The sequence below is a fragment of the Oryza sativa genome, chromosome 5 (genome assembly GCF_034140825.1).
Source record: "Oryza sativa Japonica Group chromosome 5, ASM3414082v1".
NCBI lineage: Eukaryota > Viridiplantae > Streptophyta > Magnoliopsida > Poales > Poaceae > Oryza > Oryza sativa.
The window spans coordinates 30,049,679-30,121,767 of NC_089039.1; the positions used below are offsets into that span (position 1 = coordinate 30,049,679).

At 46.1% G+C, this 72,089-nt stretch overlaps 1 protein-coding gene and 2 long non-coding RNA genes across 3 annotated transcripts; all 3 read right to left on the reverse strand.

Annotated features, from left to right (window-relative positions):
- Nucleotides 1-19,214: 19,214 nt before the first annotated feature.
- On the reverse strand, nucleotides 19,215-21,688 carry LOC136356728 (uncharacterized). The gene is made up of 2 exons (XR_010741664.1): nucleotides 21,323-21,688; nucleotides 19,215-20,326 (listed from the first exon to the last, which is right to left on the reverse strand). It is a non-coding gene; the product is annotated as an uncharacterized lncRNA (long non-coding RNA).
- A 6,083-nt stretch (nucleotides 21,689-27,771) lies between these two features.
- On the reverse strand, nucleotides 27,772-30,274 carry LOC136356730 (uncharacterized). Its single transcript, XR_010741666.1, has 2 exons — nucleotides 29,880-30,274; nucleotides 27,772-28,883 (listed from the first exon to the last, which is right to left on the reverse strand). It is a non-coding gene; the product is annotated as an uncharacterized lncRNA (long non-coding RNA).
- Nucleotides 30,275-57,760: 27,486 nt separating this feature from the next.
- LOC136356703 (uncharacterized) lies at nucleotides 57,761-61,671 on the reverse strand. The gene is made up of 5 exons (XM_066310950.1): nucleotides 61,546-61,671; nucleotides 61,222-61,407; nucleotides 59,878-61,035; nucleotides 58,555-58,653; nucleotides 57,761-57,793 (listed from the first exon to the last, which is right to left on the reverse strand). Exons 1-5 carry the CDS (start codon nucleotides 61,669-61,671, stop codon nucleotides 57,761-57,763), a joined length of 1,602 nt encoding a protein of 533 aa, XP_066167047.1.
- Between the last annotated feature and the right edge of the window lie 10,418 nt (nucleotides 61,672-72,089).

The window sequence follows — 72,089 nt, forward strand, 5'->3', positions numbered from 1 at the left end:
TGATAACTTTGCCTTCCGGTCATGGAATCGAGCTAGGTTTTTTTTTACGGCTGCAGAATCACTGGCCTCACCCTAGAGAGACTGGATTTGGAGAGTTGGACCCCCAGAGATTTTTCTAGAAATTACTTACCGTAGGCCACGAAGTAGCGGTTGTTTTGGCGAAACGTTGATAGGCCACGAAGTAGCGGTTGTTTTGGCGAAACGTTGAATATCTCAGGGTCCACAACTGGTTTTCAACGAGGTGGTTAGTATAGGGATGGCACATAGGACGTTAGGGTGGATAGCTTAGACGATGTCGGTGTCAAGCGCGTCGACTAACCGCGCCGTTAAGTTAGTCTGGCGGGCGCGACACTGTTGAATGCAGATGGAGAATTCTGTGCAAATTAAAACCTTGATAATTTTGCCTTCCGGTCATGGAATCGAGCTAGGTTTTTTTTGACGGCAGCCGAATCACGGGCCTCACCCTAGAGAGACTGGATTTGGAGAGGTGGACCCCCAGAGATTTTTCTAGAAATGACTTACCATAGGCCACGAAGCAGCGGTTGGTTCGGCGAAACGTCGAATATCTCAGGGTCCACAACTGGTTTTCAACGAGGTCGTTAGTATAGGGATGGCACATAGGACGTTAGGGTGGATAGCTTAGACGATGTCGGTTTCAAGCGCGTCGACTAACCGCGCCGTTAAGGTAGGCTGGCGGGCGCGACACTGTGGAATGCAGATGGAGAATTCTGTGCAAATTAAAACCTTGATAACTTTGCCTTCCGGTCATGGAATCGAGCTAGGTTTTTTTTGACGGCTGCAGAATCACAGGCCTCACCCTAGAGAGACTGGATTTGGAGAGGTGGACCCCCAGAGATTTTTCTAGAAATGACTTACCATAGGCCACGAAGCAGCGGTTGGTTCGGCGAAACGTCGAATATCTCAGGGTCCACAACTGGTTTTCAACGAGGTCGTTAGTATAGGGATGGCACATAGGACGTTAGGGTGGATAGCTTAGACGATGTCGGTTTCAAGCGCGTCGACTAACCGCGCCGTTAAGGTAGGCTGGCGGGCGCGACACTGTGGAATGCAGATGGAGAATTCTGTGCAAATTAAAACCTTGATAACTTTGCCTTCCGGTCATGGAATCGAGCTAGGTTTTTTTTTACGGTTTCAGAATCACGGGCCTCACCCTTGAGAGACTGGATTTGGAGAGTAGGACCCTCAGAGATTTTTCTAGAAATTACTTACCATAGGCCACGAAGCAGCGGTTGTTTTGGCGTAACGTCGAATATCTCAGGGTCCACAACTGGTTTTCAACGAGGTTGTTAGTATAGGGATGGCACATAGGACGTTAGGGTGGATAGCTTAGACGATGTCGGTGTCAAGCGCGTCGACTAACCGTGCCGTTAAGTTAGGCTGGCGGGCGCGACACTGTGGAATGCAGACGGAGAATTCTTTGCAAATTAAAACCTTGATAACTTTGCCTTCCGGTCATGGAATCGAGCTAGGTTTTTTTTACGGCTGCAGAATCACTGGCCTCACCCTAGAGAGACTGGATTTGGAGAGTTGGACCCCCAGAGATTTTTCTGGAAATTACTTACCATAGGCCACGAAGTAGCGGTTGTTTTGGCGAAACGTTGATAGGCCACGAAGTAGCGGTTGTTTTGGCGAAACGTTGAATATCTCAGGGTCCACAACTGGTTTTCAACGAGGTGGTTAGTATAGGCATGGCGCATAGGACGTTAGGGTGGATAGCTTAGACGATGTCGGTGTCAAGCGCGTCGACTAACCGCGCCGTTAAGTTAGTCTGGCGGGCGCGACACTGTGGAATGCAGATGGAGAATTCTGTGCAAATTAAAACCTTGATAATTTTGCCTTCCGGTCATGGAATCGAGCTAGGTTTTTTTTGACGGCTGCAGAATCACGGGCCTCACCCTAGAGAGACTGGATTTGGAGAGGTGGACCCCAAGAGATTTTTCTAGAAATGACTTACCATAGGCCACGAAGCAGCGGTTGGTTCGGCGAAACGTCGAATATCTCAGGGTCCACAACTGGTTTTCAATGAGGTCGTTAGTATAGGGATGGCACATAGGACGTTAGGGTGGATAGCTTAGACGATGTCGGTTTCAAGCGCGTCGACTAACCGCGCCGTTAAGGTAGGCTGGCGGGCGCGACACTGTGGAATGCAGATGGAGAATTCTGTGCAAATTAAAACCTTGATAACTTTGCCTTCCGGTCATGGAATCGAGCTAGGTTTTTTTTGATGGCTGCAGAATCACGGGCCTCACCCTAGAGAGACTGGATTTGGAGAGTTGGACCCCAGAGATTTTCCTAGAAATTACTTACCATAGGCCACGAAGCAGCGGTTGTTTTGGCGAAACGTTGAATATCTCAGGGTCCACAACTGGTTTTCAACGAGGTGGTTAGTATAGGGATGGCACATAGGACGTTAGGGTGGATTGCTTAGAGGATGTCGGTGTCAAGTGCATCGACTAACCGTGCCGTTAAGTTAGGCTGGCGGGCGCGACACTGTGGAATACAGATGGAGAATTCTGTGCAAATTAAAACCTTGATAACTTTGCCTTCCGGTCATGGAATCGAGCTAGGTTTTTTTTGACGGCTGCAGAATCACTGGCCTCACCCTAGAGAGACTGGATTTGGAGAGTTGGACCCCCAGAGATTTTTCTGGAAATTACTTACCATAGGCCACGAAGTAGCGGTTGTTTTGGCGAAACGTTGATAGGCCACGAAGTAGCGGTTGTTTTGGCGAAACGTTGAATATCTCAGGGTCCACAACTGGTTTTCAACGAGGTGGTTAGTATAGGGATGGCACATAGGACGTTAGGGTGGATAGCTTAGACGATGTCGGTGTCAAGCGCGTCGACTAACCGCGCCGTTAAGTTAGTCTGGCGGGCGCGACACTGTGGAATGCAGATGGAGAATTCTGTGCAAATTAAAACCTTGATAATTTTGCCTTCCGGTCATGGAATCGAGCTAGGTTTTTTTTGATGGCTGCAGAATCACGGGCCTCACCCTAGAGAGACTGGATTTGGAGAGGTGGACCCCCAGAGATTTTTCTAGAAATGACTTACCATAGGCCACGAAGCAGCGGTTGGTTCGGCGAAACGTCGAATATCTCAGGGTCCACAACTGGTTTTCAATGAGGTCGTTAGTATAGGGATGGCACATAGGACGTTAGGGTGGATAGCTTAGACGATGTCGGTTTCAAGCGCGTCGACTAACCGCGCCGTTAAGGTAGGCTGGCGGGCGCGACACTGTGGAATGCAGATGGAGAATTCTGTGCAAATTAAAACCTTGATAACTTTGCCTTCCGGTCATGGAATCGAGCTAGGTTTTTTTTTATGGCTGTAGAATCACGGGCCTCACCCTAGAGAGACTGGATTTGGAGAGTTGGACCCCAGAGATTTTCCTAGAAATTACTTACCATAGGCCACGAAGCAGCGGTTGTTTTGGCGAAACGTTGAATATCTCAGGGTCCACTACTGGTTTTCAATGAGGTGGTTAGTATAGGGATGGCACATAGGACGTTAGGGTGGATTGCTTAGAGGATGTCGGTGTCAAGTGCATCGACTAACCGTGCCGTTAAGTTAGGCTGGCGGGCGCGACACTGTGGAATACAGATGGAGAATTCTGTGCAAATTAAAACCTTGATAACTTTGCCTTCCGGTCATGGAATCGAACTAGGTTTTTTTTGACGGCTGCAGAATCACTGGCCTCATCCTAGAGAGACTGGATTTGGAGAGTTGGACCCCCAGAGATTTTTCTAGAAATTACTTACCATTGGCCACGAAGCAGCGGTTGTTTTGGCGAAACGTCGAATATCTCAGGGTCCACAACTGGTTTTCAACGAGGTGGTTAGTATAGGGATGGCACATAGGACGTTAGGGTGGATTGCTTAGACGATGTCGGTGTCAAGCGCGTCGCCTAACCTTGCCGTTAAGTTAAGCTGGCGGGCGCGACACTGTGGAATGCAGATGGAGAATTCTGTGCAAATTAAAACCTTGATAACTTTGCCTTCCGGTCATGGAATCGAGCTCGGTTTTTTTTGACGGCTGCAGAATCACTGGCCTCACCCTAGAGAGACTGGATTTGGAGAGTTGGACCCCCAGAGATTTTTCTAGAAATTACTTACCATAGGCCACGAAGTAGCGGTTGTTTTGGCGAAACGTCGAATATCTGAGGGTCCACAACTGGTTTTCAACGAGGTGGTTAGTATAGGGATGGCACATAGGACGTTAGGGTGGATAGCTTAGACGATGTCGGTGTCAAGCGCGTCGACTAACCGCGCCGTTAAGTTAGGCTGGCGGGCGCGACACTGTGGAATGCAGATGAAGAATTCTGTGCAAATTAAAACCTTGATAACTTTGCCTTCCGGTCATGGAATCGAGCTAGGTTTTTTTTTGTGGCTGTAGAATCACAGGCCTCACCGAAGAGAGACTGGATTTGGAGAGTTGGACCCCCAGAGATTTTTCTAGAAATTACTTACCACAGGCCACGAAGCAGCGGTTGTTTCGGCGAAACGTCGAATATCTGAGGGTCCACCACTGGTTTTCAACGAGGTTGTTTGTATAGGGATGGCACATAGGACGTTAGGGTGGATATCATAGACGATGTCGGTGTCAAGTGCGTCGACTAACCGCGCCGTTAAGGTAGGCCGGCGGGCGTGACACTGTGGAATGCAGATGGAGAATTCTGTGCAAATTAAAACCTTGATAAATTTGCCTTCCGGTCATGGAATCGAGCTAGGTTTTTTTTGACGGCTTCAGAATCACGGGCCTCACCCTAGAGAGACTGGATTTGGAGAGTTGGACCCCCAGAGATTTTTCTAGAAATGACTTACCATAGGCCACGAAGCAGCGGTTGTTTCGGCGAAACGTCGAATATCTGAGGATCCACAACTGATTTTCAACGAGGCGGTTAGTATAGGGATGGCACATAGGACGTTAGGGTGGATAGCTTAGACGATGTCGGTGTCAAGCGCGTCGACTAACCGCGCCGTTAAGTTAGGCTGGCGGGCGCGACACTGTGGAATGTAGATAAAGAATTCTGTGCAAATTAAAACCTTGATAACTTTGCCTTCCGGTCATGGAATCGAGCTAGGTTTTTTTTTATGGCTGTAGAATCACAGGCCTCACCGAAGAGAGACTGGATTTGGAGAGTTGGACCCCCAGAGATTTTTCTAGAAATTACTTACCACAGGCCACGAAGCAGCGGTTGTTTCGGCGAAACGTCGAATATCTGAGGGTCCACCACTGGTTTTCAACGAGGTTGTTAGTATAGGGATGGCTGTCACGCCTAGAAATTCCCGAATAGAATTTCAAGCAGAATGTGCATTAAAATCCCCGTCTAGGACCGGCCGGGGCACACAAACGACAATGTTGACATTCAGATCCACGTCTTACAAACATCATAAAAGTCTTACATAAATGCAGCGGAAGAAAAGAAAGACAACAGGAGCTAAGCCTTGACTAAACTGCAGCGGGAACACCACTCCACAGGCATCCTCGACGGCACGGACGAAGCCTACTCCTCGGAGAAACCTTCATCTGACCCGAACTCGAACTCTGGGGTTGGGAAAAGTAGAGCAAGACTGAGTACTACCCACTGTACTCAGCAAGTCATACCGGAATAGGGGTATGATGCACAGAATTATCAAGAAGAGCTAGAGTGGTTCATTTGCATAAAGCGAGCATTTATAAACAGAAGTTGAAAGATTTAAACAGTTGTAATAATTAATTAATATTAATCATCCGCTGTCCAACGCTATCCCACGTTGCGACAGGCCCAGCCATCCACCTAAACTATCCAAATTCAAAAGATTACACTAAGGTGAGACTAATCACGGTGAATCTGGTTGACCGCCCATAACCGCGGGCACGGCTATTCGAATAGTTTTACTCTGATCAGAGGTGTACAACTGTACCCACAAGACACAGCCCCACGACACGTTTCCGTGCGCCGACATGTCACCACGACATACTGGAAAGAGGCCGTGACAGGACCCTTCGCATAACCCCCTCTAACCAAGCACACCACACCTCAGGTTTCACCCCCACTCCTCGCAAGGCAGCGGGCAGTCCCCTCTCGTGCCTAGGTGAATCCGGAAGCCGCATAGGCCGTCGCAGGGCCCATCCAAACTCCATCACGCCCACCCTTGCCTGGATGCGTCGGCTAGAGGAAAGCTACGCTACAAGCCCAGCCGTTGCCCACGCTGGCTTGTGGTAAGTACGATAAGTTCTTCCAGGGCATCCCGCGAACCGGTCCTTAACTGCCATGGGTGCGACCAGCAAAACCATGCACCCACAGCCCACCATGTGATTTATTTTAATTAACCAGCGAAGCATCTACCTAAGTTCATACTAGTGGAACCATAAATAGAGTACCCACTAGTTGGGGTTTTATTTTCCTAGGGTGAACAAGGTAATAATAACAATAGCAATAATAATGTCTTAACAAAGGTAAATAGGCATGGCTAAATAAAACAGTGATAACGCGAGAATTTAAATAAAGCGATAATGCATTAATTTAAATCAAAATAATTTTATAAACTGGGATTCAATATGCTCAAGGATGATGTGACTTGCCTTGCTCGCTTTCCCAAACGCCGGCTTCAACTTCCACGAAGAGCGGATCTTCCGAAGCTGCAGCGTCTACACGACCAACGGAAAAGAAAAGGCTTTTACTCTACTAAACTCCATATAACAAGCAGAAACAAAGCACAAAAATGGGTTCTTGGCTTCTTAAGGAAAAATTAGAGACTTGAACGGTCCAATTCCGAGTTCAAATGGCCAAGTTATGGCCATTTGAAGTTTATATGCTCTTTAAATGGATATTTACGAATTTCTTCATTTAAATTTTAATTTAAAAACGGATTTATTGCGTCAGCCGAGGGGAGGGGCGTGCGGACCGGGCCTCACGGTCCACGGTGGACCGGGTGCACGCGGCTTGCGCCGGCCGGCGCCGTGGGTCCCACGCGTCAGCCGCACCCGAGGGCGTGGGCGGCTGACGGCCGGGTCCCACATGGCAGCCGCGGGGCGCGCCCGAAGGCGGCCTCGCCGGCACAGCCGACGGGAGGCGACGCGCCCGCGCCCCGATGGTCGCCGGCGGCGACCTCCGGCGCGACGGAGCGGCGCCCGAGAGAGGGGAGGGAAGGGGGAAACGAAAGGGCGGTCCATGGCTCACCCCGGGTCGACGGCGACGACGGGAACGGCGACCGAAGCGGAGAGAGGCGGCGGCGCGGCTCGGGTCAACGAGGACGGCGGCGTTCCGGCGGTCGGCGGGCGAAACGAAGGAGTGGACGAGATCGGCGAGGACGCGGCAAAGCCGAAGGTGGCGATGCCGAAGCGGGAGGAGGTCCGAGGCGACGACTGCGGCGGACCGGAGCTCGGCGGCGACGGCGGAGAGAGGGGACGACGGCGCGAGCTCGATTCCGACGGGGAGAGGGAGCGGCGAGAGGCGGAAACGGAGGAGGGAGGCACGGGGAACGTTTATATAGCGTTGGGAGGGAGAGAGGGCGGCCGGAGCGGAAGGAAACCGGCGCGGCGATCTCGGGCTCCATCAAAGACGCCGGCGAGGTTTGCGGGAGGATTCCAAACGAATCCGAGGGAGAGAGAGAGGGAAAAGTGGGGGGAAAGAGGGAGGGAATCACGGGGAGTGATTTCCCCCTCTTTATTGCGCGCGGGAGCGGCGGGATGCGGCGGAATCCGCGGCGGCGGCGGCGCTAGGGCACGGGCGAGACGGCGGGCGCGGCGCGAGGTAGGGGATGACGGGTAGGCCCCACCCGTCAGCGAGGGTGGCGGGCGGGCCCGCCCGTCAGCGGCGCGCGCGCAGGGAGGAGGCCGATGGGCCGCGGGGGAGAGGAGAGAGAGAGAGAGAGAGCTGGGCCGACCCGGCCCAAGAGGGGAAGGGGGGAAAAAGGACTTTTAGGGATTTTTCTTTTTATAAAACCTTTTTAACTTTGTTTATTTCTTAATAATTATTATTTGTGCTCTGAAAATTCCACTAAAATTTGAGGGCTCTTTTTAGACCAAGGAGAATTTAACAAAAATTCTCCGGGCCACATTTGAATTTTTCTTGTACGTATTTTAGTGTTTGCCAATTTCTTTCCGAATTTTAATTAATTCTATTATTCCTTTTAGCGAATGATTTTTAATTTTGGGATGAATTTATCAGGACGTGACAAATCCACCCCCCTTACAAGAATCTCGTCCCCGAGATTCGAGGAGGCTAGCAAGAAGATAGGTTGGGCGGTCTTCTCTTCTTGGTTGACTTCTTCCGTCGCGTCTTCTATAACAAACTTGCCTAGCAAAACTTCTCCACTCTGGACTGCTTGGCTCGATCTCCTGTTATAGATGGAATCTTCTCTTCACATGACTTTTCCCTGGTTGCACCTCTAGCTGATTTCGACTGGCTGCGGCAGTGGAAGATGGGGCTTCAGTTCCAGAACTTCTTATAACTCATATCTTTGGAGTCACCCTCATACAAGTTACCACTTCATGTCATGCGTCAACACTAGCTTGTCATTACTAAGATACGATGCTTGTCATCATGAGAATACCATGCTTGTCATTTACTTCTAACTTGCCACCAACTGCCTCATATTAGCTTTCCTGCTCTCCGGGTGCTAGCTACTTCTGCTATTCGATGCAAGGGTCGGTAACTTTGCCTTTGAATTATGCTTCCCAAGAGAACCAACTTATCCCACTTGACATACTTTGACGTCTTCCCAAATGGCTTTATTGCTGGATTTGTTATTGTCTAATCATTATCCTGCCAAATTTGAAGCTTCGTTGTTAGATGTGATTTTAATCTGACCTCTGTAGACTACCTTCGAACATATCACTTGGTTCATAACTGGGAATAGCTCCCACGAACAAGCAACTCGGATTCACTTTCTTTACATTCAGTTTACTTCCCATTATTATCTTCAGGTTGTCCTCCGTTAGCATTCAACGTATTCCTTTACACCTTTAACCTTGATGTGTTCTTTCCCATTGGATCATCTCCCAAGACATGGCATTGCCTTGTAACCGGTGCTTGCACTTTTCACTCCGTGTAGCATCTGATACCGAGTTGAAGATTCCACTCTTTGCCTTCATAGAAACACTTTTACCTAGGTCATCTTGCTTACTTAATGACAAGGTGACTGTTGCGGGGCAATTACAATCAGGGGTCTTCCTTGAGCGATGCAGAGCATGTTTCTGTTTATCAATCACCTTTCGGCCTACTTCTTTCATGCTAGAGAACATCTTTGCCAATCTCTTTTATCAATCTTCTTTCGGCTTATCTCTAACAGGTGGTATTCTTTAATGTGGATTGCGGACGCTTCTGGGGATGATGAGGTCCTTTGGCTTGCTGCCTTTCAGTGAAACCTTGATGTGGTTTGTCAAAAAGCTGCACTGACTACCTTCAGGGAAATACATTGCTTGCTATCTGTATCTATGCCACTAGGGTTTAATTGCCGATGATCATCTTTAGTGCTTCCTCGAGATGGGGAGCATCCAAATTGTTCTTCTGCCATATCACCTTTGACCCTTTTCTGATACCTGATAGACTAATTACCAACCATCGACTACTATGTTCTCAAATATTGATGTCTCCTGGATCTTCTTAACTGTTTGTAGGTATATCCGAACTTATCAATGTAGAGGCATGGCGGGTACCCTTATGGGTTTCATCCAACAATCCTTATCTTGATCTGTAAAAGGCGTATCCAAACTCCTATCCCCAACTACTGTCTCATTGGCTTTTTAACCCAACACAGTTTAATTGGTTTTCTTTTCCATCAACAGGTTGGTTATTAACTCGAGGTTAGAACATAGTTCCTCTGAAATGAGACCCTAGGTCTCCTTTATCAGCAAGCAATTATACACATAATCACATATCCGCATCTTCCAAAAGAATCCTCATAGAACTTGTCTGTATTACACATTTCTCCCTCATTACATGAATGCTAAGCACTGCCTAAAAGGAAAGGTGCTTAGCATCGGTACATTGTTTCTGCTATGGGTTCTGATTAACACGAGGCCTCACGGGTACGGCGTTTGCTCCAGTGACCACAATACGATTGGGATGTCTGCTTCGTGTAAATTGGCGGTAATGTGGAGGTCGACTTTGCCTTGGTTGCAGGCAGTCCCTCGAGTAATGCCCTGGTTCTTTGCAATTGTAGCAAATCAACGTCTTCTTTGCTGAGCTATCCGTCTGGGGACGGTCATTCTGACTTGGAGTTGGAATTGGTGGCTGGAAATCCTTGCTAACATTGGCATCAGTGGTACCATAGTTGCTATCACCATCGGAGTCTTTCTCAGAGTCCCAATTGCTAGGGTTGTCATTTTGGGTGCCATCATTGATACTATCGTCGACATCTTGGTGAATGATGTTGACATTGCACGCTTGATTCGAGTGGTCACTATTGGGGCAAGAAGCATGGTTGTTGGTGGTAACATCATCATCATTAGTATTGCTAATGTTGTTGTCTGCATTGTGTCCATCTTCTTGGGGCGGAAACTCTTGATGCGCAACAGAAGATCCGGTGATCTGAAGTGGCTCAGTGCGCTGTCCTTGGTTACCACATGGAAATACTGGGATGTTGACCATCCTTCTCTTGCAGTTCGTCATCCGATTATGCTCACTTTCAAGTTGCATGGCTTTGTCCACAAGTTTCTCAAAATCTTCATAATCCTCTAGGAGTAGTTGCACTGCAAGCTCATTTTTTAACCCCTAGAGAAACTTCTCTTGTTTGTCTTCATCCGTTTCCACATCTTCTGGTGCATAGTGAGCCAAACGATAGAACTCGTGCAGGTACTCTGTGACGGTCAAATCTCCTTGCTTCAAGTAGCGAAACTCTCGTTTTCTTAGTGTGATCATTCCTGCGGGAACATGTGATCTCTTGAATACAGATGAAAACTCGTTCCAGGTGATGGTATGTCCTTCTGGCCGTGATGCTTCGTAGCTATCCCACCACTCTGAAGCCGGTCCAACCAACTGATGAGTTGCGAAGCCAACCCGCTCCTGGTCGGTGCACTGAATCAACCCTAGCTTCTTCTCGACTGTGCGCAACCAATCACTGGCTTCCATAGGATCGACGGCAATGGCAAAGGTTGGAGGCTCAGTTTTGAGAAATTCTGATAACTTGCACTGTTGCTGGACTGTGGGTACTTGAACGTTGGTTGCCCCTGCTGGGTTGTTCCAATTCTGTAATAGTTGAAAGGCTGTTGCCAACATGTTGGTTTGGTTAACCACAATTTGGATTAGCTCTGGTGAGGTTTCGTTGATGCTTTTCTCATTCCCATTGGCTTGGGTTCTTGAGTCATCGGATCCATCATTCCCATAGCCTTTGTTACCAGTGTTATCCATCTGTCACAAGGTAGAGGTTGAGAGGGGAAGCATACAAGGAAAGAATCGACCAGAACTAGGGACAAGACCTTAAAGGAACTAACTCTTTTTGTTGATGTGTTGTTTGTTTTGCTTATTCTGCAGGTTGATTAAGCAAACAACCTAGCATGGTTACATCACAACCCACCGATGCAAACCACGCGCTACACACACAAGCAAGGAACACACGACTAACAACACTACCCTATAGGGTGGCTTAGGTTCTGCGACGGGTTCCCAAGATCTTCACTCCTTCACAGCTGGCTTCACTGCTCCCTTCACTTCACTAGCGGATCTTGCAGCCTTCTGGAGCTTCGGCAGACAATTGACGACATCTTCTTCTTCACAAAGCTGACCAACTAGTACTAGTTGAAATTTGAAGAAGGAAGAAAAGGGTAAACCTTGTGCAAATAGCATTAGGGAAAGGAGAAAAAGAGGAACTTTCGCAAATAGTTTTATTTATAAAATATGTCCTTAGGTTTTATCCACTTGGCTTATCCTACAGTCGAGATGGCTCTGATACCAGCTTGTCGCGACCGGGAAAATTGCATTTTCCCGAATGCTAGTGTATTAATCCCCGTCCCAGGAAAAGCCGGGGTACACCATACAAACATGATATAAAAGACACATCTTTATTATATCGATAATATTTACATTATTACAAAGGCACTTAGGGCCTGACAATCAAAAATAAACAGCAGCGGACTAGCGGGCCTACGGCTCCATCTTCACAGGCGCTCAACTGGGGTATAAGCCAAGACTCCACCTAAGACTTCTTCTCCAAAGCTTCTCTTACTGAAGGGGGGAGAAAGATTGAGCAAGAATGAGTACAACCACAGTACTCAGCAAGCCACACCAGAGATGCATAATTAATGCAAGGGAGAACAAGGGGATAATAATATAGGGGTTAAGTTTTGCAGTAAACAGCATTTAAAAGTCACTTAGTTGCCCAAAGCCATTTTATAAAGACGATCCTAGAGCTACACAGTATTATTAATCAAGGCCGTGAACCCACACGAACCTGCCTTAACCCAAGGCCTACGATGATTCAGACCGAACTGGCAACCCGACCCTGGGTCCCAGCTCGTCCCAAGCCAACCCAGGCCAACCATTCCACATTTTAGTTGTTGAGCAAATTTTAAGAATTAAAACACTGACTTGGGTACATTGCTCGGCTTGCCCATAACCGAGGGCGCGGCTATTCGAATAGATTATGCTCTGATCAGAGGTGTACATCTTTACCCACAAGACACATCTTCCTCACGTGTAACCACGTGCCACATACCACCACGGTATACGGACGGAAGACGTGACATAGTTCCCAACCCATCCTAGCCATAAACAAGAGTACCGACCCAACCCCACCTACGGCCGGAACCCCCGGGACAGGCAGGCAGGATTGAGCCCCCTAGCAGCAGGACACCAGTCCTGTGCCATGACATCTCGACTACCGGGCCGCAGCTCGTGTAGCCTTCATTTGTCCTAGAGATGTCCATCGACCCCCGACTTCGTCCATCTCCATCCGTGTACTTTTGTTTATAACCAGACTGAGCCACAAACTAAGCCTTACCCACTAGACATGTGGAAGTACGGTAGTGCTTTGCAACAGAGGCCCGAGCTTAATCCTTATAGTGGCCGGGGTGCTACTTCCCACAACTGGCATGCACCCAAACCCCACCGAAAACAGGTTTTAGGGGTTTTGAAAGAGGAAGAGAGGTGTATGTCCAATTCCACCATAAGCCAACCATTCCATGGTGTCCAAATGATATGAGAATTCCCAAAGTCTAAAGTTATAAAACCACCTAATGTTGCCTAATTAACCAGCGAAGCATCTACCTAAGTTCATACTAGTGGAACCATAAATAGAGTACCCACTAGTTGGGGTTTTATTTTCCTAGGGTGAACAAGGTAATAATAACAATAGCAATAATAATGTCTTAACAAAGGTAAATAGGCATGGCTAAATAAAACAGTGATAACGCGAGAATTTAAATAAAGCGATAATGCATTAATTTAAATCAAAATAATTTTATAAACTGGGATTCAATATGCTCAAGGATGATGTGACTTGCCTTGCTCGCTTTCCCAAACGCCGGCTTCAACTTCCACGAAGAGCGGATCTTCCGAAGCTGCAGCGTCTACACGACCAACGGAAAAGAAAAGGCTTTTACTCTACTAAACTCCATATAACAAGCAGAAACAAAGCACAAAAATGGGTTCTTGGCTTCTTAAGGAAAAATTAGAGACTTGAACGGTCCAATTCCGAGTTCAAATGGCCAAGTTATGGCCATTTGAAGTTTATATGCTCTTTAAATGGATATTTACGAATTTCTTCATTTAAATTTTAATTTAAAAATTGATTTATTGCGTCAGCCGAGGGGAGGGGCGCGCGGACCGGGTCCACGGGAGTGGGGCCCACGCGGCAGCCTCACGGTCCACGGTGGACCGGGTGCACGCGGCTTGCGCCGGCCGGCGCCGTGGGTCCCACGCGTCAGCCGCACCCGAGGGCGCGGGCGGCTGACGGCCGGGTCCCACATGGCAGCCGCGGGGCGCGCCCGAAGGCGGCCTCGCCGGCACAGCCGACGGGAGGCGACGCGCCCGCGCCCCGATGGTCGTCGGCGGCGACCTCCGGCGCGACGGAGCGGCGCCCGAGAGAGGGGAGGGAAGGGGGAAACGAAAGGGCGGTCCATGGCTCACCCCGGGTCGACGGCGACGACGGGAACGGCGACCGAAGTGGAGAGAGGCGGCGGCGCGGCTCGGGTCGACGAGGACGGCGGCGTTCCGGCGGTCGGCGGGCGAAACGAAGGAGTGGATGAGATCGGCGAGGACGCGGCGAAGCCGAAGGTGGCGATGCCGAAGCGGGAGGAGGTCCGAGGCGACGACTGCGGCGGACCGGAGCTCGGCGGCGACGGCGGAGAGAGGGGACGACGGCGTGAGCTCGATTCCGACGGGGAGAGGGAGCGGCGAGAGGCGGAAACGGAGGAGGGAGGCACGGGGAACGTTTATATAGCGTTGGGAGGGAGAGAGGGCGGCCGGAGCGGAAGGAAACCGGCGCGGCGATCTCGAGCTCCATCAAAGACGCCGGCGAGGTTTGCGGGAGGATTCCAAACGAATCCGAGGGAGAGAGAGAGGGAAAAGTGGGGGGAAAGAGGGAGGGAATCACGGGGAGTGATTTCCCCCTCTTTATTGCGCGCGGGAGCGGCGGGATGCGGCGGAATCCGCGGCGGCGGCGGCGCTAGGGCACGGGCGAGATGGCGGGCGCGGCGCGAGGTAGGGGATGACGGGTGGGCCCCACCCGTCAGCGAGGGTGGCGGGCAGGCCCGCCCATCAGCGGCGCGCGCGCGGGGAGGAGGCCGATGGGCCGCGGGGGAGAGGAGAGAGAGAGAGAGAGCTGGGCCGAGCCGGCCCAAGAGGGGAAGGGGGGAAAAAGGACTTTTAGGGATTTTTCTTTTTATAAAACCTTTTTAACTTTGTTTATTTCTTAATAATTATTATTTGTGCTCTGAAAATTCCACTAAAATTTGAGGGCTCTTTTTAGACCAAGGAGAATTTAACAAAAATTCTCCGGGCCACATTTGAATTTTTCTTGTACGTATTTTAGTGTTTGCCAATTTCTTTCCGAATTTTAATTAATTCTATTATTCCTTTTAGCGAATGATTTTTAATTTTGGGATGAATTTATCAGGACGTGACAATGGCTGCCATCATCTGTGTCTGATGTGCCATCACTTGGGCTAGCATCGGATTCTCAGGAAGTGGTGGCGGACCATTGCCAGAATCGCTGTGGGGATGCGCCCCATCAGTGCGCTCTTCGCCGTTGCTGCCCTCGCCTGTTGCGCGGCTACCATTCCTGGTGTAGACCATCTGGAGGGAAAAGCAGACGGGGAAAAGATGAAAAACAGATGCTCAGAAACTAAGCTTTATTACCTAGGAATTTAAACTGCAATTGTTCTGATCTGAATTAAAACACTTAAAGAACAAGCAAAAAAAATCCTTATTAAGACAGCCATATCATAGGCACATGATATCGACCGTCGACTGACCCCAAACAAGCAACCTAAACACACAAACTAACAAGCAGAAGCTAGACAGTCGATAAACTAATGGAAAACGAGCCTAATGCTCGGAACGGCTCCTGCGGTCGGTGGAGTCGAAGGCGTCCTCCTGCTCGTCACCCGGTCCCTCTGAGCGACTCCCGGAGCCTGGCAGATAAGTCTCGCCGCTGCCTGACTGTGAGCCACTGGAGCTGCTGCTGAGATCGCGGCTGCCACTGGGAGTAGCAGACAACCAACCTCCGGTGCCACTGGCTGGACCCCTGGCGGCTGATGCTGGAGCGAAGGAGAGAGCGGACGCGGGAGCTGGAGCTGGAGCTGCAGGAACTGTGGGCGGAACTGGAGGTGCTGCGGGAGCTGCTGATGGAGGTGGGTTCCTGGGCGCAAGCTGGATGCGCACGGGTGCAGTCGTCGTCCTGCGGGGCGTAGTGCGGATCCGGACTCCTCCTGGCGCAGGAAGACCCTTTAACTGAGCATTCTCCCTCTTCAAACGCGCTATCTCGTCCTTCAGAGCGACGATCCTCATGAGCTTCCCATCATTCAAGGCCTTGGTCGCCTTGTGCAGGTCCGAGTGCATCCTATCCAATCCCCTCATCACAGCACACATGTGACCAAAGGTGGTGTCGTTCTCGCCGGCTGTCGGATGGAAGGTACTGACATCATCACTGCTGGCTCGACGAGGGTGAAACCGGTACGCCGTGTCGTGGAAGATGTAGTTGTGGCGCTCTCGTAGTCTGGCCATCATCAGGTATGCTGCCTCCTGACAGGCGTGATCTGCTGTGCCTCTAGATGCCTCGACCACCATGTTAGCTAGGCAAGTACCCACGTAGCCGTGGACCTCCAAGCGAACACGGTGAGGAAGCTCGCCACTGAGCGGTGGAATCGTCGTGTACTCTGGCGCGTTGGGGTAGCCCACTACCAGTGTCATGCGTGCCAACTCTGCCACAAAATCGATCATGCCTTCTCCGCGGTGGTTGGGTGGGTGGCCGGCCATCTAGAGAAGACAAAGGGGTAGGATCAATGCATGCTCAAATCCAAATGCGAGGTTATCGAAAAGCTTTGCCGTGACGCGTCTCATGTGTTGGGACGAGGCTCATGTGTTGGGCAGTTGCGGAGTGCGGGTAAAGTGTACATCCACTGCAGTGTGAGTAAACCAAATCTATTCGAATAGCCGTGCTCGCGGTTATTGAGCACCGGGACATGTATTACACTTGGCTAGACTCTAAATTCTTAACTTGTGGGGGTTGGGATATTGCATGATGAATTTTATGCTGATGGAGCCACATCCCGAGAGGAGGGAAGGTGGACATCCTCAGAAAACCATGACGATTCAATGGCGGGAAGCTATCCTTGGGATCAGAATGGATGGTGGACAGAACCGTCGTTGTTTAAAGTGAACACTGGTACTAAAATTTGATCAGTCTATGCTAGGTTTTAGGCTTGTGAAAAGAATTGTAAAATTAGCTTTATGCAAAAGAACCTGAAGCCATTCCTTGAAATACCCTCTGTCATATGCATTGTTGTTGTGGTGACTTGCTGAGTACGGTTGGTACTCACCCTTGCTATTTATATATCTTTTAGGAGAGTGTTGAAGAGAAGCCCTTGTTGGTACGCTTGCGTATCCCACAAGATGATCGGAGTGCGGTCTTGTTCTAGGTCTCGTTCCCCAGTCGACTGCCTGTGGCATGTTAACCGGGCCCTTATATTATTTTGTCTTCCGCTGTTGTTCTCTGATAGTTGTTGGCCTACCTGGCCCTAATGTAAGTATTTAACTCCTTTAGCCTAAATTCATTCGTGATATGTTGTGATCCAACTATATATGTGTGTACCAACTACTGATCCAGGGATTGGTACGGATAAACACAGAAGATTTCCGATTTCCAAAATCGGGGGTCTACAGAGCTGGTATCTGAGCATATCGACTGTAGGTCGAGACCCTAGATAGAATGGCCGTTAGTTGCAGGACCTTATATTTTACAAATAAATTTTTAAAATGCTAAAAAAAAAGAGGTTATGAAAACATTCAAATATTGTTTCTCATCTTACCTCTCTTCAAAAATATCTGATTCCGATACGCCAAAAAAAATATTTTTGATACCTTACATCTCAACCCTTCCTTTGACAAGGCGATTTTATCACTTGATTTGTGATTGAAAAATATTGGTTCTATATTCTCATCCACATTTCAAAATTTTAGAATAAGAACCGAAAGCAATTAAGACGCTATAGGGATATTATTGATTGTGCCGAAACCTCATCCTCGAAAGTAGACGATTGCATCTTGATTATATGAAAAACAAAGTAAAGAAAAACAAAAGAAAAGAACAGAAATTAACTCATCAATCATGATAACTCATGATTGTTAGTACTAGTTTCCTCTAGTCACACACTCGTATAGTAGAAGTGAAGTCTCGACTAAGCCGTTAGTGACCACAGAAGCTCGACCTGCGACATGGAAGTTCATGAAGAACAATAAAGAGAAAAGAAACAGACTGCGTATCTATGAGAAAGCCCAGCAAGAATGCTAAGTTGTTTCCATAAACATACAAGGATCTGAAGATTATGGATCAAAAAGGAACATAAGATGGTATGCATATATGGAAATTTAATAAAAGGAACCATGTTTTCGATAAGAGTACATGGACGAAGGATGAAATAGATTTGAATTTATTGGATTTTAGCTTTAGGGTTGCTTCAAAATTCCAAGGACAAGTCAAACTTATATGGATTTAATCCCCTTAAAACTTTGTTTTATGAGTTGTCTTCAGAAAATATTGAAAAACAAATGAATTTTTGCACTTTGAAATATAGTCTTACAAAGAAAGATTGCTTCAAAAAGAAAGGAAATGTTTGTTTCAAACTATTTAATTGCAAAATTGTCCCCAAAGCCGCTCTGAACTTATATTAAATTTTGGGAATGGTCAAAATTAGCTTGAAAAGAAAATTTTCTTTGAAAATTATTTGTGGAATTTTGATTCCAAATAAATGTGTTGCAAAATTTTCCAAAATAAAACTTCATTCAAAACCAAGTTTTCAGTGCATGTCTTCGAAAGCCTCCTTTCAAGAGGTTTTCCATGTTGAATTTCAATAATTATTTGCCTAAAGCTTTGCTTAAAAAAAATAATAATAATAATAAATGATTGCGAAACCTTTCTAGAACCTTTGTGAAAACCCGATTTCAAGTGATTAATTCCATATAAAAAAAAAGAGTTCAAAGAAAAAAAAATTATGAGTTTTCTTTTCAGGTATTCAAAAGTATTGTTGTTTCAACTTTGAACCATTCATATATGGTATTTTGGCCCTATGGGCAAGAGTTTTCTTTTGTGCAATAAAATCAAATGTTGTTTTCCAAGAAAAATTGATTACAAAAGTTTTTAGTTGCCATGTTGCTTTTTGTTAAACATATGTATGATTATACAGAATCTTGCTTGAAAAATCTATTTTCAAATTATATATGGTGAGAAACTGCATCTCTTGAATATTTCAAATGTTTTGCAAACATCACTTCCAAAGGATATTTGTGCAAAATCATTTTGATAAAAGAAAAAAAAAATCTACTTTGTGAACGCAAAAGTATATCCCCTTCTAAATTGCTTTCAAAATTTCTTATTTTAAGGGGGGTAGCCTATGTGGAGAAACCTCAAGAGAATCAAATAACTTGTGAGAAAAATATGGACAAGGAATACTGTATATCAAGGTATATTTGCCCTTGGACAAAGGATTTGAAGTATCATTGGATAGTAAAACTGCAAGAGATGTGACCATAACCCTCGTTGACAAGATTCATAATATAAAGAAATGAAGGATTTAATAGATGAAGAAGGAAGACAACAATTCAGCATTGTCATGCTACTATTGATGCCTAGTATAGTAGTTTACTAACCTACAACCTACTAACTTCTAACAAGAGAAACCTACCACAGGACGTGAAGACATGGACCAATCGACATCGAAAAACAAGAATTCCTCCAATCTACAAGACCCCCAAAATATGGGAATAAACCAGCCCATGCTACTCTTTGAAGATCCTCCCCAAGCTTCCGGGAACAAAGGACGAGTCCAAGCCTCACTAAAGCCTGAAGACTACACCATCAATCTGAATCACCTCAAGCAATATTCTTCGAATGAAAGGTGCCACCTGACTCCAGCAAAACGAAGGATAAATGTCACGTGTTATAGATGTGGCGAGAAAGGACATTGTGCCTTGGATTGCCCTAAGAAAAAGCTAGGAAATGGACAAGTAAGGAATATACCTCGATACCCAAAAAGGAAAATGAGGGCAGGAATACCACCAAAACCGATGCCACATTCACTCTATCCAAAACCTATGTATCAGCAATTTCGTAGACAAGGAACTATACCACATTGGTGGAAGGGAAAACGGAAAAGAAAAGCGTCATCACTAATAACATATGCTGAACTTGACCTCAGTAGAATGGGAATAGAAATCGGTGATTTGCCTGAAGAAGTTGAAGAACTACAACTATGGCAACGAAAGAGAGATGGCTGTTGTTTTTCTTGTGGACAATTTGGACATTATGCGATAGGCTGTACTCAAGACACCAATGAAGAACAAGAAACACTGCCTTCACAGATCAGCCCGGAAAAGGATAGAGTTCCAGACCCATCCAAAGAAGTTTCGAAGATTAAGGCATGTAGTCGTTGCGGAGAGATAGGACACTACGGTAGTAATTGCGTTACTCAATGCCCCTACTGTGACGAAGACCATCAGAACGGAAAATGTCCTACAACGAAGATCACCTGCTTCCTCTGTGAAAAGATGAAACATGTGCCACAAGACTGCCAACTAAGTCCGTGGCTGACCAAGACAGCGGAAGTACAAAGAGTGTCGCTTCGCTTCGCTCATCAACTCATGACGTCCGGAAGCCACGAAGACCCTGGAATTTCAACCTTCGATTAGCATGTTTTGTTGTCAAACAATATTTTAGTCGAACTAGTTTAATGACACCGTAGTCCCACTAAATCTCGGGGACGATATTCCTTTAAGGGGGGTAGGTTTGTAACATCCTGAAAATTCCCAACAATAAAAATCACTAAAATTTCAAACTTTTTAAAACTTTTGCATCATGCTGGTTGTTATGATTCTTATTGCTTGCCAAACCGTAAATGATCACCAAGAAGGTAAAGAAAAGAACTACATTTAAGCAATAGATATGATTTATGAGAATATATTTAATCCTACGAATAATTATGTGCAAGATATTAAAATCAAATAAAATAAAAGTTATTATTAACCTATTTTATCAAATATTAAAATATTTGAATAATATAGGTGGGTGCCATAATACGAGTACACATGAAATGATGATCATTCAAATGAACTGAGCTCTCTGTATATATAATAGAATTACGGAGTATTTAATTCGATATGTAGATCGATTTTGCACCAAGTTCCTAATTGCATTTAGGGATTGAAATTTGATATATTAAACCCCTCCATATAAAATAAACTAACATATAGATAAATTGAGCTAATGTGCTATTATGTTAATAACGGTCTCATTAGAAAATTATAGAATCTTTAATAAACCTTAAAAACAAATTGGTAAAATAAATATAAATTAAAAATAAAAGATTAGGTATGGATAGTAATAAATAAAATATTATCGCGACCATATTTGGATCAATTAAATTTAATTGCGATAGAATAAGAATTTACCGTAATTAAAACTCAAATAAATTATATAAACAAAATATGAGTGATATCAAATTAAGGAGAATTTTAGTTAGGATAACACAAATATGGGATAAACTTCATTTATACAAGATTTAGAAATTATGAAATCAAATTTATATTGAAAATAACCTAAAATCGGGAATAATAGGAAAGTGCACTATTCATTGCCCGCAAGGTGTTCGATTTGGTCCCTAACCTTTCCCCTCCTCTCCCACCTCTTCCCGTAGCCGCCCCGAGCCCGTCCATCGCGTCGCCGCTGCCGCGCCGCGTCGCTGTCGCGTCGCCGTCATCACGCGCCGCGCGCCATCGCCGTCGCCATCGTCGCCGTCGGCCTCGCGCCCCGTGCCGCCGCCTCGCGCCCCGAGCCGCCGTGCGCCGTCGCCATCGTCGCCTGCCGCCGCGCCACTGTCGCCATCGCCATCTCATTGCCGCGGCCGCGCCATCGCCGTCGCGTCCTGCCCCGCGCCGCGCGTGCATCCCATCGCCGCCTCGCGCCGTGCGACACCACTGCCGCGCCGTCGCCATCGAAGTCCCGTCGCCGCGCGCGTCCAATCCCGCTGCCGCGCCGCGCGCCGTCTCGTCGCCTCGCGCCGCGAGCCCGCTGCCTCGCGCCCCGTGCCGCGCTGCTCCCCCGAGCCCCGTGCCGCGCTGCTCCCCCGAGCCTCGTGCCGCCGCTGCTACCGCGCCGCGCCGCCCGTTCCATCGCCTCGCGCCGTCGCCGTTCGGCCGTCGCGTCGCCGCTGCCGCTCCTCGCGCCCCGCGCCCTGCCGCGCCGCGTCGCCGTCACATCGCCGCGTCGAGCCCCGCGCCACGCCACCCCGCCGACGCCATGAGGCCGCCGCCCCTCTTCCCTCTTCCCCATTATCTCTTTCCCCTTCCCTTATATAATCCCCCCCTAATCCCACTCTTTCCTTCCATCCTCACCTCCTCTCCTCTACCCACTCCACCACGCCGCCGCGTCATCGCATAGAGCCACCGCGCCGCCACCTTCGAAGCCGCCGCGCCGTCGCCCCGGAGCCGCCGCGCCGTGCGTCGCCGCCTTGCGCCGCCGTCGCCGTCGTCGCCGCCACCGCCGCCGCCGGTGAGCCGTCTTTCTCTCCCCTTCACCTCGCGCCCACCGCCGTCACCGCCCGGGGAGGCAAAGAGCCGAGAGAGAAAGAGAGAAACCGAGGGAGGGAGAAGCCGAGGAAGAGAGGAAGGAGCCGGGAGGGAGAGAAGAAAGAGAAAAAGAAAAGAGAGGAGAGAAAGAAAAGAAAAGGAAAAGAGAGAAAAAGAGAAAAAGAAAAGGGAAAAGAGAAAAGAAAAGAAAAAGGAAAGGGAGAAAAAGGAAAAGGAAATAAATAGGAAATTAGAGGGAGATTAGGGAAGTTTAGAAAATTTAAAATAATTAGAATTTAATTATAGATTAATTATAGTCGTAGAATTGCAAAATTTAATATAAATTATGGATTATTCTTGGTAATTTCTATAAGAAATCAATTCGCGGTAGTAATTTAGACGTAATTAATAACTAAACAAATAGATGAATTCTTATAGATTATTATAGATTATTTTTTGGGTAAACCCTATAAGTAATTGATTCACGGTAGAAATTCGGATTTAATTACTAGGGATTTTAGCCGTGTATTATATTTAATCATTTAGTCATAGACTAAATTAAATCATATAATATTTCTAGGATTTCGTTCGATATTTAGCTCCGATTTGAGTGAAACTTGAACCTAAATTCATCAAAATTCATAAGCTTTCCAATGATATATAATTCACTATTTGATAAAATATATTTATAAATATTAAATAATTAATATCAAAATGATGCATAATAGTCAACTTAAAAATATGTTAATAAATAAAATTAGTATTGTACAGTAGACTAGATGTAATAATATTTGTCTCTAACATGTCTTGCCACTGTAACAACCACACAAACTAATTTTATGTGATGTATCAAATGAATGGATGTATAGGAAAATACTAGTACTTATTTAATATTCGATGGCCATATAATTAAATCCATGGCTTATAGGTTATTTAAATCAAGTGTAGCCTTATGATTATGCAACTAAAATATAAACACACATAGATGAATCTTTAACCTGTTTAGGAGAATAATAATAGAGCTAGATGTGGAGGAATCACTAAGTAAATTAATCGACGCAATACCATATAGAATAGCTTATATATGCCTAAATTGATTACCACTTATTAGTAACCCAATAGAACCAGTGCTTAAACTTGTCGCATCACATATACAATATCATTCATAGAAACTAGCTAATGTATAATTAAACTACAATATATTCAGGAATCACCTGGAGCATTGGGTAGTACACTTTCTAAATAAGCTCATGTACAGTAGGCGACCAAAACCTTATACGTTGTTGCACACATATATTGTACATCCCATTATAGTTACACAATTAATTTATCTTTTTCATATATTAAACCGGGGAGAATATAACAAACATGAATAGCAGATAAGTACTAATTATAAATCTTGACCTCATATGTTCATAGTTCAATTGTAACTCCGGATTGTTCATTAAGGGATAATCTGTAACTATAATATTATAAACTTCCCGAATTTAACATATAGAGCATGGATAATTATTAGCCCTTTTATAATTTATAATGGCAAGTAAAATATGTTCATAATTAAAGTAAAGCTTCCATCAATAGAATAAATAATACAAATAATTCACTGTAATTATTTGATTGATCCTAAATCCATCTAACAACAGAACCTCTAGTATATAACCGTCCTATTTAGATAGATGCATGCTTAGCCATAATCCTTCTATAAGCCATTTGATAGACTAAACCACCGATTAGCCAAATATATATGTATCCCATAAATGCTATGTTGGTTAACTCCTAAATAGGCCACGTTGACAATAGAAAGATTAAGAAACCTTAGCCCCTAGCGTGATTGGAATCTATTAGCAGACACGAATAGTACATTTTGTTGCGCATATTTGATTGTTGTTTGAATATTGGTTTTTCTCGCGTATTATAGACCTTGTGTATCGGTTAGTCGTGAGGCAACGTCTGCAACTTCCAGGAGGTGAAGGTTGATCAAGATTATATCAATAATAAGGATTATCCTGAGCAAGGCAAGTCATCACTATTCCTTGAACATGTTGATCCCAATTGCGAAATTGTTTTGTTTATAAATAAAATTGCATGCAATGATGAACATCCTACTTGTGATTATGCCATGCCTTGATTATTGTTTACCCTTAAATCTTTGTAACCATGTTTACGTATGAGTCCCTAGTCAACTATGACAATTGCTTAGAAATGCTATTCTAGAATCATGCATACTCATATTTATCAAATGCTATATGCTTGGGCAATTACCTTTGGGAAGGTAATTGAGATGCGGCATGTAGAGACATGAGCGCCACATTGCCATGATGTTGATGACATGATTTGTGAAAGTGGAAATAAAATTAAACAACTGTTTTCGACTGGGGCGGACGGAGGATTTGGGTGGTATCTGGAAAAGGCTAGTACCGTCCCCGGTCAATTAAGGACCGAGCCATGAAGTTAAGCATGAAACGACCCCCGTACAACCGTACTTCTCGAATGGGTATAGACCTAGCGGATTAGATAGCCGAGCGGAGGCAGTATCCCTGCATAGATGGTTCACCCCTGAGTGAGGCAGGTGCGCTACGGTGGGACAGCCGTTGAGGTAGGGCCGAGAGGCGTGCCCTACATCGGTGTCGTCATTGGTAGGACTGCCATGAGTGTGTGAGAGAGAGAACTTAACTTGAACCATAATTTAATATGTGTGTGAGACTTCTCTTTCCCGGGAGCGCCAGAACTCCTCTCACTGCTAGAAACATGGACGCCTAGAGTGCATCAGGATTTAAGTTCATGGAGCGGGTACTGCCAATGCGAGGTTATCGAAAAGCTTTGCCGTGACGCGTCTCATGTGTTGGGACGAGGCTCATGTGTTGGGCAGTTGCGGAGTGCGGGTAAAGTGTACATCCACTGCAGAGTGAGTAAACCAAATCTATTCGAATAGCCGTGCTCGCGGTTATTGAGCACCGGGACATGTATTACACTTGGCTAGACTCTAAATTCTTAACTTGTGGGGGTTGGGATATTGCATGATGAATTTTATGCTGATGGAGCCACATCCCGAGAGGAGGGAAGGTGGACATCCTCAGAAAACCATGACGATTCAATGGCGGGAAGCTATCCTTGGGATCAGAATGGATGGTGGACAGAACCGTCGTTGTTTAAAGTGAACACTGGTACTAAAATTTGATCAGTCTATGCTAGGTTTTAGGCTTGTGAAAAGAATTGTAAAATTAGCTTTATGCAAAAGAACCTGAAGCCATTCCTTGAAATACCCTCTGTCATATGCATTGTTGTTGTGGTGACTTGCTGAGTACGGTTGGTACTCACCCTTGCTATTTATATATCTTTTAGGAGAGTGTTGAAGAGAAGCCCTTGTTGGTACGCTTGCGTATCCCACAAGATGATCGGAGTGCGGTCTTGTTCTAGGTCTCGTTCCCCAGTCGACTGCCTGTGGCATGTTAACCGGGCCCTTATATTATTTTGTCTTCCGCTGTTGTTCTCTGATAGTTGTTGGCCTACCTGGCCCTAATGTAAGTATTTAACTCCTTTAGCCTAAATTCATTCGTGATATGTTGTGATCCAACTATATATGTGTGTACCAACTACTGATCCAGGGATTGGTACGGATAAACACAGAAGATTTCCGATTTCCAAAATCGGGGGTCTACAGAGCTGGTATCTGAGCATATCGACTGTAGGTCGAGACCCTAGATAGAATGGCCGTTAGTTGCAGGACCTTATATTTTACAAATAAATTTTTAAAATGCTAAAAAAAAAGAGGTTATGAAAACATTCAAATATTGTTTCTCATCTTACCTCTCTTCAAAAATATCTGATTCCGATACGCCAAAAAAAATATTTTTGATACCTTACATCTCAACCCTTCCTTTGACAAGGCGATTTTATCACTTGATTTGTGATTGAAAAATATTGGTTCTATATTCTCATCCACATTTCAAAATTTTAGAATAAGAACCGAAAGCAATTAAGACGCTATAGGGATATTATTGATTGTGCCGAAACCTCATCCTCGAAAGTAGACGATTGCATCTTGATTATATGAAAAACAAAGTAAAGAAAAACAAAAGAAAAGAACAGAAATTAACTCATCAATCATGATAACTCATGATTGTTAGTACTAGTTTCCTCTAGTCACACACTCGTATAGTAGAAGTGAAGTCTCGACTAAGCCGTTAGTGACCACAGAAGCTCGACCTGCGACATGGAAGTTCATGAAGAACAATAAAGAGAAAAGAAACAGACTGCGTATCTATGAGAAAGCCCAGCAAGAATGCTAAGTTGTTTCCATAAACATACAAGGATCTGAAGATTATGGATCAAAAAGGAACATAAGATGGTATGCATATATGGAAATTTAATAAAAGGAACCATGTTTTCGATAAGAGTACATGGACGAAGGATGAAATAGATTTGAATTTATTGGATTTTAGCTTTAGGGTTGCTTCAAAATTCCAAGGACAAGTCAAACTTATATGGATTTAATCCCCTTAAAACTTTGTTTTATGAGTTGTCTTCAGAAAATATTGAAAAACAAATGAATTTTTGCACTTTGAAATATAGTCTTACAAAGAAAGATTGCTTCAAAAAGAAAGGAAATGTTTGTTTCAAACTATTTAATTGCAAAATTGTCCCCAAAGCCGCTCTGAACTTATATTAAATTTTGGGAATGGTCAAAATTAGCTTGAAAAGAAAATTTTCTTTGAAAATTATTTGTGGAATTTTGATTCCAAATAAATGTGTTGCAAAATTTTCCAAAATAAAACTTCATTCAAAACCAAGTTTTCAGTGCATGTCTTCGAAAGCCTCCTTTCAAGAGGTTTTCCATGTTGAATTTCAATAATTATTTGCCTAAAGCTTTGCTTAAAAAAAATAATAATAATAATAAATGATTGCGAAACCTTTCTAGAACCTTTGTGAAAACCCGATTTCAAGTGATTAATTCCATATAAAAAAAAAGAGTTCAAAGAAAAAAAAATTATGAGTTTTCTTTTCAGGTATTCAAAAGTATTGTTGTTTCAACTTTGAACCATTCATATATGGTATTTTGGCCCTATGGGCAAGAGTTTTCTTTTGTGCAATAAAATCAAATGTTGTTTTCCAAGAAAAATTGATTACAAAAGTTTTTAGTTGCCATGTTGCTTTTTGTTAAACATATGTATGATTATACAGAATCTTGCTTGAAAAATCTATTTTCAAATTATATATGGTGAGAAACTGCATCTCTTGAATATTTCAAATGTTTTGCAAACATCACTTCCAAAGGATATTTGTGCAAAATCATTTTGATAAAAGAAAAAAAAAATCTACTTTGTGAACGCAAAAGTATATCCCCTTCTAAATTGCTTTCAAAATTTCTTATTTTAAGGGGGGTAGCCTATGTGGAGAAACCTCAAGAGAATCAAATAACTTGTGAGAAAAATATGGACAAGGAATACTGTATATCAAGGTATATTTGCCCTTGGACAAAGGATTTGAAGTATCATTGGATAGTAAAACTGCAAGAGATGTGACCATAACCCTCGTTGACAAGATTCATAATATAAAGAAATGAAGGATTTAATAGATGAAGAAGGAAGACAACAATTCAGCATTGTCATGCTACTATTGATGCCTAGTATAGTAGTTTACTAACCTACAACCTACTAACTTCTAACAAGAGAAACCTACCACAGGACGTGAAGACATGGACCAATCGACATCGAAAAACAAGAATTCCTCCAATCTACAAGACCCCCAAAATATGGGAATAAACCAGCCCATGCTACTCTTTGAAGATCCTCCCCAAGCTTCCGGGAACAAAGGACGAGTCCAAGCCTCACTAAAGCCTGAAGACTACACCATCAATCTGAATCACCTCAAGCAATATTCTTCGAATGAAAGGTGCCACCTGACTCCAGCAAAACGAAGGATAAATGTCACGTGTTATAGATGTGGCGAGAAAGGACATTGTGCCTTGGATTGCCCTAAGAAAAAGCTAGGAAATGGACAAGTAAGGAATATACCTCGATACCCAAAAAGGAAAATGAGGGCAGGAATACCACCAAAACCGATGCCACATTCACTCTATCCAAAACCTATGTATCAGCAATTTCGTAGACAAGGAACTATACCACATTGGTGGAAGGGAAAACGGAAAAGAAAAGCGTCATCACTAATAACATATGCTGAACTTGACCTCAGTAGAATGGGAATAGAAATCGGTGATTTGCCTGAAGAAGTTGAAGAACTACAACTATGGCAACGAAAGAGAGATGGCTGTTGTTTTTCTTGTGGACAATTTGGACATTATGCGATAGGCTGTACTCAAGACACCAATGAAGAACAAGAAACACTGCCTTCACAGATCAGCCCGGAAAAGGATAGAGTTCCAGACCCATCCAAAGAAGTTTCGAAGATTAAGGCATGTAGTCGTTGCGGAGAGATAGGACACTACGGTAGTAATTGCGTTACTCAATGCCCCTACTGTGACGAAGACCATCAGAACGGAAAATGTCCTACAACGAAGATCACCTGCTTCCTCTGTGAAAAGATGAAACATGTGCCACAAGACTGCCAACTAAGTCCGTGGCTGACCAAGACAGCGGAAGTACAAAGAGTGTCGCTTCGCTTCGCTCATCAACTCATGACGTCCGGAAGCCACGAAGACCCTGGAATTTCAACCTTCGATTAGCATGTTTTGTTGTCAAACAATATTTTAGTCGAACTAGTTTAATGACACCGTAGTCCCACTAAATCTCGGGGACGATATTCCTTTAAGGGGGGTAGGTTTGTAACATCCTGAAAATTCCCAACAATAAAAATCACTAAAATTTCAAACTTTTTAAAACTTTTGCATCATGCTGGTTGTTATGATTCTTATTGCTTGCCAAACCGTAAATGATCACCAAGAAGGTAAAGAAAAGAACTACATTTAAGCAATAGATATGATTTATGAGAATATATTTAATCCTACGAATAATTATGTGCAAGATATTAAAATCAAATAAAATAAAAGTTATTATTAACCTATTTTATCAAATATTAAAATATTTGAATAATATAGGTGGGTGCCATAATACGAGTACACATGAAATGATGATCATTCAAATGAACTGAGCTCTCTGTATATATAATAGAATTACGGAGTATTTAATTCGATATGTAGATCGATTTTGCACCAAGTTCCTAATTGCATTTAGGGATTGAAATTTGATATATTAAACCCCTCCATATAAAATAAACTAACATATAGATAAATTGAGCTAATGTGCTATTATGTTAATAACGGTCTCATTAGAAAATTATAGAATCTTTAATAAACCTTAAAAACAAATTGGTAAAATAAATATAAATTAAAAATAAAAGATTAGGTATGGATAGTAATAAATAAAATATTATCGCGACCATATTTGGATCAATTAAATTTAATTGCGATAGAATAAGAATTTACCGTAATTAAAACTCAAATAAATTATATAAACAAAATATGAGTGATATCAAATTAAGGAGAATTTTAGTTAGGATAACACAAATATGGGATAAACTTCATTTATACAAGATTTAGAAATTATGAAATCAAATTTATATTGAAAATAACCTAAAATCGGGAATAATAGGAAAGTGCACTATTCATTGCCCGCAAGGTGTTCGATTTGGTCCCTAACCTTTCCCCTCCTCTCCCACCTCTTCCCGTAGCCGCCCCGAGCCCGTCCATCGCGTCGCCGCTGCCGCGCCGCGTCGCTGTCGCGTCGCCGTCATCACGCGCCGCGCGCCATCGCCGTCGCCATCGTCGCCGTCGGCCTCGCGCCCCGTGCCGCCGCCTCGCGCCCCGAGCCGCCGTGCGCCGTCGCCATCGTCGCCTGCCGCCGCGCCACTGTCGCCATCGCCATCTCATTGCCGCGGCCGCGCCATCGCCGTCGCGTCCTGCCCCGCGCCGCGCGTGCATCCCATCGCCGCCTCGCGCCGTGCGACACCACTGCCGCGCCGTCGCCATCGAAGTCCCGTCGCCGCGCGCGTCCAATCCCGCTGCCGCGCCGCGCGCCGTCTCGTCGCCTCGCGCCGCGAGCCCGCTGCCTCGCGCCCCGTGCCGCGCTGCTCCCCCGAGCCCCGTGCCGCGCTGCTCCCCCGAGCCTCGTGCCGCCGCTGCTACCGCGCCGCGCCGCCCGTTCCATCGCCTCGCGCCGTCGCCGTTCGGCCGTCGCGTCGCCGCTGCCGCTCCTCGCGCCCCGCGCCCTGCCGCGCCGCGTCGCCGTCACATCGCCGCGTCGAGCCCCGCGCCACGCCACCCCGCCGACGCCATGAGGCCGCCGCCCCTCTTCCCTCTTCCCCATTATCTCTTTCCCCTTCCCTTATATAATCCCCCCCTAATCCCACTCTTTCCTTCCATCCTCACCTCCTCTCCTCTACCCACTCCACCACGCCGCCGCGTCATCGCATAGAGCCACCGCGCCGCCACCTTCGAAGCCGCCGCGCCGTCGCCCCGGAGCCGCCGCGCCGTGCGTCGCCGCCTTGCGCCGCCGTCGCCGTCGTCGCCGCCACCGCCGCCGCCGGTGAGCCGTCTTTCTCTCCCCTTCACCTCGCGCCCACCGCCGTCACCGCCCGGGGAGGCAAAGAGCCGAGAGAGAAAGAGAGAAACCGAGGGAGGGAGAAGCCGAGGAAGAGAGGAAGGAGCCGGGAGGGAGAGAAGAAAGAGAAAAAGAAAAGAGAGGAGAGAAAGAAAAGAAAAGGAAAAGAGAGAAAAAGAGAAAAAGAAAAGGGAAAAGAGAAAAGAAAAGAAAAAGGAAAGGGAGAAAAAGGAAAAGGAAATAAATAGGAAATTAGAGGGAGATTAGGGAAGTTTAGAAAATTTAAAATAATTAGAATTTAATTATAGATTAATTATAGTCGTAGAATTGCAAAATTTAATATAAATTATGGATTATTCTTGGTAATTTCTATAAGAAATCAATTCGCGGTAGTAATTTAGACGTAATTAATAACTAAACAAATAGATGAATTCTTATAGATTATTATAGATTATTTTTTGGGTAAACCCTATAAGTAATTGATTCACGGTAGAAATTCGGATTTAATTACTAGGGATTTTAGCCGTGTATTATATTTAATCATTTAGTCATAGACTAAATTAAATCATATAATATTTCTAGGATTTCGTTCGATATTTAGCTCCGATTTGAGTGAAACTTGAACCTAAATTCATCAAAATTCATAAGCTTTCCAATGATATATAATTCACTATTTGATAAAATATATTTATAAATATTAAATAATTAATATCAAAATGATGCATAATAGTCAACTTAAAAATATGTTAATAAATAAAATTAGTATTGTACAGTAGACTAGATGTAATAATATTTGTCTCTAACATGTCTTGCCACTGTAACAACCACACAAACTAATTTTATGTGATGTATCAAATGAATGGATGTATAGGAAAATACTAGTACTTATTTAATATTCGATGGCCATATAATTAAATCCATGGCTTATAGGTTATTTAAATCAAGTGTAGCCTTATGATTATGCAACTAAAATATAAACACACATAGATGAATCTTTAACCTGTTTAGGAGAATAATAATAGAGCTAGATGTGGAGGAATCACTAAGTAAATTAATCGACGCAATACCATATAGAATAGCTTATATATGCCTAAATTGATTACCACTTATTAGTAACCCAATAGAACCAGTGCTTAAACTTGTCGCATCACATATACAATATCATTCATAGAAACTAGCTAATGTATAATTAAACTACAATATATTCAGGAATCACCTGGAGCATTGGGTAGTACACTTTCTAAATAAGCTCATGTACAGTAGGCGACCAAAACCTTATACGTTGTTGCACACATATATTGTACATCCCATTATAGTTACACAATTAATTTATCTTTTTCATATATTAAACCGGGGAGAATATAACAAACATGAATAGCAGATAAGTACTAATTATAAATCTTGACCTCATATGTTCATAGTTCAATTGTAACTCCGGATTGTTCATTAAGGGATAATCTGTAACTATAATATTATAAACTTCCCGAATTTAACATATAGAGCATGGATAATTATTAGCCCTTTTATAATTTATAATGGCAAGTAAAATATGTTCATAATTAAAGTAAAGCTTCCATCAATAGAATAAATAATACAAATAATTCACTGTAATTATTTGATTGATCCTAAATCCATCTAACAACAGAACCTCTAGTATATAACCGTCCTATTTAGATAGATGCATGCTTAGCCATAATCCTTCTATAAGCCATTTGATAGACTAAACCACCGATTAGCCAAATATATATGTATCCCATAAATGCTATGTTGGTTAACTCCTAAATAGGCCACGTTGACAATAGAAAGATTAAGAAACCTTAGCCCCTAGCGTGATTGGAATCTATTAGCAGACACGAATAGTACATTTTGTTGCGCATATTTGATTGTTGTTTGAATATTGGTTTTTCTCGCGTATTATAGACCTTGTGTATCGGTTAGTCGTGAGGCAACGTCTGCAACTTCCAGGAGGTGAAGGTTGATCAAGATTATATCAATAATAAGGATTATCCTGAGCAAGGCAAGTCATCACTATTCCTTGAACATGTTGATCCCAATTGCGAAATTGTTTTGTTTATAAATAAAATTGCATGCAATGATGAACATCCTACTTGTGATTATGCCATGCCTTGATTATTGTTTACCCTTAAATCTTTGTAACCATGTTTACGTATGAGTCCCTAGTCAACTATGACAATTGCTTAGAAATGCTATTCTAGAATCATGCATACTCATATTTATCAAATGCTATATGCTTGGGCAATTACCTTTGGGAAGGTAATTGAGATGCGGCATGTAGAGACATGAGCGCCACATTGCCATGATGTTGATGACATGATTTGTGAAAGTGGAAATAAAATTAAACAACTGTTTTCGACTGGGGCGGACGGAGGATTTGGGTGGTATCTGGAAAAGGCTAGTACCGTCCCCGGTCAATTAAGGACCGAGCCATGAAGTTAAGCATGAAACGACCCCCGTACAACCGTACTTCTCGAATGGGTATAGACCTAGCGGATTAGATAGCCGAGCGGAGGCAGTATCCCTGCATAGATGGTTCACCCCTGAGTGAGGCAGGTGCGCTACGGTGGGACAGCCGTTGAGGTAGGGCCGAGAGGCGTGCCCTACATCGGTGTCGTCATTGGTAGGACTGCCATGAGTGTGTGAGAGAGAGAACTTAACTTGAACCATAATTTAATATGTGTGTGAGACTTCTCTTTCCCGGGAGCGCCAGAACTCCTCTCACTGCTAGAAACATGGACGCCTAGAGTGCATCAGGATTTAAGTTCATGGAGCGGGTACTGCCAATGCGAGGTTATCGAAAAGCTTTGCCGTGACGCGTCTCATGTGTTGGGACGAGGCTCATGTGTTGGGCAGTTGCGGAGTGCGGGTAAAGTGTACATCCACTGCAGAGTGAGTAAACCAAATCTATTCGAATAGCCGTGCTCGCGGTTATTGAGCACCGGGACATGTATTACACTTGGCTAGACTCTAAATTCTTAACTTGTGGGGGTTGGGATATTGCATGATGAATTTTATGCTGATGGAGCCACATCCCGAGAGGAGGGAAGGTGGACATCCTCAGAAAACCATGACGATTCAATGGCGGGAAGCTATCCTTGGGATCAGAATGGATGGTGGACAGAACCGTCGTTGTTTAAAGTGAACACTGGTACTAAAATTTGATCAGTCTATGCTAGGTTTTAGGCTTGTGAAAAGAATTGTAAAATTAGCTTTATGCAAAAGAACCTGAAGCCATTCCTTGAAATACCCTCTGTCATATGCATTGTTGTTGTGGTGACTTGCTGAGTACGGTTGGTACTCACCCTTGCTATTTATATATCTTTTAGGAGAGTGTTGAAGAGAAGCCCTTGTTGGTACGCTTGCGTATCCCACAAGATGATCGGAGTGCGGTCTTGTTCTAGGTCTCGTTCCCCAGTCGACTGCCTGTGGCATGTTAACCGGGCCCTTATATTATTTTGTCTTCCGCTGTTGTTCTCTGATAGTTGTTGGCCTACCTGGCCCTAATGTAAGTATTTAACTCCTTTAGCCTAAATTCATTCGTGATATGTTGTGATCCAACTATATATGTGTGTACCAACTACTGATCCAGGGATTGGTACGGATAAACACAGAAGATTTCCGATTTCCAAAATCGGGGGTCTACAGAGCTGGTATCTGAGCATATCGACTGTAGGTCGAGACCCTAGATAGAATGGCCGTTAGTTGCAGGACCTTATATTTTACAAATAAATTTTTAAAATGCTAAAAAAAAAGAGGTTATGAAAACATTCAAATATTGTTTCTCATCTTACCTCTCTTCAAAAATATCTGATTCCGATACGCCAAAAAAAATATTTTTGATACCTTACATCTCAACCCTTCCTTTGACAAGGCGATTTTATCACTTGATTTGTGATTGAAAAATATTGGTTCTATATTCTCATCCACATTTCAAAATTTTAGAATAAGAACCGAAAGCAATTAAGACGCTATAGGGATATTATTGATTGTGCCGAAACCTCATCCTCGAAAGTAGACGATTGCATCTTGATTATATGAAAAACAAAGTAAAGAAAAACAAAAGAAAAGAACAGAAATTAACTCATCAATCATGATAACTCATGATTGTTAGTACTAGTTTCCTCTAGTCACACACTCGTATAGTAGAAGTGAAGTCTCGACTAAGCCGTTAGTGACCACAGAAGCTCGACCTGCGACATGGAAGTTCATGAAGAACAATAAAGAGAAAAGAAACAGACTGCGTATCTATGAGAAAGCCCAGCAAGAATGCTAAGTTGTTTCCATAAACATACAAGGATCTGAAGATTATGGATCAAAAAGGAACATAAGATGGTATGCATATATGGAAATTTAATAAAAGGAACCATGTTTTCGATAAGAGTACATGGACGAAGGATGAAATAGATTTGAATTTATTGGATTTTAGCTTTAGGGTTGCTTCAAAATTCCAAGGACAAGTCAAACTTATATGGATTTAATCCCCTTAAAACTTTGTTTTATGAGTTGTCTTCAGAAAATATTGAAAAACAAATGAATTTTTGCACTTTGAAATATAGTCTTACAAAGAAAGATTGCTTCAAAAAGAAAGGAAATGTTTGTTTCAAACTATTTAATTGCAAAATTGTCCCCAAAGCCGCTCTGAACTTATATTAAATTTTGGGAATGGTCAAAATTAGCTTGAAAAGAAAATTTTCTTTGAAAATTATTTGTGGAATTTTGATTCCAAATAAATGTGTTGCAAAATTTTCCAAAATAAAACTTCATTCAAAACCAAGTTTTCAGTGCATGTCTTCGAAAGCCTCCTTTCAAGAGGTTTTCCATGTTGAATTTCAATAATTATTTGCCTAAAGCTTTGCTTAAAAAAAAATAATAATAATAATAAATGATTGCGAAACCTTTCTAGAACCTTTGTGAAAACCCGATTTCAAGTGATTAATTCCATATAAAAAAAAAGAGTTCAAAGAAAAAAAAAATTATGAGTTTTCTTTTCAGGTATTCAAAAGTATTGTTGTTTCAACTTTGAACCATTCATATATGGTATTTTGGCCCTATGGGCAAGAGTTTTCTTTTGTGCAATAAAATCAAATGTTGTTTTCCAAGAAAAATTGATTACAAAAGTTTTTAGTTGCCATGTTGCTTTTTGTTAAACATATGTATGATTATACAGAATCTTGCTTGAAAAATCTATTTTCAAATTATATATGGTGAGAAACTGCATCTCTTGAATATTTCAAATGTTTTGCAAACATCACTTCCAAAGGATATTTGTGCAAAATCATTTTGATAAAAGAAAAAAAAATCTACTTTGTGAACGCAAAAGTATATCCCCTTCTAAATTGCTTTCAAAATTTCTTATTTTAAGGGGGGTAGCCTATGTGGAGAAACCTCAAGAGAATCAAATAACTTGTGAGAAAAATATGGACAAGGAATACTGTATATCAAGGTATATTTGCCCTTGGACAAAGGATTTGAAGTATCATTGGATAGTAAAACTGCAAGAGATGTGACCATAACCCTCGTTGACAAGATTCATAATATAAAGAAATGAAGGATTTAATAGATGAAGAAGGAAGACAACAATTCAGCATTGTCATGCTACTATTGATGCCTAGTATAGTAGTTTACTAACCTACAACCTACTAACTTCTAACAAGAGAAACCTACCACAGGACGTGAAGACATGGACCAATCGACATCGAAAAACAAGAATTCCTCCAATCTACAAGACCCCCAAAATATGGGAATAAACCAGCCCATGCTACTCTTTGAAGATCCTCCCCAAGCTTCCGGGAACAAAGGACGAGTCCAAGCCTCACTAAAGCCTGAAGACTACACCATCAATCTGAATCACCTCAAGCAATATTCTTCGAATGAAAGGTGCCACCTGACTCCAGCAAAACGAAGGATAAATGTCACGTGTTATAGATGTGGCGAGAAAGGACATTGTGCCTTGGATTGCCCTAAGAAAAAGCTAGGAAATGGACAAGTAAGGAATATACCTCGATACCCAAAAAGGAAAATGAGGGCAGGAATACCACCAAAACCGATGCCACATTCACTCTATCCAAAACCTATGTATCAGCAATTTCGTAGACAAGGAACTATACCACATTGGTGGAAGGGAAAACGGAAAAGAAAAGCGTCATCACTAATAACATATGCTGAACTTGACCTCAGTAGAATGGGAATAGAAATCGGTGATTTGCCTGAAGAAGTTGAAGAACTACAACTATGGCAACGAAAGAGAGATGGCTGTTGTTTTTCTTGTGGACAATTTGGACATTATGCGATAGGCTGTACTCAAGACACCAATGAAGAACAAGAAACACTGCCTTCACAGATCAGCCCGGAAAAGGATAGAGTTCCAGACCCATCCAAAGAAGTTTCGAAGATTAAGGCATGTAGTCGTTGCGGAGAGATAGGACACTACGGTAGTAATTGCGTTACTCAATGCCCCTACTGTGACGAAGACCATCAGAACGGAAAATGTCCTACAACGAAGATCACCTGCTTCCTCTGTGAAAAGATGAAACATGTGCCACAAGACTGCCAACTAAGTCCGTGGCTGACCAAGACAGCGGAAGTACAAAGAGTGTCGCTTCGCTTCGCTCATCAACTCATGACGTCCGGAAGCCACGAAGACCCTGGAATTTCAACCTTCGATTAGCATGTTTTGTTGTCAAACAATATTTTAGTCGAACTAGTTTAATGACACCGTAGTCCCACTAAATCTCGGGGACGATATTCCTTTAAGGGGGGTAGGTTTGTAACATCCTGAAAATTCCCAACAATAAAAATCACTAAAATTTCAAACTTTTTAAAACTTTTGCATCATGCTGGTTGTTATGATTCTTATTGCTTGCCAAACCGTAAATGATCACCAAGAAGGTAAAGAAAAGAACTACATTTAAGCAATAGATATGATTTATGAGAATATATTTAATCCTACGAATAATTATGTGCAAGATATTAAAATCAAATAAAATAAAAGTTATTATTAACCTATTTTATCAAATATTAAAATATTTGAATAATATAGGTGGGTGCCATAATACGAGTACACATGAAATGATGATCATTCAAATGAACTGAGCTCTCTGTATATATAATAGAATTACGGAGTATTTAATTCGATATGTAGATCGATTTTGCACCAAGTTCCTAATTGCATTTAGGGATTGAAATTTGATATATTAAACCCCTCCATATAAAATAAACTAACATATAGATAAATTGAGCTAATGTGCTATTATGTTAATAACGGTCTCATTAGAAAATTATAGAATCTTTAATAAACCTTAAAAACAAATTGGTAAAATAAATATAAATTAAAAATAAAAGATTAGGTATGGATAGTAATAAATAAAATATTATCGCGACCATATTTGGATCAATTAAATTTAATTGCGATAGAATAAGAATTTACCCTAATTAAAACTCAAATAAATTATATAAACAAAATATGAGTGATATCAAATTAAGGAGAATTTTAGTTAGGATAACACAAATATGGGATAAACTTCATTTATACAAGATTTAGAAATTATGAAATCAATTTTATATTGAAAATAACCTAAAATCGGGAATAATAGGAAAGTGCACTATTCATTGCCCGCAAGGTGTTCGATTTGGTCCCTAACCTTTCCCCTCCTCTCCCACCTCTTCCCCTAGCCGCCCTGAGCCCGTCCATCGCGTCGCCGCTGCCGCGCCGCGTCGCTGTCGCGTCGCCGTCATCACGCGCCGCGCGCCATCGCCGTCGCCATCGTCGCCGTCGGCCTCGCGCCCCGTGCCGCCGCCTCGCGCCCCGAGCCGCCGTGCGCCGTCGCCATCGTCGCCTGCCGCCGCGCCACTGTCGCCATCGCCATCTCATTGCCGCGGCCGCGCCATCGCCGTCACGTCCTGCCCCGCGCCGCGCGTGCATCCCATCGCCGCCTCGCGCCGTGCGACACCACTGCCGCGCCGTCGCCATCGAAGTCCCGTCGCCGCGCGCGTCCAATCCCGCTGCCGCGCCGCGCGCCGTCTCGTCGCCTCGCGCCGCGAGCCCGCTGCCTCGCGCCCCGTGCCGCGCTGCTCCCCCGAGCCCCGTGCCGCGCTGCTCCCCCGAGCCTCGTGCCGCCGCTGCTACCGCGCCGCGCCGCCCGTTCCATCGCCTCGCGCCGTCGCCGTTCGGCCGTCGCGTCGCCGCTGCCGCTCCTCGCGCCCCGCGCCCTGCCGCGCCGCGTCGCCGTCACATCACCGCGTCGAGCCCCGCGCCACGCCACCCCGCCGACGCCATGAGGCCGCCGCCCCTCTTCCCTCTTCCCCATTATCTCTTTCCCCTTCCCTTATATAATCCCCCCCTAATCCCACTCTTTCCTTCCATCCTCACCTCCTCTCCTCTACCCACTCCACCACGCCGCCGCGTCATCGCATAGAGCCGCCGTGCCGCCACCTTCGAAGCCGCCGCGCCGTGCGTCGCCGCCTTGCGCCGCCGTCGCCGTCGTCGCCGCCACCGCCGCCGCCGGTGAGCCGTCTTTCTCTCCCCTTCACCTCGCGCCCACCGCCGTCGCCGCCCGGGGAGGCAAAGAGCCGAGAGAGAAAGAGAGAAACCGAGGGAGGGAGAAGCCGAGGAAGAGAGGAAGGAGCCGGGAGGGAGAGAAGAAAGAGAAAAAGAAAAGAGAGGAGAGAAAGAAAAGAAAAGGAAAAGAGAGAAAAAGAGAAAAAGAAAAGGGAAAAGAGAAAAGAAAAGAAAAAGGAAAGGGAGAAAAAGGAAAAGGAAATAAATAGGAAATTAGAGGGAGATTAGGGAAGTTTAGAAAATTTAAAATAATTAGAATTTAATTATAGATTAATTATAGTCGTAGAATTGCAAAATTTAATATAAATTATGGATTATTCTTGGTAATTTCTATAAGAAATCAATTCGCGGTAGTAATTTAGACGTAATTAATAACTAAACAAATAGATGAATTCTTATAGATTATTATAGATTATTTTTGGGTAAACCCTATAAGTAGTCGATTCACGGTAGAAATTCGGATTTAATTACTAGGGATTTTAGCCGTGTATTATATTTAATCATTTAGTCATAGACTAAATTAAATCATATAATATTTCTAGGATTTCGTTCGATATTTAGCTCCGATTTGAGTGAAACTTGAACCTAAATTCATCAAAATTCATAAGCTTTCCAATGATATATAATTCACTATTTGATAAAATATATTTATAAATATTAAATAATTAATATCAAAATGATGCATAATAGTCAACTTAAAAATATGTTAATAAATAAAATTAGTATTGTACAGTAGACTAGATGTAATAATATTTGTCTCTAACATGTCTTGCCACTGTAACAACCACACAAACTAATTTTATGTGATGTATCAAATGAATGGATGTATAGGAAAATACTAGTACTTATTTAATATTCGATGGCCATATAATTAAATCCATGGCTTATAGGTTATTTAAATCAAGTGTAGCCTTATGATTATGCAACTAAAATATAAACACACATAGATGAATCTTTAACCTGTTTAGGAGAATAATAATAGAGCTAGATGTGGAGGAATCACTAAGTAAATTAATCGACGCAATACCATATAGAATAGCTTATATATGCCTAAATTGATTACCACTTATTAGTAACCCAATAGAACCAGTGCTTAAACTTGTCGCATCACATATACAATATCATTCATAGAAACTAGCTAATGTATAATTAAACTACAATATATTCAGGAATCACCTGGAGCATTGGGTAGTACACTTTCTAAATAAGCTCATGTACAGTAGGCGACCAAAACCTTATACGTTGTTGCACACATATATTGTACATCCCATTATAGTTACACAATTAATTTATCTTTTTCATATATTAAACCGGGGAGAATATAACAAACATGAATAGCAGATAAGTACTAATTATAAATCTTGACCTCATATGTTCATAGTTCAATTGTAACTCCGGATTGTTCATTAAGGGATAATCTGTAACTATAATATTATAAACTTCCCGAATTTAACATATAGAGCATGGATAATTATTAGCCCTTTTATAATTTATAATGGCAAGTAAAATATGTTCATAATTAAAGTAAAGCTTCCATCAATAGAATAAATAATACAAATAATTCACTGTAATTATTTGATTGATCCTAAATCCATCTAACAACAGAACCTCTAGTATATAACCGTCCTATTTAGATAGATGCATGCTTAGCCATAATCCTTCTATAAGCCATTTGATAGACTAAACCACCGATTAGCCAAATATATATGTATCCCATAAATGCTATGTTGGTTAACTCCTAAATAGGCCACGTTGACAATAGAAAGATTAAGAAACCTTAGCCCCTAGCGTGATTGGAATCTATTAGCAGACACGAATAGTACATTTTGTTGCGCATATTTGATTGTTGTTTGAATATTGGTTTTTCTCGCGTATTATAGACCTTGTGTATCGGTTAGTCGTGAGGCAACGTCTGCAACTTCCAGGAGGTGAAGGTTGATCAAGATTATATCAATAATAAGGATTATCCTGAGCAAGGCAAGTCATCACTATTCCTTGAACATGTTGATCCCAATTGCGAAATTGTTTTGTTTATAAATAAAATTGCATGCAATGATGAACATCCTACTTGTGATTATGCCATGCCTTGATTATTGTTTACCCTTAAATCTTTGTAACCATGTTTACGTATGAGTCCCTAGTCAACTATGACAATTGCTTAGAAATGCTATTCTAGAATCATGCATACTCATATTTATCAAATGCTATATGCTTGGGCAATTACCTTTGGGAAGGTAATTGAGATGCGGCATGTAGAGACATGAGCGCCACATTGCCATGATGTTGATGACATGATTTGTGAAAGTGGAAATAAAATTAAACAACTGTTTTCGACTGGGGCGGACGGAGGATTTGGGTGGTATCTGGAAAAGGCTAGTACCGTCCCCGGTCAATTAAGGACCGAGCCATGAAGTTAAGCATGAAACGACCCCCGTACAACCGTACTTCTCGAATGGGTATAGACCTAGCGGATTAGATAGCCGAGCGGAGGCAGTATCCCTGCATAGATGGTTCACCCCTGAGTGAGGCAGGTGCGCTACGGTGGGACAGCCGTTGAGGTAGGGCCGAGAGGCGTGCCCTACATCGGTGTCGTCATTGGTAGGACTGCCATGAGTGTGTGAGAGAGAGAACTTAACTTGAACCATAATTTAATATGTGTGTGAGACTTCTCTTTCCCGGGAGCGCCAGAACTCCTCTCACTGCTAGAAACATGGACGCCTAGAGTGCATGAGGATTTAAGTTCATGGAGCGGGTACTGCCAATGCGAGGTTATCGAAAAGCTTTGCCGTGACGCGTCTCATGTGTTGGGACGAGGCTCATGTGTTGGGCAGTTGCGGAGTGCGGGTAAAGTGTACATCCACTGCAGTGTGAGTAAACCAAATCTATTCGAATAGCCGTGCTCGCGGTTATTGAGCACCGGGACATGTATTACACTTGGCTAGACTCTAAATTCTTAACTTGTGGGGGTTGGGATATTGCATGATGAATTTTATGCTGATGGAGCCACATCCCGAGAGGAGGGAAGGTGGACATCCTCAGAAAACCATGACGATTCAATGGCGGGAAGCTATCCTTGGGATCACAATGGATGGTGGACAGAACCGTCGTTGTTTAAAGTGAACACTGGTACTAAAATTTGATCAGTCTATGCTAGGTTTTAGGCTTGTGAAAAGAATTGTAAAATTAGCTTTATGCAAAAGAACCTGAAGCCATTCCTTGAAATACCCTCTGTCATATGCATTGTTGTTGTGGTGACTTGCTGAGTACGGTTGGTACTCACCCTTGCTATTTATATATCTTTTAGGAGAGTGTTGAAGAGAAGCCCTTGTTGGTACGCTTGCGTATCGCACAAGATGATCGGAGTGCGGTCTTGTTCTAGGTCTCGTTCCCCAGTCGACTGCCTGTGGCATGTTAACCGGGCCCTTATATTATTTTGTCTTCCGCTGTTGTTCTCTGATAGTTGTTGGCCTACCTGGCCCTAATGTAAGTATTTAACTCCTTTAGCCTAAATTCATTCGTGATATGTTGTGATCCAACTATATATGTTTGTACCAACTACTGATCCAGGGATTGGTACGGATAAACACAGAAGATTTCCGATTTCCAAAATCGGGGGTCTACAAATCCCAACTGACTGACGAATAAATCCCAATAGTTTTACTAAAACCCTAGACTGACTCGTTTTGAAAAATCTCACTTAAACGAGCGACCAAGATTTTTCCCTTGAACCACAAGAACAGACCCCAATTTTCCCGGAACAAATCCAATTGCAAAGAACATATGCAATGAAAAGGATTCAGAGAGCTCTTAGGTTTTTCCATTTGGCTTGTCCTACGGTCAAGGTCGGCTCTGATACCAACTTGTCACGCCCAGAAATTCCCGAATAGAATTTCAAGCAGAATGTGCATTAAAATCCCCGTCCAGGACCGGCCGGGGTACACAAACGACAATATTGACATTCAGACCCACGTCTTACAAACATCATAAAAGTCTTACATAAATGCAGCGGAAGAAAAGAAAGACAACAGGAGCTAAGCCTTGACTAAACTGCAGCGGGAACACCACTCCACAGGCATCCTCGACGGCACGGACGAAGCCTACTCCTCGGAGAAACCTTCATCTAACCCGAACTCGAACTCTGGGGTTGGGAAAAGTAGAGCAAGACTGAGTACTACCCACTGTACTCAGCAAGTCATACCGGAATAGGGGTATGATGCACAGAATTATCAAGAAGAGCTAGAGTGGTTCATTTGCATAAAGCGAGCATTTATAAACAGAAGTTGAAAGATTTAAACAGTTGTAATAATTAATTAATATTAATCATCCGCTGTCCAACGCTATCCCACGTTGCGACAGGCCCAGCCATCCACCTAAACTATCCAAATTCAAAAGATTACACTAAGGTGAGACTAATCACGGTGAATCTGGTTGACCGCCCATAACCGCGGGCACGGCTATTCGAATAGTTTTACTCTGATCAGAGGTGTACAACTGTACCCACAAGACACAGCCCCACGACACATTTCCGTGCGCCGACATGTCACCACGACATACCAGAAAGAGGCCGTGACAGGACCCTTCGCATAACCCCCTCTAACCAAGCACACCACACCTCAGGTTTCACCCCTACTCCTCGCAAGGCAGCGGGCAGTCCCCTCTCGTGCCTAGGTGAATCCGGAAGCTGCATAGGCCATCGCAGGGCCCATCCAAACTCCATCACGCCCACCCTTGCCTGGATGCGTCGGCTAGAGGAAAGCTACGCTACAAGCCCAGCCGTTGCCCACGCTGGCTTGTGGTAAGTACGATAAGTTCTTCCAGGGCATCCCACGAACCGGTCCTTAACTGCCATGGGTGCGACCAGCAAAACCATGCACCCACAGCCCACCATGTGATTTATTTTAATTAACCAACACCAAAGCGGTGTTACTAATCCAACAAAACCATTAGAACCAACAGTCTAAACATTAATAGGATTTTCCCCAATGTGAACTAGTTGAACTAAGCATGGCTAAGCAATCCCTAGTCCTAACTCTAATCATGTTAGAACCCCAAGTTGACAAAGAAACAAGGTACAACAATAGCATGGCTATGACAATAGGTAAACAACCCATATTAACATTATAAAACAATGCAATATTTGAAAGAAAACAATAGAGCATTTGCAATATAGGATCAACATGTTCAAGTGACAAGCATGACTTGCCTTGCTCTGCTGCTGGAGGAACCTCGGCGACTATTTCGAAGTACACCGGAGCGTCGGAGGAATCGGGATCTAGCGACATACAAAGCAAACATTGCAAACAGGCTATAAGACTACTGAAACAGGGAACAAAACCATTTTTAATGGATTCTACACATTTATCTTGATTTAGTGAGACTTGAATGGGCTTAAACGGAGCTCGGATGAATTAGTTATGAATTTTAGAAGATTCACTGTGTTTATTACTATACAAGAAAAACCTTAAATCATTTATTGCGCAATATAATCCAGGGCTGACGTCATCAAGGCGGGGCGCGGCGCCGACATGCGGGCCCCACCGGTCAGCGGCTCGGGGAGGGAGGAAGGGCGCCGACAAACGGGCCCCACCGGTCAGCGGCTCGGGGAGGGCGGTCCACGGCGGATCGGGTCCACGGACCGGGGAGGAGCGGCGCGCCACGCGGCGGCCGAACCGATGGCCCCGGGTAGATCGGACGGCGGCGGGAGCTCACGGCCGGTGCGCGCGGGCACGGCGCAAACCGGCCCGGCGACCATGGTGCACGACGGCGCGGCGCACATGCGGCAGCGGCGCACATGCGGCAGCGGCGCAAGATGGCGGCCGACGGCGACCGACCGGCGGCGGAGAGCGGCGGCTAGAGGTGAAGCGGCAGCTACGCGGCTAAGCGGCGGCGCGACGGCTAAACGGTGCGGGAGAGAGAGAAAGAGGAGGAGAGGCCTCACCGACAACGGTCGACGACGGCGGGCGACGGAGGACGATGGCGACGGCGGGACGAGCTCCGGAACCTCCTAACGAACAAAAGGAGAGGGGTTAGAGGGAGAGAGGAGAGTGCGAGAGAGCGAGGGCGCCAGCCGAAGGCGGCGGCCATGGCGTCACTCACCGGCGCACGACGGGGATGGGGCTCCGGCGGCGAACCTCGACGGAGGAGGGGTGGACGAGGTGGACCTCGGCCGCGCGTACCCAACGGCGGCGACGGCGCAAGACGGCAGCGAGCCTAGCAGCGGCTAGCGGCGGCCGGAGTAGCGGAGAGGCGGCGGCGGATGGGTGCACGGCGCGGGGGCGATGGGGAGCTCGGGAGAGGTCGGCGAAATGGGGAAAAAGCGAGAGGGGGCGACGGGGAAGCTTAAATAGGGAGAGAGAGGACCGGACGTGGCCGGGAGAGGCGGAAATCGCCGGCCGACGTGGGGGAGTGGGGGAGGAGAGAGAGGCGGGATTCGAAAATCGAATCCCGGCCATCTCGGGCGCGGGCGCGAGCGGGAGAGAGAGGGTAGTGGGCGCGGGGAACGCGGCGCACGCGCGGGCGTGGTCGACGTGGCCCGGAGGAGGCGGAGGCGTGGACGCGGCGGCGGTTGCGGGCGCGGCAGTTGCGGGCGCGGCGTCGGCTGGAGGAGGGAGACGGGCCCGACAGGTGGGCCCCACCTGTCAGCGACCCCGAGAGAGGAGGGAGGCGGGACGGCCTGGATGGGCCTCGGTCTGCGGCCGGCCCAACAGGGAGGAGGGGGAAGAAAGGAGAGAATGGGCCGGCGGCCCATTCGAAAAAAAAGGAGGAAAAAGGGAGAAAAAAGAAAAAGAAAAAGGAAAAAGGATTTTCCCTGGAATTAAAATATTGCTTGCTCAATTTTAATTGGTTAAAATTATTTCTAGAGCTCTGAAAATTCCACTAAAAATCCTGTTAATGAATTTCGACATGTAGAACTCAAGAAAAAAAATTCCACAAGTCAAATCCGATTATTATTTGCATTACTTTCTTAGGGTTTTTTCTTGATTGCACCTGCATTTTCTTGGGGTCGTTTATCAATTAAATTTTAGGCTTGGGAGGAGAACTTCGGGGTGTGACAATGGCACATAGGACGTTACGGTGGATATCATAGACGATGTCGGTGTCAAGTGCGTCGACTAACCGCGCCGTTAAGGTAGGCTGGCGGGCGTGACACTGTGGAATGCAGATGGAGAATTCTGTGCAAATTAAAACCTTGATAAATTTGCCTTCCGGTCATGGAATCGAGCTAGGTTTTTTTTGACGGCTTCAGAATCACGGGGCTCACCCTAGAGAGACTGGATTTGGAGTGTTGGACCCCCAGAGATTTTTCTAGAAATGACTTACCATAGGCCACGAAGCAGCGGTTGTTTCGGCGAAACGTCGAATATCTGAGGATCCACAACTGATTTTCAACGAGGCGGTTAGTATAGGGATGGCACATAGGACGTTAGGGTGGATAGCTTAGACGATGTCGGTGTCAAATGCATCGACTAACCGCGCCGTTAAGTTAGGTTGGCGGGCGCGACACTATGAAATGCAGATGGAGAATTTTGTGTGAAATTAAAACCTTGATAATTTGCCTTCCGGTCATGGAATCGATCTAGGTTTTTTTTGACGGCTGCAGAATCACGGGCCTCACCCTTGAGAGACTGTATTTGGAGAGGTGGACTGCCAGAGATTTTTCTAGAAATGACTTACCATAGGCCACGAAGCAGCGGTTGGTTCGGCGAAACATCGAATATCTGAGGGTCCACAACTGGTTTTCAACGAGGTCGTTAATATAGGGATGGCACATAGGACGGTAGGGTGGATAGCTTAGACGATGTCGGTTTCAAGCGCGTCGACTAACCGCGCCGTTAAGGTAGGCTGGCGGGCGTGACACTGTGGAATGCAGATGGAGAATTCTGTGCAAATTAAAACCTTGATAACTTTGCCTTCCGGTCATGGAATCGAGCTAGGTTTTTTTTGACGGCTGCAGAATCATGGGCCTCACCCTAGAGAGACTGGATTTGGAGAGTTGGACCCCCAAAGATTTTTCTAGAAATTACTTACCATAGGCCACGAAGCAGCGGTTGTTTCGGCGAAACGTCGAATATCTGAGGGTCCACAACTGGTTTTCAACAAGGTGGTTAGTATAGGGATGGCACATAGGACGTTAGGGTGGATAGCTTAGACGATGTCGGTTTCAAGCGCGTCGACTAACCGCGCCGTTAAGGTAGGCTGGCGGGCGCGACACTGTGGAATGCAAATGGAGAATTCTGTGCAAATTAAAACCTTGATAACTTTGCCTTCCGGTCATGGAATTGAGCTTGGTTTTTTTTGACAGCTGCAGAATAACGGGCCTCACTGAAGAGAGACTGGATTTGGAGAGTTGGATCCCCAGAGATTTTTCTAGAAATGACATACCATAGGCCACGAAGCAGCGGTTGTTTCGGCGAAACGACGAATATCTGAGGGTCCACAACTGGTTTTCAACGAGGTGGTTAGTATAGGGATGGCACATAGGACGTTAGGGTGGATAGCTTAGACGATGTCGGTGTCAAGCGCGTCGACTAACCGCGCCGTTAAGGTAGGCTGGCGGGGGCGACACTATGGAATGCAGATGGAGAATTGTGTGCAAATTAAAACCTTGATAACTTTGCCTTCCGGTCATGGAATGGAGCTAGGTTTTTTTTTATGGCTGCAGAATCATGGGCCTCACCCTAGAGAGACTGGATTTGGAGAGGTGGACCCCCAGAGATTTTTCTAGAAATGACTTACCATAGGCCACAAAGCAGCGGTTGGTTCGGCGAAACATCGAATATCTGAGGGTCCACAACTGGTTTTCAACGAGGTCATTAGTATAGGGATGGCACATAGGACGTTAGGGTGGATAGCTTAGACGATGTCGGTTTCAAGCGCGTCGACTAACCACGCCGTTAAGGTAGGCTGGCGGGCGCGACACTGTGGAATGCAGATGGAGAATTCTGTGCAAATTAAAATCTTGATAACTTTGCCTTCCGGTCATGGAATCGAGCTAGGTTTTTTTTTATGGCTGCAGAATCACGGGCCTCACCCTAGAGAGACTGGATTTGGAGAGTTGGACCCCCAGTGATTTTTCTAGAAATTACTTACCATAGGCCATGAAGCAGCAGTTGTTTCGGTGAAACGTCGAATATCTAAGGGTCCACAAGTGGTTTTCAACAAGGTGGTTAGTATAGGAATGGCACATAGGACATTAGGGTGGATAGCTTAGACGATGTCGGTGTCAAATGCATCGACTAACCGCGCCGTTAAGTTAGGTTGGCGGGCGCGACACTGTGAAATGCAGATGGAGAATTCTGTGCGAAATTAAAACCTTGATAATTTGCCTTCCGGTCATGGAATCGATCTAGGTTTTTTTTGACGGCTGCAGAATCACGGGCCTCACCCTTGAGAGACTGTATTGGGAGAGGTGGACCGCCAGAGATTTTTCTAGAAATGACTTACCATAGGCCACGAAGCAGCGGTTGGTTCGGCGAAACATCGAATATCTGAGGGTCCACAACTGGTTTTCAACGAGGTGGTTAGTATAGGGATGGCACATAGGACGTTTGGGTGTATAGCTTAGACGATGTCAGTGTCAAGCGCGTCGACTAACCGCGCCGTCAAGGTAGGCTGGCGGGCGCGACAGTGTGGAATGCAGATGGAGAATTCTGTGCAAATTAAAACCTTGATAACTTTGCCTTCCGGTCACGGAATCGAGCTAGGTTTTTTTTGGCGGCCGCAGAATCACGGGCCTCACCCTAGAGAGACTGGATTTAGAGAGTTGGACCCCCAGAGATTTTTCTAGAAATTACTTACCATAGGCCACGAAGCAGCGGTTGTTTCGGCGAAACGTCGAATATCTGAGGGTCCACAACTGGTTTTCAACGAGGTGGTTAGTATAGGGATGGCACATAGGACATTAGGGTGGATAGCGTAGTCAATGTCGGTGTGAAGCGTGTCGACTAACCGCGTCGTTAAGTTAGGCTGGCGGGCGCGACACTGTGGAATGCAGATGGAGAATTCTGTGCAAATTAAAACCTTGATAACTTTGCCTTCCGGTCATGGAATCGAGCTAGGTTTTTTTTTGACGGCTGCAGAATCATGGGCCTCACCCTAGAGAGACTGGATTTGGAGAGTTGGACCCCCAGAGATTTTTCTAGAAATTACTTACCATAGGCCACGAAGCAGCGGTTGTTTCGGCAAAACGTCGAATATCTGAGGGTCCACAACTGGTTTTCAACAAGGTGGTTAGTATAGGGATGGCACATAGGACGTTAGGGTGGATAGCTTAGACGATGTCGGTTTCAAGCGCGTCGACTAACCGCGCCGTTAAGGTAGGCTGGCGGGCGCGACACTGTGGAATGCAAATGGAGAATTCTGTGCAAATTAAAACCTTGATAACTTTGCCTTCCGGTCATGGAATTGAGCTTGGTTTTTTTTGACAGCTGCAGAATAACGGGCCTCACTGAAGAGAGACTGGATTTGGAGAGTTGGATCCCCAGAGATTTTTCTAGAAATGGCATACCATAGGCCACGAAGCAGCGGTTGTTTCGGCGAAACGTCGAATATCTGAGGGTCCACAACTGGTTTTCAACGAGGTGGTTAGTATAGGGATGGCACATAGGACGTTAGGGTGGATAGCTTAGACGATGTCGGTGTCAAGCGCGTCGACTAACCGCGCCGTTAAGGTAGGCTGGCGGGGGCGACACTATGGAATGCAGATGGAGAATTGTGTGCAAATTAAAACCTTGATAAGTTTGCCTTCCGGTCATGGAATGGAGCTAGGTTTTTTTTGATGGCTGCAGAATCACGGGCCTCACCCTAGAGAGACTGGATTTGGAGAGGTGGACCCCCAGAGATTTTTCTAGAAATGACTTACCATAGGCCACAAAGCAGCGGTTGGTTCGGCGAAACATCGAATATCTGAGGGTCCACAACTGGTTTTCAACGAGGTCATTAGTGTAGGGATGGCACATAGGACGTTAGGGTGGATAGCTTAGACGATGTCGGTTTCAAGCGCGTCGACTAACCACGCCGTTAAGGTAGGCTGGCGGGCGCGACACTGTGGAATGCAGATGGAGAATTCTGTGCAAATTAAAACCTTGATAACTTTGCCTTCCAGTCATGGAATCGAGCTAGGTTTTTTTTTATGGCTGCAGAATCACGGGCCTCACCCTAGAGAGACTGGATTTGGAGAGTTGGACCCCCAGAGATTTTTCTAGAAATTACTTACCATAGGCCATGAAGCAGCGGTTGTTTCGGTGAAACGTCGAATATCTAGGGGTCCACAAGTGGTTTTCAACAAGGTGGTTAGTATAGGAATGGCACATAGGACATTAGGGTGGATAGCTTAGACGATGTCGGTGTCAAATGCATCGACTAACCGCGCCGTTAAGTTAGGTTGGCGGGCGCGACACTGTGAAATGCAGATGGAGAATTCCGTGCGAAATTAAAACCTTGATAATTTGCCTTCCGGTCATGGAATCGATCTAGGTTTTTTTTGACGGCTGCAGAATCACGGGCCTCACCCTTGAGAGACTGTATTGGGAGATGTGAACTGCCAGAGATTTTTCTAGAAATGACTTACCATAGGCCACGAAGCAGCGGTTGGTTCGGCGAAACATCGAATATCTGAGGGTCCACAACTGGTTTTCAACGAGGTGGTTAGTATAGGGATGGCACATAGGACGTTTGGGTGTATAGCTTAGACGATGTCAGTGTCAAGCGCGTCGACTAACCGCGCCGTCAAGGTAGGCTGGCGGGCGCGACAGTGTGGAATGCAGATGGAGAATTCTGTGCAAATTAAAACCTTGATAACTTTGCCTTCCGGTCATGGAATCGAGCTAGGTTTTTTTTGGCGGCCGCAGAATCACGGGCCTCACCCTAGAGAGACTGGATTGAGAGAGTTGGACCCCCAGAGATTTTTCTAGAAATTACTTACCATAGGCCACGAAGCAGCGGTTGTTTCGGCGAAACGTCGAATATCTGAGGGTCCACAACTGGTTTTCAACGAGGTGGTTAGTATAGGGATGGCACATAGGACATTAGGGTGGATAGCGTAGTCAATGTCGGTGTGAAGCGCGTCGACTAACCGCGCCGTTAAGTTAGGCTGGCGGGCGCGACACTGTGGAATGCAGATGGAGAATTCTGTGCAAATTAAAACCTTGATAACTTTGCCTTCCGGTCATGGAATCGAGCTAGGTTTTTTTTTGACGGCTGCAGAATCATGGGCCTCACCCTAGAGAGACTGGATTTGGAGAGTTGGACCCCCAGAGATTTTTCTAGAAATTACTTACCATAGGCCACGAAGCAGCGGTTGTTTCGGCGAAACGTCGAATATCTGAGGGTCCACAACTGGTTTTCAACGAGGTGGTTAGTATAGGGATGGCACATAGGACGTTAGGATGGATAGCTTAGACGATGTCGGTGTCAAGCGCGTCGACTAACCACGCCGTTAATTTAGGCTGGCGGGCGCGACACTGTGGAATGCAGATGGAGAATTCTATGCAAATTAAAACCTTGATAACTTTGCCTTCCGGTCATGCAATCGAGCTAGGTTTTTTTTGACGGCTGCAGAATCATGGGACTCACCCTAGAGAGACTGGATTTGGAGAGTTGGACTCCTAGAGAGTTTTCTAGAAATTACTTACCATAGGCCACGAAGCAGCGGTTGTTTCGGCGAAACGTCGAATATCTGAGGGTCCACAACTGGTTCTCAACGAGGTGGTTAGTATTGGGATGGCACATAGGACGTTAGGGTGTATAGCTTAGATGATGTCGGTGTCAAGCGCGTCGACTAACCGCACCGTTAAGGTAGGCTGGCGGGCGCGACACTATGGAATGCAGATGGAGAATTCTGTGCAAATTAAAACCTTGATAAGTTTGCCTTCCGGTCATGGAATCGAGCTAGGTTTTTTTTGTCGGTAGCAGAATCATGCGCCTCACCCTAGAGAGACTGGATTTGGAGAGTTGGACCCCCAGAGATTTTTCTAGAAATTACTTACCATAGGCCACGAAGCAGCGGTTGTTTCGGCGAAACGTCGAATATCTAAGGGTCCACAACTGGTTTTCAATGAGGTGGTTAGTATAGTGATGGCACATAGGACGTTAGGGTGGATAGCTTAGACGATGTCGGTGTCAAGCGCGTCGACTAACCACGCCGTTAATTTAGGCTGGCGGGCGCGACACTGTGGAATGCAGATGGAGAATTCTGTGCAAATTAAAACCTTGATAACTTTGCCTTCCGGTCATGGAATCGAGCTAGGTTTTTTTTGACGGCTGCAGAATCATGGTACTCACCCTAGATAGACTGGATTTGGACAGTTGGACCCCTAGAGAGTTTTCTAGAAATTACTTACCATAGGTCACGAAGCAGCGGTTGTTTCGGCGAAACGTCGAATATCTGAGGGTCCACAACTGGTTTTCAACGAGGTGGTTAGTATAGGGATGGCACATAGGACATTAGGGTGGATAGCGTAGTCAATGTCGGTGTGAAGCGCGTCGACTAACCGTGCCGTTAAGTTAGGCTGGCGGGCGCGACACTGTGGAATGCAGATGGAGAATTCTGTGCAAATTAAAACCTTGATAACTTTGCCTTCCGGTCATGGAATCGAGCTAGGTTTTTTTTTTACGGCTGCAGAATCATGGGCCTCACCCTAGAGAGACTGGATTTGGAGAGTTGGACCCCCAGAGATTTTTCTAGAAATTACTTACCAGAGGCCACGAAGCAGCGGTTGTTTCGGCGAAACGTCGAATATCTGAGGGTCCACAACTGGTTTTCAACGAGGTGGTTAGTATAGTGATGGCACATAGGACGTTAGGGTGGATATCTTAGACGATGTCGGTGTCAAGTGCGTTGACTAACCACGCCGTTAATTTAGGCTGGCGGGCGCGACACTGTGGAATGCAGATGGAGAATTCTGTGCAAATTAAAACCTTGATAACTTTGCCTTCCGGTCATGGAATGGAGCTAGGTTTTTTTTGACGGCTGCAGAATCAAGGGCCTCACCCTAGAGAGACTGGATTTGGAGAGTTGGACCCCTAGAGAGTTTTCTAGAAATTACTTACCATAGGCCACGAAGGAGCGGTTGTTTCGGCGAAACGTCGAATATCTGAGGGTCCACAACTGGTTCTCAACGAGGTGGTTTGTATTGGGATGGCACATAGGACGTTAGGGTGTATAGCTTAGACGATGTCGGTGTCAAGCGCGTCGACTAACCGCGCCGTTAAGGTAGGCTGGCGGGCGCGACACTGTGGAATGCAGATGGAGAATTCTGTGCAAATTAAAACCTTGATAAGTTTGCCTTCCTGTCATGGAATCGAGCTAGGTTTTTTTTGACGGCAGCAGAATCATGCGCCTCACCCTAGAGAGACTGGATTTGGAGAGTTGGACCCCCAGAGATTTTTCTAGAAATTACTTACCATAGGCCACGAAGCAGTGGTTGTTTCGGCGAAACGTCGAATATCTGAGGGTCCACAACTGGTTTTCAACGAGGTGGTTAGTATAGTGATGGCACATAGGATCTTAGGGTGGATAGCTTAGACGATGTCGGTGTCAAGCGCGTCGACTAACCACGCCGTTAATTTAGGCTGGCGGGCGCGACACTGTGGAATGCAGATGGAGAATTCTGTGCAAATTAAAACCTTGATAACTTTGCCTTCCGGTCATGGAATCGAGCTAGGTTTTTTTTGACGGCTACAGAATCATGGGTGTCACGCCCAGAAATTCACGAACCAGAATTTCTAAGCTGAATGTGTATTAAACCCCTGTCCAGGACCAGCCAGGGTACACAAACGACAACTGTTGACATACAGATCCACGTCTTACAAAAATATAAAAGATTACAAATGCAGCGGAAAAGGTAAAAGCGAGCTAAGCCTGAAGACTTGACTCCTGCAGCGGGCGATTCCATTCCACAGGCAACCCTTGACGGCAGCGACGAAACCAACCTCTTCAAGACATCTCCAACTGAGAAAAACTTCATCTCTGGTGTGGGGGAAAAGAGCAAGACTGAGTACTACCCACTGTACTCAGCAAGTCATACCGGAAGAGGAGGTATGATGCAGGATATAACCAAAGGAGGCTACGGGGTTCATTTGCATAAAGCAGGCATTTAAAACCAGTAGTTGAAAACATTAAAAACAGTTGTAGTAATTAAGCAATATTAACCAGTCACTGTCCAACGCTACGCCACGTTGCAACAGGCCCAACCAACCACCTGAACTACACCAGTTCATTAAGCTAAACTAGGGGTGAGACTAATCACGGTGAATCTGGTGGACCGCCCATAACCGCGGGCACGGCTATTCGAATAGTTTTACTCTGATCAGAGGTGTACAACTGTACCCACAAGACACAGCCCCACGACACGTTCCCGTGCGCCGACATGCCACCACGACATACCGGAAAGAGGCCGTGACAGGACCCTTTGCATAACCCTCTCTAACCGATCGCACCACACCTTAGGGTTCGCCCCCGTCCCCAGCAGGCAACGGGCAGCCCCCATTTCGTGCCACGGTGAAAGCGGAAGCCGATCAACCGGACACCCCGGCCGACCCAACTCCATCACACCCACCCTCGCCTGGGTACGTCGGCTAGAGAAAAGCTACACTACAAGCCCAGCCGTTGCCCACGCTGGCTTGTGGTAAGTACGATAAGTTCTTCCAAGGCATCCCGCGAACCGGTCCTTAATCGCCATGGGCACGACTAGCAAAACCATGCACCCACAGCCCACCATGTAGTATACTTTAATTAACCAACACCATTGCGGTGGCACTAATCCAAAGCTATTGCCAATAATCAAAGTCTATGCTTTAATGTGACCCCCTTTTGTGCACTAGTTGAACTAAGCATGGCTAAGCATCTCCTAAACCAACATCTAGTCATTTTAATACCCAAGATATCAATGGCGTAAGCGAAACAACATATAGCTGAGTAATAGGACCCATCCCACATGATATTGTAAAACAGTGCAATATTTAATAGAAATGCGGGACATTTGTAAATTGGGTACAATATGATCAATTGCAATGTATGACTTGCCTTGTTCTCGCACTGATGGAACCACAACAACGTCATCGAGAAACCACGAATCAACGAAACGGGCGAAATCTACGCGACAAACAAAGCATACAAGCAAAACATGCTATAAGACTACTGAAACATGAAACAAAACCATTTTTAATGGATTCTATACATTTTAATGAATTTACTGAGACTTGAATGGACTTAATCGGAGCTCGGATGAATTAGTTATGATTTTTAGAAGATTCTCTGTGTTTTTACTATTAAAGAAAAGCCTTAATGTATTTATTGCGCAATATTGCCCCAGGGCTGACGTCAGCAAGGGAGGGGAGGTGCCGGCATGTGGGCCCCATGAGTCAGCGGCTCAAGAGAGAGAGGGAGGGGCGCTGGCACGTGGGCCCCACTGGCAGTGGCACAAGGCGGGAGGGGCGCGGCTGGTGGCTCGGCTCGGCTTCAAAGCCGGCAGGCCAAGCATGGCGAGCGACGGCGGCACGCGCGGTCGCCGGCGACGGCAACCGGCGGCGCGGACGGCGACGGCAGACGGCGCGAAAAGCGGCGGCGGCGGCCGAAGACGACGGTGCGCGCGCGGAGGACGGCGGCGCACACGGGAGAGAGGGAAAGAGGGACGAGGGGGAGTTTTTCACCGAGGTTGGCCGGCGCGAGTGGAGACGACAGTGAACAACGACGACGAGCGACGGGAGGACGACGGCGACGGGCGGACGATCTCCGGGACCTCCTAGGGAACAAAATGGGAAGGATTAGAGGGAGAGGGGTGGTCTACGGCGGCGGAAACCATGGCCGAAGGCGGCGGCAATGGTGGTACTCACCGGCGCGCGGGGAGAAGCGGGCCCCGACGGTGGATTTGGCCGGGCGGATGGCGGACGCGACGGCTCACGGGATGGTGAACGCGGCGGCGTCGACGGTGAGGCTCGGCGCGGTGGCTAGCGACGGTTAGCGGCGGCCGGAGCGCGGCAGGAGGGCGGCGGCGATGGGTGTAGCGGCGCGGGAGTGATAGAGGGCACGGGAGAGAGCGGCGGAAAGAGGAAAAAGGTGGAGGGGAGTGCGGGGAAGCTTTATTGGGGCTCGGGAGAGACGGACGTGGCCGGGGTGCTCCCGATTTCGCCAGCGACGTGGGAGGTGGAGAGAGAGTGGGAGGGGATTCAAAATTTGAATCCACCCCTTGTGGGCTCGCGGCGCGGGTGGGAAGGCGTGGGCGGCGTCGCAGCGACGTGGGCGCGGGGCGCGGAGTGGGCGTGGGAGCAGCGGAATACGCGACGGCGTGGGCGGTGGTTTCGGCGGCGGTTGGCGCGGGCGTGGGCAGCCGGAGGTTAGGGAAAGGGCTGACAGGTGGGCCCCACCTGTCAGCGCCCGAGAGGGAGAGGGAGGCCGGGTGAACTTTGGGAGTGGGAGGGAGGAGCGGGCCGACGCGGGAAGAAACGGGCCGGTGGCCCAAGAAAAGGAAAAAGGAGGGAAAAGAAAAGATAAAAAGGAAAAAAGATTTTCCCAGGGATTTAATATTGCACTTTGCTTATTTTAATTGGTTAAAATTATTTCCAAGTCTCTGAAAATTCTACTAAAAATCCTGTCAGCATATTTTGACATGTAGAATCCAAGAAAAATTCCACATGCCGATTCCGATTATTATTTGCACTTATTAATTAGGGATTCAACTCTAGGTTAAATTAAACAATTTCTTCAGACGATTTATTTTATGAATTTAGAGCAAGGGAGGGGAACTTCAGGGCGTGACAAACCTACCCCCCTTAAACGGAATCTCGACCCCGAGATTCGGAAGAGCTGGCGAAGAGGTGCGGATGAGCGGCCTTCAATTCATCTTCTCTTTCCCAGGTGGCCTCTTCTTCTGAGTGGTGGCTCCACTGAACTTTGCAAAACCTGATCACCTTGTTTCTGGTGCTTCTCTCACTGGTCTCGATACGAATCGGCTTCTCCACATAAGTCAGATCTTCCTGGATGTCAATGTGCTCTGAGCTAGCTTGTTCCTCAGGTACCCTCAAACACTTCTTCAATTGAGATACATGAAACACATCGTGGATTCCAACCATATTAGATGGGAGCTCAAGCTGGTAAGCGACTTCACCTCTACGTTCCAAGATCCTGTATGGTCCCACAAAGCGTGGTGCCAACTTGCCTTTGGTTTGGAAGCGGTGTACTCCCCGAAGCGGAGTGACACGAAGGTACACATAATCCCCTGCTTCAAAAGTAAGCTCTCTTCGGCGGTTGTCAGCATAACTCTTCTGTCGAGATTGCGCAATTCTTAGCCTTTCTCTGACGGTTCTGACTTTCTCCTCTGCTTCAGTTAATACTTCCGTCCCAAACAATTGGCGTTCTCCAGTTTGATCCTAGAAGAGCGGAGTGCGGCATTTCCGTCCGTACAACGCTTCAAACGGTGCCATTTGCAAACTGGCTTGATAACTGTTGTTGTAAGAGAATTCCGCATAAGGCAGACTTTTATCCCATGCTCCACCAAAATCGAGCGCACACGCTCGCAGCATATCTTCCAAGATCTGATTGACCCTTTCGGTCTGACCATCAGTTTGCGGATGATAAGCCGTGCTGAAATTCAAATGAGTCCCCAATTCTTCTTGCAGTTTCTGCCAAAATTTTGAAGTGATTTGACTCCCTCGATCAGATACTATCTTCTTAGGTACCCCATGCAGACACATGATCCTTGCTAAGTACAGCTCTGCCAACCTTTTCCCCGTATAGGTAGTGTGCACCGGAATGAAATGAGCAACTTTCGTGAGGCGATCCACGACTACCCAAATTGAATCATGCCCTGACGATGTCCTGGGCAAACCAGTGATGAAGTCCATTCCGATTTCTTCCCATTTCCATTCCGGGATCGGAAGGGGTTGTAGCAGTCCTGCGGGCCTCTGATGTTCTGCTTTGACTTGCTGACAAACATCGCAGAGTGCGACGAATCCGGCTATCTCTCTTCTCATGCTGGCCCACCATAATTTCTCTTTGAGGTCCTGGTACATTTTAGTACTGCCGGGATGAATTGAATACTGAGTTTGATGAGCTTCTGTGAGTATGAGATCCTTCAGTTCTTTGTCGTCAGGCACACACAATCTTTCTCCCAACCAGATTGTGCCATGTTCATCCTCATGGAAATCTCGGGCTTTTCCGACCCTCATATTCTTTTTTAGCTCAGCTATTTCAGGATCATTTACCTGAGCTGCTCTGACTTGATCCACGAGCGTAGGCCGTGCCTCTAGGGCAGCAACGTACCCGTGTTCCACGATACCCAAATTTAGGTGCTCAAGATCTTGCTGCAATTTGCCACACATGTCTTCAGTGCATAAGGCATTGCAATAGCTTTTTCTGCTCAAAGCATCTGCTACCACATTTGCTTTGCCTGGATGATAATGTATCCCCATGTCATAATCTTTAATTAACTCCAGCCATCTTCGCTGTCGGAGATTCAAGTCAGGCTGAGTGAAGATGTACTTCAGACTCTTGTGATCAGTGTATACTTCACAGCGGTTGCCAATAAGATAGTGCCGCCAGATTTTCAGAGCATGAACCACTGCTGCTAACTCAAGGTCATGAGTGGGATAATTGGTCTCGTGTGGACGCAACTGTCGCGAAGCGTATGCGACCACTCTGCCTTCTTGCATCAACACACATCCCAACCCTTGGCGAGATGCATCACAGTAGACTTGGAAGTCTTTTGTCTGATCTAGCAAAATTAGAACTGGTGCAGAGACTAACCTCTTCTTGAGTTCTTCAAAACTTTGGTTGCACTCAGCTGACCACTTGAATTTTTCATCTTTCTTTAGCAACTGTGTCATGGGCCTGGCAATCTTGGAGAAATTTTCGATGAACCGACGGTAATAGCCCGCAAGTCCAAGAAAACTCCGGATTTGAGAAACTGTCTTTGGTGGGGTCCACTTTGTAACTGACTCCACATTTGATGGATCCACTGCCACGCCTTGAGCAGAAATGATGTGACCCAAAAATTTGACCTCCGATAACCAGAAGTCACACTTGCTAAACTTGGCATATAGCTGGTGCTCCTTCAATTTCTCGAGTACCAGACGGAGATGCTGCTCATGTTCCTCTTCTGATTTTGAATAAATAAGTATGTCGTCAATAAATACCACGACAAACTTGTCAAGAAACTCCATAAACACTTTGTTCATCAAGTTCATGAAGAAAGCCGGTGCATTGGTGAGTCCAAAGGACATAACCGTGCACTCAAACAACCCATACCGAGTGGTGAAGGCTATCTTGGGAATATCCTCTTCCCGAATTCTCAACTGATGATAGCCTGATCGCAGGTCTATCTTGGAAAACACCTTAGCTCCTTTTAGCTGATCAAACAGGTCATCAATTCTGGGCAACGGATATTTGTTCTTGATTGTGACCTCATTAAGGGCGCGATAATCCACGCACATCCTCTTGGTCTTGTCTTTCTTCTCCACAAAGATCACCGGAGCACCCCAAGGTGAAGTACTCGGTCGGATGTACCCTTTCTGCAGCTGTTCGTCAACCTTCTTCTTGACCTCTGCTAGCTCATTAGCTGCCATTCTGTACGGCCTCTTGTAAATTGGAGCAGTCCCGGGTGCCAAATCGATCCGGAACTCGATTTCTCTCTTCGGTGGCATTGTAGTGAGGTCTTCTGGGAACACCTCAGGATACTCTTGTACTATAGGAATATCCTCCAACTTCCTGGGACTTTTCTCCACTGTTTCTGTCTGACCCTCAATAGCAGCCTGATTCAGACTCGCTACGGACTTCTGCGACGCTGGGGAACGGAAGGTGATCTTCTCCCCTTTGTCGTTGGTTAGGGTGATGGTGCGGCTTGCGCAGTCAATCACTCCCTTGTTTCTGGTCAACCAATCCATTCCGAGAATGACATCCAGGTCTTTAGATTCGAGAAGGATGAGGTTGGACAGAAACGGTGATCTTTTGATCTCTATAGTCACCGAGGGGCAGTAGTGTGCTGTCCTCATATCATTTCCAGGGGTATGAACCTTCATCGGTATTTTAAGTTCCACTACCGATAATCCATGTGTCCCAGCAAATCTTTTGGAAATGAAAGAATGCGAGGCACCTGAATCAAAGAGAACTGTTGCTGGATATGAGTTCACTGGAAACGTGCCCAACTCGACCTCTGGTGCTGCCTGTTCTTCCTCTGCAGACACATGATTGGCGCGGGCCTGGATGAACCTGGGTCTAGTGCGATTCAGCTTCGGACACTTGCTAGCAAAGTGGCCGTTCTTGCCACAGTTGAAGCAAGGTCCTGGCTTTCCTACAGCCCCCTTCTTGGGTTGTTCTGACTGAGCTGACACAGCTGGCGGATCTGACTGAGCTGGTGCCATTAGTGGGGGTGGAGTCGAGTTGTGGTTGTGCTGCTTACTGTTGTTGTGACTGCCACCGTTGTAATCGTTGTTGAAGTTACTCGGGTGATAGGGACGGTGCTGACAGACGATCAGGGTGGAAGGCCCACCTAGCTGTCCCGTCATGAAGCGAGGCTTCTGATTGTTCCCCTGAGGAAAGCTGATCTGAGCTGCCTTTCTTTTTCGGTCCATTTTGTTGCGTTGCTCTTCCTGGCGAATAGCCTTGTCCACAAGCTTCTCAAAGTCCTCATAGACTCCGGAGATTAGCTGGTTGGTCAATTCATCGTCGAGCCCAAACAAAAACTTCTCCTGCTTCTCAGCATCGGTGCGCACGTCCTCAGGAGCGTAGCGCGCGAGGCGGTTGAACTCGTGCAGGTACTCTGTAACCGTTCTGGTTCCTTGTTGCAATGCACGGAACTCTCTCTTCTGTTGTGCCATAATCCCTTCAGGAATCTGTGCCTTCCTAAAGTTTTGACAAAACTCTACCCATGTAACCTTCGTTGCATCTGGACGGGTCACCACGTAGTTATCCCACCGGGCAGAAGCGGGACCTTGCAACTGGTGTGTAGCAAAAGCAACTTTCTCTTGGTCATTGCATTGCAGTAGGTTCAGCTTCTTCTCAATAGCACGGAGCCAGTCGTTGGCCTCTATTGGGTTGGTGGTGCTTGAGAAAGTGGGTGGCTGGATACGAAGAAAGTCTAACAGTTTGGACACGTGTGATGGTGGAGGACCAAACTGCTAGTTCTGTTGCGCCTGCTGCAACATCTGATGGTAATGTTGCTGCATCTGTTGCATCATCATTGTCATCATCTGAGTGACTGTTGGGTTCTCGGGCGGCGGAGATGAACTGCTGCCAGGTGCACCACTGGTATGAGCTTCATCTGTCTGCTCTTCGCTGCCACTGGCGTCGTTGGAGTCACGGGGATCATTCCTTGTCTTCACCATCTGGATGAGGATAGGTAGAAATAAGAGAAAGGAAGAAAACAGACGGCTCGGAAACTAATCTTTCTTATAAAATTAAGTGCAATTATCTTAATCTTGATTAAAACACTGAAAAAGAGGCATGCAATTCCTAATTAAGGCTGTCATACCACTCACACATGATATCGACCGCCGACTAACCCACAAGCAACAAACCTAAACACAAAAACTAGCATGCAAACAGACTAAGAAGACGATAAAGCTAAGGGCGGCGACTCTGAAGCTCGGAGCGGCGCTTGCGATCGAAGAACAGGTCTGACTTCTAAGGTAGACAAGGGATAGGAATCAATGCATGCTCAAATCCAAATTTAAACAAAGCAACAAATGGCCCAAACAACTAGCCAAGCATGATGATTTTTATGCATGGAACATTTTTCATGAACCCAGACAAAAGACACTAATGCAACTGACTAAACAATAACTTAATGCATGAAATAAATGCATGATAATAATGATGCGCATAAAGACTGCATCCCATCGAATCTAGACACAGCTTAATGCATACCACCTAACAATTCCTGACTGACTGCCAAATAAATTCCAAATAAAGTTTTGCTAAAACCCTGGACTGTCCCTAGCCAAGAGATCCGATTAAATAGGCGACCAAGATTTTCTCCCAAAATCAAAAGATCAAACCCCAAAGTTTCCCGAAACGAACCCAAGTGAAAAAGGCATGTGCATATGAAAAGGGGTTCAGAGGGCTCTTAGGTTTTTCCAGTTGGCTTGTCCTACGGTCAAGGTCGGCTCTGATACCAACTTGTCACGCCCAGAAATTCACGAACCAGAATTTCTAAGCTGAATGTGTATTAAACCCCTGTCCAGGACCAGCCAGGGTACACAAATGACAACTGTTGACATACAGATCCACGTCTTACAAAAATATAAAAGATTACAAATACAGCGGAAAAGGTAAAAGCGAGCTAAGCCTGAAGACTTGACTCCTGCAGCGGGCGATTCCATTCCACAGGCAACCCTTGACGGCAGCGACGAAACCAACCTCTTCAAGACATCTCCAACTGAGAAAAACTTCATCTCTGGTGTGGGGGAAAAGAGCAAGACTGAGTACTACCCACTGTACTCAGCAAGTCATACCGGAAGAGGAGGTATGATGCAGGATATAACCAAAGGAGGCTACGGGGGTCATTTGCATAAAGCAGGCATTTAAAACTAGTAGTTGAAAACATTAAAAACAGTTGTAGTAATTAAGCAATATTAACCAGTCACTGTCCAACACTACGCCACGTTGCAACAGGCCCAACCAACCACCTGAACTACACCAGTTCATTAAGCTAAACTAGGGGTGAGACTAATCACGGTGAATCTGGTCGACCGCCCATAACCGTGGGCACGGCTATTCGAATAGTTTTACTCTGATCAGAGGTGTACAACTGTACCCACAAGACACAGCCCCACGACACGTTCCCGTGCGCCGACAAGCCACTACGACATACCGGAAAGAGGCCGTGACAGGACCCTTCGCATAACCCTCTCTAACCGATCGCACCACACCTTAGGGTTCGCCCCCGTCCCCAGCAGGCAACGGGCAGCCCCCCTTTCGTGCCGCGGTGAATCCAGAAGCCGATCAACCGGACACCCCGGCCGACCCAACTCCATCACGCCCACCCTCGCCTGGGTACGTCGGCTAGAGAAAAGCTACACTACAAGCCCAGCCGTTGCCCACGCTGGCTTGTGGTAAGTACGATAAGTTCTTCCAGGGCATCCCGCGAACCGGTCCTTAATCGCCATGGGCACGACTAGCAAAACCATGCACCCACAGCCCACCATGTAGTGTACTTTAATTAACCAACACCATTGCGGTGGCACTAATCCAAAGCTATTGCCAATAATCAAAGTCTATGCTTTAATGTGACCCCCTTTTGTGCACTAGTTGAACTAAGCATGGCTAAGCATCTCCTAAACCAACATCTAGTCATTTTAATACCCAAGTTATCAATGGCGTAAGGGAAACAACATATAGCTGAGTAATAGGACCCATCCCACATGATATTGTAAAACAGTGCAATATTTAATAGAAATGCGGGACATTTGTAAATTGGGTACAATATGATCAATTACAATGTATGACTTGCCTTGTTCTCGCACTGATGGAACCACAGCAACGTCTTCGAGAAACCACGAATCAACGAAACGGGCGAAATCTACGCGACAAACAAAGCATACAAGCAAAACATGCTATAAGACTACTAAAACATGAAACAAAACCATTTTTAATGGATTCTATACATTTTTATGAATTTACTGAGACTTGAATGGACTTAATCGGAGCTCGGATGAATTAGTTATGATTTTTAGAAGATTCTCTGTGTTTTTACTATTAAAGAAAAGCCTTAATGTATTTATTGCGCAATATTGCCCTAGGGCTGACGTCAGCAAGGGAGGGGAGGCGCCGGCATGCGGGCCCCATGAGTCAGCGGCTCAAGAGAGAGAGGGAGGGGCGCCGGCACGTGGGCCCCACTGGCAGTGGCACAAGGCGGGAGGGGCGCGGCTGGTGGCTCGGTTCGGCTTCAAAGCTGGCAGGCCAAGCATGGCGAGCGACGGCGGCACGCGCGGTCGCCGGCGACGGCAACCGGCGGCGCGGACGGCGACGGCAAACGGCGCGAAAAGCGGCGGCGGCGGCCGAAGACGACGGTGCGCGCGCGGAGGACGGCGGCGCACACGGGAGAGAGGGAAAGAGGGAGGAGGGGGAGTTTTTCACCGAGGTTGGCCGGCGCGAGTGGAGACGACGGTGAACGACGACGACGAGCGACGGGAGGACGACGGCGACAGGCGGACGATCTCCGGGACCTCCTAGGGAACAAAATGGGAAGGATTAGAGGGAGAGGGGTGGTCTACGGCGGCGGAAACCATGGCCGAAGGCGGCGGCAATGGTGGTACTCACCGGCGCGCGGGGAGAAGCGGGCCTCGACGGTGGATTTGGCCGGGCGGATGGCGGACGCGATGGCTCACGGGATGGTGAACGCGGCGGCGTCGACGGTGAGGCTCGGCGCGGCGGCTAGCGATGGTTAGCGGTGGCCGGAGCGCGGCAGGAGGGCGGCGGCGATGGGTGTAGCGGCGCGGGAGTGATAGAGGGCACGGGAGAGAGCGGCGGAAAGAGGAAAAAGGTGGAGGGGAGTGCGGGGAAGCTTTATTGGGGCTCGGGAGAGACGGACGTGGCCGGGGTGCTCCCGATTTCGCCGGCGACGTGGGAGGTGGAGAGAGAGTGGGAGGGGATTCAAAATTTGAATCCACCCCTTGTGGGCTCGCGGCGCGGGCGGGAAGGCGTGGGCGGCGTCGCAGCGACGTGGGCGCGGGGCGCGGAGTGGGCGCGGGAGCAGCGGAATACGCGGCGGCGTGGGCGGTGGTTTCGGCGGCGGTTGGCGCGGGCGTGGGCAGCCGGAGGTTAGGGAAAGGGCCGACAGGTGGGCCCCACCTGTCAGCGCCCGAGAGGGAGAGGGAGGCCGGGTGAACTTTGGGAGTGGGAGGGAGGAGCGGGCCGGCGCGGGAAGAAACGGGCCGGTGGCCCAAGAAAAGGAAAAAGGAGGGAAAAGAAAAGATAAAAAGGAAAAAAGATTTTCCCAGGGATTTAATATTGCACTTTGCTTATTTTAATTGGTTAAAATTATTTCCAAGTCTCTGAAAATTCCACTAAAAATCCTGTTAGCATATTTTGACATGTAGAATCCAAGAAAAATTCCACATGCCGATTCCGATTATTATTTGCACTTATTAATTAGGGATTCAACTCTAGGTTAAATTAAACAATTTCTTCAGACGATTTATTTTATGAATTTAGAGCAAGGGAGGGGAACTTCAAGGCGTGACAATGGGACTCACCCTAGACAGACTGGATTTGGAGAGTTGGACCCCTAGAGAGTTTTCTAGAAATTACTTACCATAGGCCACGAAGCAGCGGTTGTTTCGGCGAAACGTCGAATATCTGAGGGTCCACAAATGGTTCTCAACGAGGTGGTTAGTACAGGGATGGAACATAGGACGTTAGGGTGTATAGCTTAGATGATGTCGGTGTCAAGCGCGTCGACTAACCGCGCCGTTAAGGTAGGCTGGCGGGCGCGACACTGTGGAATGCAGATGGAGAATTCTGTGCAAATTAAAACCTTGATAAGTTTGCCTTCCGGTCATGGAATCGAGCTAGGTTTTTTTTTACGGCTATAGAATCATGCGCCTCACCATAGAGAGACTGGATTTGGAGAGTTGGACCCCTAGAGATTTTTCTAGAAATTACTTACCAGAGGCCACGAAGCAGCGGTTGTTTCGGCGAAACGTCGAATATCTGAGGGTCCACAACTGGTTTTCAACGAGGTGGTTAGTATAGTGATGGCACATAGGACGTTAGGGTGGATATCTTAGACGATGTCGGTGTCAAGCGCGTCGACTAACCACGCCGTTAATTTAGGCTGGCGGGCGCGACACTGTGGAATGCAGATGGAGAATTCTGTGCAAATTAAAACCATGATAACTTTGCCTTCCGGTCAAGGAATCGAGCTAGGTTTTTTTTGACGGCTACAGAATCACGGGCTTCACCCTAGAGACGCTGGATTTGGAGAGTTGGACCCCCAGAGATTTTTCTAGAAATTACATACCATAGGCCATGAAGCAGCGGTTGTTTCGGCGAAACGTCGAATATCTGAGGGTCCACAACTGGTTCTCAACGAGGTGGTTAGTACAGGGATGGAACATAGGACATTAGGGTGTATAGCTTAGACGATGTCGGTGTCTAGCGCGTCGACTAACCGCGCCGTTAAGGTAGGCTGGCGGGCGCGACACTGTGGAATGCAGATGGAGAATTCTGTGCAAATTAAAACCTTGATAACTTTGCCTTCCGGTCATGGAATCGAGCTAGGTTTTTTTTATGGCTGCAGAATCATAGGCCTCACCCTAGAGAGACTGGATTTGGAGAGTTGGACCCCCAGAGATTTTTCTAGAAATTACTTACCATAGGCCACGAAGCAGCGGTTGTTTCGGCGAAACATCGAATATCTGAAGGTCCACAAATGGTTTTCAACGAGGTGGTTAGTACAGGGATGGAACATAGGACGTTAGGGTGGATAGCTTAGACGATGTCAGTGTTAAGCGCGTCGACTAACCGTGCCGTTAAGGTAGGCTGGCGGGCGCGACACTGTGGAATGCAGATGGAGAATTCTGTGCAAATTAAAACCTTGATAACTTTGCCTTCCGGTCATGGAATCGAGCTAGGTTTTTTTTGACGGCTGCAGAATAATGGGCCTCACCCTAGAGAGACTGGATTTGGAGAGTTGGATCCCCAGAGATTTTTCTAGAAATTACTTACCATAGGCCACGAAGCAGCGGTTGTTTCGGCGAAACGTCGAATATCTGAGGGTCCACAACTGGTTTTCAACGAGGTGGTTAGTATAGTGATGGCACATAGGACGTTAGGGTGGATAGCTTAGACGATGTCGGTGTCAAGCGCGTCGACAAACCGCGCCGTTAAGGTAGGCTGGCGGGCGCGACACTGGAATGCAGATGGAGAATTCTGTGCAAATTAAAACCTTGATAACTTTGCCTTCCGGTCAAGGAATCAAGCTAGGTTTTTTTTGACGGCTGCAGAATCACGGGCCTCACCCTAGAGATGCTGGATTTGCAGAGTTGGACCCCCAGAGATTTTTCTAGAAATTACTTACCAGAGGCCACGAAGCAGCGGTTGTTTCGGCGAAACGTCGAATATCTGAGGGTCCACAACTGGTTTTCAACGAGGTGGTTAGTATAGTGATGGCACATAGGACGTTAGGGTGGATATCTTAGACGATGTCGGTGTCAAGCGCGTCGACTAACCACGCCGTTAATTTAGGCTGGCGGGCGCGACACTGTGGAATGCAGATGGAGAATTCTGTGCAAATTAAAACCATGATAACTTTGCCTTCCGGTCAAGGAATCGAGCTAGGTTTTTTTTGACGGCTACAGAATCACGGGCTTCACCCTAGAGACGCTGGATTTGGAGAGTTGGACCCCCAGAGATTTTTCTAGAAATTACATACCATAGGCCATGAAGCAGCGGTTGTTTCGGCGAAACGTCGAATATCTGAGGGTCCACAACTGGTTCTCAACGAGGTGGTTAGTACAGGGATGGAACATAGGACATTAGGGTGTATAGCTTAGACGATGTCGGTGTCTAGCGCGTCGACTAACCGCGCCGTTAAGGTAGGCTGGCGGGCGCGACACTGTGGAATGCAGATGGAGAATTCTGTGCAAATTAAAACCTTGATAACTTTGCCTTCCGGTCATGGAATCGAGCTAGGTTTTTTTTATGGCTGCAGAATCATAGGCCTCACCCTAGAGAGACTGGATTTGGAGAGTTGGACCCCCAGAGATTTTTCTAGAAATTACTTACCATAGGCCACGAAGCAGCGGTTGTTTCGGCGAAACATCGAATATCTGAAGGTCCACAAATGGTTTTCAACGAGGTGGTTAGTACAGGGATGGAACATAGGACGTTAGGGTGGATAGCTTAGACGATGTCAGTGTTAAGCGCGTCGACTAACCGTGCCGTTAAGGTAGGCTGGCGGGCGCGACACTGTGGAATGCAGATGGAGAATTCTGTGCAAATAAAAACCTTGATAACTTTGCCTTCCGGTCATGGAATCGAGCTAGGTTTTTTTTGACGGCTGCAGAATAATGGGCCTCACCCTAGAGAGACTGGATTTGGAGAGTTGGATCCCCAGAGATTTTTCTAGAAATTACTTACCATAGGCCACGAAGCAGCGGTTGTTTCGGCGAAACGTCGAATATCTGAGGGTCCACAACTGGTTTTCAACGAGGTGGTTAGTATAGTGATGGCACATAGGACGTTAGGGTGGATAGCTTAGACGATGTCGGTGTCAAGCGCGTCGACAAACCGCGCCGTTAAGGTAGGCTGGCGGGCGCGACACTGGAATGCAGATGGAGAATTCTGTGCAAATTAAAACCTTGATAACTTTGCCTTCCGGTCAAGGAATCAAGCTAGGTTTTTTTTGACGGCTGCAGAATCACGGGCCTCACCCTAGAGATGCCGGATTTGGAGAGTTGGACCCCAGAGATTTTTCTAGAAATTACATACCATAGGCCACGAAGCAGCGTTTGTTTCGGCGAAACGTCGAATATCTGAGGGTCCACAACTGGTTCTCAACGAGGTGGTTAGTACAGGGATGGAACATGGGACGTTAGGGTGGATAGCTTAGACGATGTCGGTGTCAAGCGCGTCGACTAACCACGCCAATAAGGTAGGCTGGCGGGCGCGACACTGGAATGCAGATGGAGAATTCTGTGCAAATTAAAACCTTGATAACTTTGCCTTCCGGTCATGGAATCGAGCTAGGTTTTTTTTGACGGTTGCAGAATCACGGGCCTCACCCTAGAGATGCTGGATTTGGAGAGTTGGACCCCCAGAGATTTGTCTAGAAATTACTTACCATAGGCCACGAAGCAGCGGTTGTTTCGGCGAAACGTCGAATATCTGAGGGTCCACAACTGGTTTTCAACGAGGTGGTTAGTACTGGGATGGCACATAGGACGTTAGGGTGGATAGCTTAGATGATGTCGGTGTCAAGCGCGTCGACTAACCGCGCCGTTAAGGTAGGCTGGCGGGCGCGACACTGGAATACAGATGGAGAATTCTGTGCAAATTAAAACCTTGATAACTTTGCCTTCCGGTCAAGGAATCGAGCTAGGTTTTTTTTGACGGCTACATAATCATGGGCCACACCCTAGAGAGACTGGATTTGGAGAGTCAGACCCCCAGAGATTTTTCTAGAAATTACTTACCATAGGCCACGAAGCAGCGGTTGTTTCAGCGAAACATCGAATATCTGAGGGTCCACAACTGGTTTTCAACGAGGTGGTTAGTACAGGGATGGAACATAGGACGTTAGGGTGGATAGCTTAGACGATGTTGGTGTCAAGCGCGTCGACTAACCGCGCCGTTAAGGTAGGCTGGCGGGCGCGACACTGTGGAATGCAGATGGAGAATTCTGTGCAAATTAAAACCTTGATAACTTTGCCTTCCGGTTATGGAATCGAGCTAGGTTTTTTTTTACGGCTGCAGAATCACGGGCCTCACCCTTGAGAGACTGTATTTGGAGACATGGAACCCCAGAGATTTTTCTAGAAATGACTTACCATAGGCCACGAAGCAGCGGTTGGTTCGGCGATACATCGAATATCTGAGGGTCCACAACTGGTTTTCAACGAGGTGGTTAGTATAGGGATGGCACATAGGACGTTAGGGTGGATAGGTTAGATGATGTCGGTGTCAAGCGCGTCGACTAACCGCGCCGTTAAGGTAGGCTGGCGGGCGCGACACTGTGGAATGCAGAAGGAGAATTTTGTGCAAATTAATACCTTGATAACTTTGCCTTCCGGTCATGGAATCGAGCTAGGTTTTTTTTTACGGGTACAGAATCATGGGCCACACCCTAGAGAGACTGGATTTGGAGAGTTGGACCCCCAGAGATTTTTCTAGAAATTACTTACCATAGGCCACGAAGCAGCGGTTGTTTCGGCGAAACATCGAATATCTGAGGGTCCACAACTGGTTTTCAACGAGGTGGTTAGTACAGGGATGGAACATAGGACGTTAGGGTGGATAGCTTAGATGATGTCGGTGTCAAGCGCGTCGACTAACCGCGCCGTTAAGGTAGGCTGGTGGGCGCGACACTGTGGAATGCAGAAGGAGAATTCTGTGCAAATTAAAACCTTGATAACTTTGCCTTCCGGTCATGGAATCGAGCTAGGTTTTTTTTACGGCTGCAGAATCACGGGCCTCACCCTAAAGAGATTGGATTTGGAGAGTTGGTGTCGCGACCGAGAAAAATACATTTTCCCGAACGCTAGTGTATTAATCCCCGTCCCAGGAAAAGCCGAGGTACACCACACAAACATGATACAAAAGGCACATCTTTATTATATCGATAATATTTACATTATTACAAAGGCACTTAATGCTTGACAATCAAAAATAAACAGCAGCGAACTAGCGGGCCTACGGCTCCATCTTCACAGGCGCTCAACTGGGGTATAAGCCAGGACTCCACCTAAGACTTCTTCTCCAAAGCTTCTCTTACTGAAGGGGGGGGGGAAGATTGAGCAAGAATGAGTACAACCACAGTACTCAGCAAGCCACACCGGCGGATGCATGATTAATGCAAGGGGGTACAAGGGGTAATAATATAGGGGTTAAGTTTTGCGGAAAACAGCATTTAAAAGTCACTTAGTTGCCCAAAGCCATTTTATAAAGACGATCCTAGAGTTACACAGTGTTATTAATCAAGGCCGTGAACCCTCACGAACCTGCCTTAACCCAAGGCCTACGATGATTCAGACCGAACTGGCAACCCGACCCTGGGTCCCAGCTCGTCCCAAGCCAACCCAGGCCAACCATTCCACATTTTAGTTGTTAAGCTAATTTTAAGAATTAAAACACTAACTTGGGTACATTGCTAGGCTTGCCCATAACCGAGGGCGCGGCTATTCAAATAGATTATACTCTGATCAGAGGTGTACATCTTTACCCAAAAGACACATCTTCCTCACGTGTAACCACGTGCCACATACCACCACGGTATACGGACGGAAGACGTGACATAGTTCCCAACCCATCCTAGCCATAAACAAGAGTACCGACCCAACCCCACCTACGGCCGGAACCCCCGGGACAGGCAGGCAGGATTGAGCCCCTAGCAGCAGGACACCAGCCCTATGCCATGACATCTCGACTACCGAGCCGCAGCTCGTGTAGCCTTCATTTGTCCTAGAGATGTCCATCGACCCCCGACTTCGTCCATCTCCATCCGTGTACTTTTGTTTATAACCAGACTGAGCCACAAACTAAGCCTTACCCACTAGACATGTGGAAGTACGGTACTGCTTTGCAACAGAGGCCCGAGCTTAATCCTTATAGTACCCGAGGTACGACTAACCAAACCCAACCACGCACCTCGAGCCCAGCCTAAAACCATTTTGGGGGTTTTGAATAGAGGGGGAGGTGTGTTTCCAATTCCAACATAAGCCAACTATTCCATAGTGTCCAAATGATATGAGAATTCCCAAAGTCTAAATTTATAAAACCACCTAATATTGCCTAATTAATCAGCGAAGCATCTACCTAAATTCATTCTAGTGGAACCATGAATAAAGTACCCACTAGTTGGGGTTTTGTTTATCCTAGGGTGAACAAGGTAATAATAACAATAACAACAATAATAAGGTCATAACAAAGGTAAATAGGCATGGCTAGATAAAACAGTGATAACGCGGGGATTTAAATAAAGCGATAATGCAATAATTTAAATCAGAATAATTTTATAAACTGGGATTCAATATGTTCAAGGATGATGTGACTTGCCTTGCTCAGAGAGAACGGCCTTCCGAAC

Bases quoted from the DNA above. Each gene is read 5' to 3' on its own strand.
- LOC136356703 (XM_066310950.1), bottom strand. From the start codon at position 61,671: ATGGTGAAGACAAGGAATGATCCCCGTGACTCCAACGACGCCAGTGGC. The intron at 61,036-61,221 runs GTTACATGGGTA...GCTGAGAAGCAG, and splicing joins CCCGTCCAGATGCAACGAAG to GAGAAGTTTTTGTTTGGGCT. The intron at 57,794-58,554 runs GTAAATGATCCT...TTACAACAACAG, and splicing joins ATCAAGTCAGAGCAGCTCAG to TTATCAAGCCAGTTTGCAAA.